General features: G+C 35.6%; 1 protein-coding gene and 2 non-coding genes across 3 annotated transcripts; 1 reads left to right on the top strand and 2 right to left on the bottom strand.

Moving 5' to 3' along the window:
• The first annotated feature begins 33,753 nt into the window (after positions 1–33,753).
• Positions 33,754–39,191, top strand: LOC112790614 (probable pectinesterase/pectinesterase inhibitor 54). Its single transcript, XM_025833101.3, has 3 exons — positions 33,754–34,247; positions 35,210–35,821; positions 37,922–39,191. Exons 1-3 carry the CDS (start codon positions 33,944–33,946, stop codon positions 38,611–38,613), a joined length of 1,608 nt encoding a protein of 535 aa, XP_025688886.1. The 5' UTR covers positions 33,754–33,943; the 3' UTR covers positions 38,614–39,191.
• A 14,640-nt stretch (positions 39,192–53,831) lies between these two features.
• LOC112793190 (small nucleolar RNA R71) lies at positions 53,832–53,935 on the bottom strand. The gene has a single exon (XR_003197896.1). It is a non-coding gene; the product is annotated as a small nucleolar RNA R71 (small nucleolar RNA).
• Positions 53,936–65,412: 11,477 nt separating this feature from the next.
• On the bottom strand, positions 65,413–65,520 carry LOC112793749 (small nucleolar RNA R71). The gene has a single exon (XR_003198446.1). It is a non-coding gene; the product is annotated as a small nucleolar RNA R71 (small nucleolar RNA).
• Positions 65,521–72,089: the final 6,569 nt, after the last annotated feature.

Raw genomic sequence — 72,089 nt, 5'->3', positions numbered from 1 at the left:
TATGCATCCTTACCTTTACCCTAGCCCCATTACAACCTATGAATAAATCCTCATGATAAATGTATGCATACATTAAATAAGTATTAATTGTTAGATGAAAAAAATCTTGAAAAGCATGATTAGAAAAGAATTGAGTGATCAACCCTATACACTTGAACGACTAGAGCGGATACACTTCTGGTGAGGATTCGATGCTCAATCCCTTGTTCCCGGCTTTCATGAGCTTTCTTCTTGCAAGTTTGTTTATACTTCATTTTGATATTTGAATTGGTAGGATTCAAGAATCATCATACTATGCTAGCCCTATACGTGCATATGTGTACTTGGAGATTGATTTACTTTTAACTAAGTAGGTAGAATCATTTTGCATTAAGTTGCATCCATATAGATAGGTGCATTTAGTTTATTTGCATTGAATAAATGTTCATACCCCTTTTCTTATCTTTATTAGTTTAGCATGAGGACATTATTGGTTTAAGTGTGGGGAGGTTTGATAAACCCCAATTTTGTGGTTTATCTTTGTTGAATTTAGAGGATTTTATCAACTTTTCTCACATTTATTCAATGAAATAGCATCGTTTTGTGAATCGCTCCTAATTTGTGCTTAAGAGTAAAAACATGCTTTTTAAGCCTTTAAATCGCTAATTTTAATTCACTTTAATTCCATTTGATGCATTGATATGTTTATTAAATGATTTTAGGATTAGAAGGCAAAGATTGGGGTTAAAGGAATGAAGAAAAAGCATGCAAAAATGGAGAATTCATGAAGAAATGAGGATTGGAGGAACTGAAGGCCACGTGCACGCGTCACTTACATGTACGCGTGAGATGGAGATTCACCAGTGACACATATGCATCACCACACGCGCACGCGTGACCAGAAAAATTGCCAATGACGCGTACGCGTGACCCATGCGTACGCGTGACGAGCTGCACGTGACTTCACTAAAAGCAAAACGCTGGGGTGATTTCTGAGCTCAAGAAGGCCCAAATCCAACTCATTTCTGATGCTTTTGAACCCAAAGATTGCAAGGGAATAGAGGGGAGAAGTCATAGGGTAGTTTTCATCATGTTGTAAATTAGAATTCTAGAGAGCGAAGCTCTCCCTTCTCTCTAGAATTTAGGGTAGTTTAGGTTAAATTTCTTTAGATCCAACTTTTAATTCTTGTTTTGATTTAGCTTTCCCTTTTAATTTCTTGTTGTTACATTTTTGCTCTTCTAGTTTTACTTGTTATTTTCTTTATTTTGTTGCTTTCAAGTTCATGCACACTTGTTGATTTCTATTTTCTTTTAATGCAATTTTATGTTTCCATGTCCTTTTATGTTTATCTTAGTTACTATTGTTGATTTCTTGTTCATGTTAGTTATGGGTTTTGTTAATTTTTTCATTTTGTTATGTTTACTTTTATTGTACTCTAGGTGTTTGATAAAATGTTTCCACTAGTTTTTGAGTAGTTTTCTTTACTCTTGGCCTAGGCTAAGGGGATTGAGTGACCTTGAGTCATTAGGTCTCATTGAATTGGTGATTTGAGAACCCTTTGTGGTCAATTTGATAACCATTAACACTAGCCTACTACTAAGTCCATTAGTAGCTAGGTTAGGACTTATGGATTGATGTTGATCAAGCCTATTTGACGTACTTCAAGCCTTGAGGTAGATATTGTACATACTTCAAGCATAGAATTAAACGTAATGGGTTGGTCCCTCATAATTGTTAACACATAGCTTGTAGACAAGGATGGTGATCTCGATCCCTATGTCTTAGCCAAGAGTTCTTTTCCTTTCCTTTATTAGTTAATTGTCATTTACTTTCTTGTTATTTACTTTTCTTGTCAATTATAAATCAAACCCCCTTGTTTCCTTCATAGGCAATAATTGATCACTTCATTGCAATTTCTTGTGAGACGACCCGATATTTGAATACTTCGGTTGATTCTTATTGTAGTTTGTACTTGTGACAACAAAAATACTAAAATTTGATGTGAGAATTATTAGTTGGTTGGTTTGGAGTTATGCTTACAACGAAATAATTCTTTTCTATAAGAGAAATTCTAAACCGACGAAAATTCTCACTATCAGTTGTATTTTAATTTCATTTGGCAATGCAAAGCATACAGCTATATTATGTTACACCCTCCCCCCGGCAAGCTGGTATTTCTTGGTTTGTGCAAATCAAGTAAGCCCAGCTTAGAAAGTAAGTGAGAAAATGGTCTATGAGCAAGGGGTTTAGTGAAAAGATCTGTAGGTTGCTTACTATAGACAATGTGACTGAGATTAGAAACCCCTTCTTTAAACTTGTTTCATGATAATCTACCTCAACATGTTTGGTTCTTTTATGGAATACAGGATTCGATGCAATGTAGATAGTCGATTTATTGTCACAAAAGATATCAATTTCAAGAGGAGGGTGAATGTCAAATTCTTTTAACAGCTTGAGTAACCAAATAAGCTCACAAGTGCCATTAGCAAGGACACGATATTCAGCTTCTGATGAAGACCTTGAAACTATGGCTCGTTTTTTACTCTTCCAATAAGTGAAAGTGTGGCCAAGTGGTGGACGAAATTGTGATCCTCAAAATTGGTCTCTTTGTATTTGTATGAAATCAAAAATACCCCAAAGAGATCATGGTATGATGAATTGGGATCTTAATAATCCCTGGTAATGGCACCAACAACTTAGTGTTGTTGTTGGACCAAAAGAGTAACAGGCACTGTTAGAGAAGCTCACAACTCCGTTCAACTTAACCAGCAAGTGTACTGGGTCATCCAAGTAATACCTTACGTGAGTAAGGTTCGACCCCACAGAGATTGTTGGTATGAAGCAAGCTATGGTCACCTTGTAAATCTCAGTTAGGCAGATTAAATGATTATGGATTTCGAAAATTAATAATAAAAAGAAAATAAAATAGGATAGAAATACTTATGTAAATCAATAGTGGAAATTTCAGATAGGCGTATGGAGATGTTGTGCTCCCCTCAAATCTCTACTTTCTTATTACATTCATCCAATCCTTCCTACTCCTTTCCATGGCAAGCTGTATGTAGGGCATCACCATCGTCAATGGCTACTTTTCATCTTCTCGGGAAAATGGTCCTATGCGCTGTTACTGCATGGCTAATCGTCTGGAGGCATCACCCTTGACAATGGCTACATCCCATCCTCTCAATGAAGATGGTCCAAATGCTCTGTCACAGCACGGCTAATCATCTGTCGGTTCTCAATCAGGTTGGAATAGAATCCATTGATTCTTTTGCGTCTGTCACTAACGCCCAGCCTTCAGGAGTTTGAAGCTCGTCACAGTCATTCAATACCGGAATCTTACTCGGAATACCACAGACAAGGTTAGACTTTCCAGATTTCCAGAATCCTACTCGGAATACCACAGACAATGTTAGACTTTCCGGATTCCCATGAATGCCGCCATCTATCTAGCTTATACCACGAAGATTCTGTTGGGGAATCTAAGAGATATGCGCCCGGCCTAAGGTAGAACGGAAGTGGTTGTCATTCACGTGGGTTCATAGGTGAGAATGATGATGAGTGTCACGGATCATCACATTCATCAAGTTGAAGTGCAACGTATATCTTGGAATAAGAATAAAAGAGAATTGAATAGAAGATAATAGTAATTGTATTGAAACTTGAGGTACAGCAGAGCTCCACACCCTTAATCTATGGTGTGTAGAAACTCCACCGTTGAAAATACATAAGTGAAAGGTTCAGGCATGGCTGAATGGCCAGCCCCCATGGTCTAAGGACTAGGCGTCCAGAGATTTATCCTAAGATCTAAAGTGATCAAAAGATGATTAATACACTAGTAAAAAGTCTTATTTATACTAAACTAGCTACTAGGTTTTACATGAGTAAGTAATTGATGCATAAATCCACTTCCGGGGCCCACTTGGTGTATGTTTGGGCTGAGCTTGATCTATCCACGAGCTGAGGCTTCTCTTGGAGTTGAACGCCAAGTTATAACATGTTTTGGGCGTTCAACTCCGGGTTGTGACGTGTTTCTGGCGTTTAACTCCAGACAGCAGCATGTACTTGGCGTTGAGCGCCACTTTACATCGTCAATTCCCGAATAAAGTATGGACTATTATATATTGCTGGAAAGCTCTGGATGTCTACTTTCCAAAGCTGTTGAGAGCGCGCCATTTGGAGTTCTGTAGCTCCAGAAAATCCATTTTGAGTGCAGGGAGGTCAGATTCCAACAACATCAGCAGTCATTTTGTCAGCCTTTTTCAGAGTTTTGCTCAAGTCCCTCAATTTCAGCCAGAAATTACCTGAAATCACAAAAAAACATACAAACTCATAGTAAAGTCCAAAAATGTGAATTTAACATAAAAACTAATGAAAACATCCCTAAAAGTAGCTTGAACTTACTAAAAACTACCTAAAAACAATGCCAAAAAGCGTATAAATGATCCGCTCATCACAACACCAAACTTAAATTGTTGCTTGTCCCCAAGCAACTGAAAATCAAATAGGATAAAAAGAAGAGAATATATTATAAATTCCAAAATATCAATGAATATTAATTATAATTAGATGAGCAGGACTTGTAGCTTTTTGCTTCTGAATAGTTTTGGCATCTCACTTTTTCCCTTGAAGTTTAGAATGATTGGCTTCTCTAGGAACTTAGAATTTCGGATAGTGTTATTAATTCTCCTAGTTAAGTATGTTGATTCTTGAACACAGCTACTTATGAGTCTTGGCCGTGGCCCTAAGCACTTTGTTTTCCAGTATTACCACCGGATACATAAATGCCACAGACACATGACTGGGTGAACCTTTTCAGATTGTGACTCAGCTTTGCTAGAGTCCCCAGTTAGAGGTTTCCAGAGCTCTTAAGCACACTCTTTTGCTTTGGATCACGACTTTAACCACTCAGTCTCAAGCTTTTCACTTGGACCTTCATGACACAAGCACATGGTTAGGGACAGCTTGATTTAGCCGCTTAGGCCTGGATTTTATTTCCTTGGGCCCTCCAACCCATTAATGCTCAAAGCCTTGGATCCTTTTTACCCTTGCCTTTTGTTTTTAAGGGCTATTGGCTTTTTCTGCTTGCTTTTTTTCTTTTTCTTTCTATTTTTTTTTTGCCAGTTTTTTTTTCGCAAGCCTTTGCTTTTTCACTGCTTTTTCTTGCTTCAAGAATCAATTTTATGATTTTTCAGATCATCAATAACATTTCTCTTTGTTCATCATTCTTTCAAGAGCCAACAGTTTTAACATTCATAAGCAAAAAGATCAAAAATATGCACTGTTCAAGAATTCATTCAGAAAACAAAAAGTATTGTCACCACATCAATATAATTAAACTAAATTCAAGGATAAATTTGAAATTCATGTACTTCTTGTTCTTTTGAATTAAAACATTTTTCATTTAAGAGAGGTGAAGGATTAATGGAATTTATTCATAGCTTTAAGACATAGTTACTAACTACTAATGATCATGAAGTAGAGACACAAAACATAGATAAACACAACATAAAAACCGAAAAGCAGAAAGAAATAAGAACAAGGAATGAATCCACCTTAGTGGCGTCTTCTTCTTGAAGGACCAACAATGTCCTTAAGCTCTTCTATGTCCCTTCCTTGCCTTTGTTGCTCCTCCCTCATTGCTCTTTGTTCTTCTCTTATTTCATGGAGAATGATGGAGTGCTCATGATGTTCCACCCTTAATTGTTCCACATTGTGGCTCAAATCTTCTAAGGAAGTGTTGAGTTGTTCCCAATAGTTGTTGGGAGGAAAGTGCATCCTTTGAGGCATCTCAGGGATTTCTTGATGATGAGCTTCCTCATGCATCTCTTGAGATCCGTGGAGGGTCTCTCTTGCTTGCTCCATCCTCTTCTTGGTGATGGGCTTATCCTCTTCAATGGGGATGTCTCCTTCTATGATAACTCCAGCTGAGTAACATAGATGGCAAATAAGGTGAGGAAAAGCTAGCCTTGCCATGGTGGAGGGTTTTTCGGCTATTTTGTAGAATTCATTGGAGATGACTTCATGAACTTCTACTTCCTCTCCAATCATGATGCTATGAATCATGATGGCCCGATCCACAGTAACTTCAGATCGGTAGCTAGTGGGAATGATGGAGCGTTGAATGAACTCCAACCATCCTCTAGCTACAGGCTTGAGGTCCAGCCTTCTTAGTTGAATTGGCTTGCATTTGGAGTCTCTTTTACATTGAGCTCCTTCCACACATATGTCCATTAGGACTTGGTCCAACCTTTGATTAAAGTTGACCTTTTTAGTGTAAGGGCGTACATCTCCTTGCATCATGGACAAGTGGAACGCCAACCTCACATTCTTCGGACTAAAATCTAAGTATTTTCCCCGAACCATTGTGAGATAATTCTTTGGATTCGGATTCATACTTTGATCATGGTTCCTAGTGATCCATGCATTGGCATAGAATTCTTGAACCATTAAGATTCCGACTTGTTGTATGGGGTTGGTTAGGACTTCCCAACCTCTTCTTCGGATCTCATGTCGGATCTCCGGATACTCATTTTTCTTGAGCTTGAAAGGGACCTCAGGGATCACCTTCTTCTTTGCCACAACATCATAGAAGTGGTCTTGATGGCTTTTGGAGATGAATCTTTCCATCTCCCATGACTCGGAGGTGGAAGCTTTTGTCTTCCCTTTTCCTTTTCTAGAGGATTCTTCGGCCTTAGGTTCCATTGATGGTAATGGAAAACAAAAAAGATTATGCTTTGACCACACCAAACTTAAAATATTGCTCGCCCTTGAGCAATAGAAGAAAGAAGAGAAGAAGAAGAAGAAGAAAATATGGAGGAGAAGGGGGAGTGTAGGTTTCGGCCAAGGTATAGAAGAGGGGGTTTGTGTTGTGTGAAAATGAAGTAGAATGGAAGGGTATATATAGGAAAATGGGAGAGGGTAGGTTCGGCCATTAGGGTGGGTTTGGGTGGAAAAGTGTTTTTGAATTTTGAAGGTAGGTGGGGTTTTTGGGGAAGAGTGGATGGATGTGAGTGGTGAAGGGGGTAATTGGGAAGAGAGATTGAAGTTGATGGGAAATGTGACATGGGGAAGAGTGAAATAGGATTAGGAGGTAAGGTGGGAATATGTTAGGTGGGGATCCTGTGGGTTCCACAGATCCTGAGATGATCCTGTGGGGTCTACAGATCCTACGGTGTCAAGGAATTACATCCCTGCACCAAATAGGCATGTAAAATGCCTTTGCATACCATTCTGGCGTTTAAACGCCGAGGTGATGCACGTTCTGGGCGTTCAACGCCCATGTGTAGCATGTTTCTGGTGTTGAACGCCAGTTTCATGCTTGTTACTGGCGTTCAGCGCCAGCTTTTCTCAAGGCACATTCCTGGCGTTCAAACGCCAGAATGTTGCTTGTTTCTGGCGTTCAGCGCCAGATTCATGCTCTATTCTGGCGTTGAACGCCAGCCAGATGCTCCTTACTGGCGTTGAACGCCAGTCTGTCCTTCCTCCAGGGTGCGAATTTTTTTTCTGCTGTTTTTGATTCTGTTTTTAATTTTTATGATTTTTTCGTGACTCCTCATGATCATGTACCTAATAAAACACAAAATAATAATAAAATAAAATAAAAATTAGATAAATAAAATTGGGTTGCCTCCCAACAAGCGCTTCTTTAATGTCAATAGCTTGACATTGTGCTCTCATGGAGCCACAAAGGTGATCAGGTCAATGTTGTATAGTCCCAACACCAAACTTAGAGTTTGGTTGTGGCCTCCCAACACCAAACTTAGAGTTTGACTGTAGGGGCTCTTCTTGACTCTGAACTGAGAGAAGCTCTTCATGCTTACTCTCCTTTATCACAGAGGGATGGCCATGTGCCTTAAACACAAGGTAGTTCCCATTCAATTGAAGGACTAATTCACCTCTGTTGACATCTATCACAACTCCTGTTGTGGCTAGGAAAGGTCTTCCAAGGATGATGCATTCATCCTCTTCTTTCCTAGTGTCTAAGATTATGAAATCAGCAGGGATGTAAAGGCCTTCAACCTTTACTAACACGTCCTCTACTATTCCATAAGCTTGTCTCAATGACTTGTCTACCAATTGTAATGAGAACAAGGCAGGTTGTACCTCAATGATCCCCAGCTTCTCCATTACAGAGAATGGCATAAGATTTATCCCTGACCCCAGATCACATAGAGCTTTTTCAAAGGTCATGGTGCCTATGGTACAAGGTATTAAGAACTTTCCAGGATCTTATTTCTTTTGAGGTAAAATTTGCTGAATCCAGGTATCTAGTTCACTAATGAGCAAGGGAGGTTCACTTTCCCAAGTCTCATTACCAAACAACTTGGCATTCAGCTTCATGATAGCTCCTAAATATTGAGCAACTTGCTCTCCAGTCACATCTTCATCCTCTTCAGAGGAAGAATAGTCTTCAGAGCTCATGAATGGCAGAAGGAGATTTAATGGAATCTCTATGGTCTCTATTTGAGCCTCAGATTCCTTTGGATCCTTAATAGGAAACTCCCTCTTGCTTGAGAGACGTCCCAGGAGGTCCTTCTCGCTAGGATTTTCGTCCTCCTCCTCCCTTGTGCATTTGGCCATATTGATTAAATCAATGACCTTGCACTCTCCTTTTGGATTCTCTTTTGTATTGCTTGGGAGAATACTGGGAGGATTTTCAATGACTTTCTTACTCAGCTGGCCCACTTGTGCCTCCAGATTTCTGATGGAGGATCTTGTTTTACTCATGAAACTGAAAGTGGCCTTTGACAGATCAGAGACTAAATTGGCTAAATTAGAAGTGTTTTGTTCAGAATTCTCTGTCTGTTGCTAAGAAGATGATGGAAAAGGCTTGCTATTGCTCAGCCTATTGCGTCCACCATTGTTAAAGCCTTGTTGAGGCTTTTGTTGATCCTTCCATGAGAAATTTGGATGATTTCTCCATGATGAATTATAGGTGTTTCCATAAGTTTAACCCATGTAATTTACCTCTACTATTGCAGGGTTCTCAGGATTATAAGCTTCTTCAGAAGCTGCCTCTTTAGTACTGTTGGATGCATTTTGCCATCCATTCAGACTTTGAGAGATCATGTTGACTTGCTGAGTCAACACTTTGTTCTAAGCCAATATGGCATTCAGAGCATTAATTTCAAGAACTCCCTTCCTCTGAGGTGTCCCATTATTCACGGAATTCCTCTCAGAAGTGTACATGAATTGGTTATTTGCAACCATGTCAATGAGTTCTTGAGCTTCTGCAGGTGTTTTCTTTAGGTGAATGGATCCACCTGCAGAATGGTCCAATGACATTTTCGAAAACTCAGATAGACCATAATAGAATATATCTAATATGGTCCATTCTGAAAACATGTCAGATGGACACCTTTTGGTCAACTGCTTGTATCTTTCCCAAGCTTCATAGAGTGATTCACCATCTTTTTGTTTGAAGGTCTGAACATCCACTCTAAGCTTGCTCAGCTTTTGAGGAGGAAAGAATTTATCCAAGAAAGACGTGACCAGCTTATCCCATGAGTCCAGACTATCCTTAGGTTGTGAATCCAACCATATTCTAACTCTGTCTCTTATTGCAAAAGGGAAAAGCATGAGTCTGTAGACTTTAGGATCTACTCCATTCGTCTTTACAGTCTTACAAATCTGCAAGAATTCAGTTAAAAACTGATAAGGATCTTCAGATGGAAGTCCATAGAACTTGCAGTTTTGTTGCATTAAGGCAACTAATTGAGGCTTAAGCTCAAAATTATTGGCTCCAATGGCAGGAATAGAGATGCTTCTTCCATCAAATTTGGACGTGGGCTTGGTGAAGTCACCAAGCATCCTTCTTGCATTATCATTATTGGGTTCGACTGCCATCTCCTTCTCTTGTTCAAAATTTTCTGAAAGGTTACTTCTGGATTGTTGTAATTTAGCTTCTCTTAGTTTCCTCTTCAAAGTCCTTTCAGGTTCTGGATCTGCTTCAATAAGAGTGTCTTTTTCCTTGTTCCTGCTCATATGAAAGAGAAGAAAACAAGAAAAGAAAGAGGAATCCTCTATGTCACAGTATAGAGATTCCTTTATGTTAGTATAAAAAGAAAGGGGAGAAGAAAGAAAAGTGAAGAATCCAAACACAAGGGATAGATTGGGTTCGGATTTTTAGATGAGGAGAGGTGAAGAGAAGTGTTAGTAAATAAATAATTAAATAGAATAAGAAAAGAGAGGGAGGATTTCGAAAATAATTTTGAAAAAGAGGTTAATGATTTTCGAAAATTAAAGATAAGATAAGATTAAAATTAAAATTTAAAACAAAAGAATTTTTTGAAAAAGAGATGAGATATTTTCGAAAATTAGAGAGGGAAAAGTAGTTACGTGGTTTTTGAAAAAAGATAAGAAACAAGCAAAAAGTTAATTAATTAGTTGAAAAAGATATTAAAATTAAATTTGAAAAGATAAGAAGATAAGAAGTCAGATAAGATATTTTAAAATCAAACTTTGAAAAAGATAAAATTTTTGAAAAAGATAAGATAAAAGATAAAAAGATTTAATTCAAAAATTTTAAAATTACTTACTTCACTAACAAGAAACTACAAGATAAGATTCTAGAACTTAAAGATTTGAATCTTTCTTAACAAGAAAGTAACAAACTTCAAATTTTTGAATCAATCACATTAATTGTTAGTGAGTTTTTGAAAATTTGATATAAAGATAAGGAAAAGATTTTGAAAATAATTTTAGAAAAGATTTTTAGAATTTTCGAAAAATAGAAAAAAATGAAAAAGATATGATTTTTTTGAAAAAGATTTTGAAAAGATAAGATTTTTAAAATTGAAAATTTGACTTGACTTGTAAGAAACAACTAAATTTAAAAAAAAAATTTTGACCAAGTCAACCCAAAATTTCGAAAATTTGGAGAGAAAAAAGGAAAAGATATATTTTTGATTTTTGAATTTTTAATTATGAGAGAGAAAAACACAAACATGACCCAAAACATAAAAATTTTGGATCAAAACACAAGATGCATGCAAGAACACTATGAATGTCAAGATGAACACCAAGAACACTTTGAAGATCATGATGAACATCAAGAACATAATTTTAAAAAAATTTTTGATGCAAAGAAAACATGCAAGACACCAAACTTAGAAATCTTTAATGCATGGACTCTAACAAACGAAAAATGCATATGAAAAACAACAAACAACACAAAACAAGAAAACATCAAGATCAAACAAAAGGACTTGTCAAGAACAACTTGAAGATCATGAAGAACACTATGAATGCATGAATTTTCGAAAATAATGCATAAATTTTAAAAACATGCAATTGACACCAAACTTAAAAATTGACTCAAGACTCAAACAAGAAACACAAAATATTTTTGATTTTTTATGATTTTATGATTTTTTTGTATTTTTATTATATTTTTCGAAAATAAAGTTTGGAAAAACGAAAAAGAAAAGAAAAATTTTGAAAAAGATTTTTGAAAAATTTTTGAAAAGAAAATTACCTAATCTGAGCAACAAAATGAACCTTCAGTTGTCCAAACTCGAACAATCCCCGGCAACGGCGCCAAAAACTTGGTGGACGAAATTGTGATCCTCAAAATTGGTCTCTTTGTATTTGTATGAAATCAAAAATACCCCAAAGAGATCATGGTATGATGAATTGGGATCTTGATAATCCCTGGTAATGGCACCAACAGCTTAGTGTTGTTGTTGGACCAAAAGAGTTACAGGCATTGTTAGAGAAGCTCACATCTCCGTTCTACTTAACCAGCAAGTGTACTGGGTAATTTTCGAAAATTAATAATAAAAATAAAATAAAATAGGATAGAAATACTTATGTAAATCAATATTGGGAATTTCAGATAGGCGTATGGAGATGCTGTGCTCCCCTCGAATCTCTACTTTCTTATTACATTCATCCAATCATTCCTACTCCTTTCCATGGCAAGCTGTATGTAAGGCATCACCATTGTCAATGGCTATTTTTCATCCTCTCGGGAAAATGGTCCTATGCGCTGTCACTGCATGGCTAATCGTCTGGAGGCATCACCCTTGACAATGGCTACATCCCATCCTCTCAGTGAAGATGGTCCAAATGCTCTGTCACAGCACAGCTAATCATCTGTCGATTCTCAATCAGGTTGGAATAGAATCCATTATTCTTTTGCGTCTGTCACTAACGCCCAGCCTTCAGGAGTTTGAAGCTTGTCACAGTCATTCAATACCGGAATCTTACTCGGAATACCACAGACAAGGTTAGACTTTCCAGATTTCCAGAATCCTACTCGGAATACCACAGACAAGGTTAGAATTTCCGGATTCCCATGAATGCCGCCATCTATCTAGCTTATACCACGAAGATTCTGTTGGGGAATCTAAGAGATATGCGCCCGGCCTAAGGTAGAACGGAAGTGGTTGTCAGTCACGTGCGTTCATAGGTGAAAATGATGATGAGTGTCACGGATCATCACATTCATCAAGTTGAAGTGCAACGTATATCTTGGAATAAGAATAAAAGAGAATTGAATAGAAGATAATAGTAATTGTATTGAAACTTGAGGTACAGCAGAGCTCCACACCCTTAATCTATGGTGTGTAGAAACTCCACCGTTGAAAATACATAAGTGAAAGGTTCAGGCATGGCTGAATGGCCAGCCCCCATGGTCTAAGGACTAGGCATCCAGAGATTGATCCTAAGATCTAAAGTGATCAAAAGATGATTAATACACTAGTAAAAAGTCTTATTTATACTAAACTAGCTACTAGGGTTTACATGAGTAAGTAATTGATGCATAAATCCACTTCCGGGGCCCACTTGGTGTATGTTTGGGCTGAGCTTGATCTATCTACGAGATGAGGCTTCTCTTGGAGTTGAACGCCAAGTTATAACTTGTTTTGGGCGTTCAACTCCGGGTTGTGACGTGTTTCTGGCGTTTAACTCCAGACAGCAGCATGTACTTGGCGTTGAGCGCCACTTTATATCGTCAATTCCCGAATAAAGTATAGACTATTATATATTTCTGGAACGCTCTGGATGTCTACTTTCCAACGCCGTTGAGAGCGCGCCATTTGGAGTTCTGTAGCTCCAGAAAATCTATTTTGAGTGCAGGGAGGTCAGATTCCAACAGCATCAGCAGTCCTTTTGTCAGCCTTTTTCAGAGTTTTGCTCAAGTCCCTCAATTTCAGCCAGAAATTACCTGAAATCACAGAAAAACATACAAACTCATAGTAAAGTCCAGAAATGTGAATTTAACATAAAAACTAATGAAAACATCCCTAAAAGTAGCTTGAACTTACTAAAAACTACCTAAAAACAATGCCAAAAAGCGTATAAATTATCCGCTCATCACCAAGAAAGAAGCAATAGCCACTAATGGATTTTCTAGTGTCTTTGCAAGCTCTCCAATCAGAGTCCATGTAACTAGAGAGTTTAAAGGAATTATTGACTAAGAAAAATAGGCTTGTTGCAGGGGATTGCTTTAGATACCGATGGACCGAATAAGCAGCGGTCGAGTGAGCATGAGTGGGTGAATCCATAAACTGAGATAAGCTCCCAACTAAATAGCTAAAGTCAGGTCTTGTATTTGTAAGATATAAATGTCTGCTCACTAATCTACAATACATGGTTGCATCAGGAAGAGGAGAACCCAAATCTTTAGATAAGGAAATAGTATAGTCCATAGGCGTAGAAGCTGGCTTGGCACCAAGTAAGCCACAATTCGTGATTAAGTCTAATGCATACTTCCTTTGATACAGTGCGATACCAATTTTATTGTGTGCCACCTCCATACCAATAAAGAATTTTAGCATGCTAAGATCTTTAATCTTGAATTTATCATCTAAGAAAACCTTAATAGCTTGAATTTCATCCAAATCGTCCCCTGCCAGCACCAGATCATCCATATAAACAAGGATGAATGTAAATTTAGCATCATTGGATTTAGTAAATAATGAGTAATCATTTTTAGATTGATTGAACCTCAAGTCAGCAAGAGCAGCAAAGAGTTTAATGTTCCACTAGCGACTAGCCTACTTCGAGTCGTATAAAGACCTCGTTAACTTGCAAACTAACTTGGAATTTGAACACTGCAGTCTCTTTGGGAACTTCATGTAAACATCTTCATGGAGGTTTCCATGAAGAAAATCTGTATTCACATCAAGATGATCAAGGTGTCATTTCGTTGCCAATGCAATAGCAAGGAGAACTCTCACAGTGCTCATGTTTACAACGGGACTAAAGGTGTCAATGTAATCTACCTTGGGAATTTGAGTAAAGCCTTGGACAATAAGTCGTGCTTTGTGTCTCTCAATAGTCCCTTTTAGATTGAATTTGGTATAAAAGATCCATTTACAACCAACTGGATTCTATCCAGGAGGAAGAAAATTGATGATTCGGGTCTTATTTTGCTCAAGAGCAGTGAGTTCTGCCTCAATAGCCTTCCATCAGCAATCATGCATGATAGCCTCAGAATAATGTTTGGGATCTGGGTTATTTATGAGAGAAAAAGTAAAGGTTAGGTTCTTGGGAGAGAATAATGCACATGACAAATGATGAGAAAGATTATACTTACAAGTTGAAGGTAATTAGACAGTATTCATTGAATCTTTATGGATAAAATATGAAAACAATGGAAATCGTTAAAATAAGACGGTTATTTTTTCTCATTCAGACTTTCTTAAAATTGGTACAGCAGGTGGAGGTTCAATGTTAGTGCATGAAAGTTCCAATGGTGTTTGTGTTGATGCTTGTTCCAATGCTAAGGATGATGCAGAATCTATTATGTCATGAGGAGATGTCATTGGTGATGCAAAAACTTATAGATAAATCTGATGTAGTGTTTATGGTGGAAGGTTCTAGTGTGTTATGATTATGATGAGATGTAGAAGTATTATGTGTGAAATTATCATAGTAAAATGCAAAAGGTTAGATTTTGATGACTCCGATGAATGTTGATACATCGAAGAGAGAGTGCTTGTCACTTGTTTAAAAGGAAATAGTGCTCATAAAATTCAGTGTTCCTTGATATGAAAAGCTCTTTTATTTTCAAGTCAAACAGAATGGATCCTTTTGTTCCTTATTGATATTCAAGAAAAATACATTTTTGAGCTCTTGGATCCAATTTTCTTCTACCAGCACTTAAAGTAGTGGCGAAAATAAGACAACCAAACACTTTAAGGAAAGTTATATCTGGTTTAGCTTTGAAAAAAGTTTCATAAGGAGTTTAATGACTTCAAAAAGTGCTTGCCAATTTATAGATTAAATGTACTAAATGTTGCACTGCATAGTGCCAAAAATATTTTGGAACATTAGAATAAAACAAAAATGCTCTTGCAACACTCAATATGTGTTAATGCTTTCTCTCAACAATTCTATTTTTTTGAGGAGTCTCAACAAAAGATGTTTGGTACAATATTCCTTTTGAGTTGTAGAAAGAATCCATTTTAAATTCCAATCCATTATCTGTTCTAATTTGTTTTACAGTTTTATGAAATTGAGTGTGACCAGTTGAACAAAATTTTTCACCAATTTAGTAGCTTCTAATTTCAATTTCATTCAATAAATCCAAGTGAACCTTGTTTTATTTTCTACAATAGTGAGAAAGTATCTATGGCCAGAGGTTGACAAAATTGAGAGTGGTCCCCAAATATATATGTGTAACAAGTCAAAAACACTTTCTGAGTGCATATTACTAATGGGAAATGGCAATTTCTTTTGTCTAGCAAAGTGATAAGAATCACAAACATGAGATGATGAGATGCACTCGATGAATGAAAATGTATTTTTCATTGTTGACATTCTGCTATATGATAGATGACCTAGTCTAGCATGCCATAAGGCTCTTAGAATCTGCTACACTGTCAGATTTATTGAGGGTATATGAACTGTTGGTGTAGTTAATTTCTAAGGTTGAGCATTCATCACATAGAGATCACCAATGACGTTAGCTTGCCCAGTCATCTTCAATGATGGGAGGGCTTATATTTCACAAGATGAATCAATAACTTTTAATTCACAATGCAATGATTTTGTGAGTTTAGACACTGAAATTAAAATATATTTGAAGTGAGGTATGAATAAAGCATTGATAAAGATCAAATGGTTTAAAAGTTGCACAGTGCCACAAATGTTTGTAGTGGTAGTAGAGCCATTAGGTAGAGTTACTAAGACCGGCGTCATTTTGAAAGAAAGTTTTAAAGACTCCTAAATGTAAGATGGATAATTGGTGGCTCCACTGTCAAGTATCCAAAAGGTTTTAGTAAAATTTGATGACATGCTCAAGAAATGCTTACCTTTTGGCTGAGTAAGGATGGTTGAAGAAGTTATATGGTTAACACTATTGAAAGCTAGCATGAGTGGTTGTTGGAGGAGATCCAGTAAGGTTTTCTTCTAATCTAGAGTTAACATAAGTATTGTATCATTACTCTTTTCATCCGAGCCAGAATAAGTAATCTCAGCGCTAGAATTCTCAACTGTCACTTTAGTGCTGATTTGATTAGTTACTTGCTGCTTTAAGTGAGCAAGAAAGCTATAATTTTTCTATTTGATAAAGAATTAGTTATAATTTTTCTATTTGATAAATCACAATTCAATTGTCATTCCTGTTGAGTTAGCATAGTTAGCACAGTACTGATTTCAGGTAATGGCTTCGGAAGCATAATTTGTGATTTAACAGTGAAATATTGTTCATTGAAATGTCTCAAAAATTTAACAACATATTCTTCAAATGCATGATCTCGAATGATTTTTAATCCACAAGAACAATAACTCATCACACAAGCAACACAACTATGAATGGCACGTAAATTTTCTAATTCTTTCCAAATAGCCTTCAACATTATAAAATAAGAAGTGGCAGAGAGATCACCTTGTTTGAGTGCATAAATTCTTCTTTCAACTCACCTACACTCGAAAAAGATCACCATGTGAATAACGATGCCTTAAATCGTTTCATAAATATGGAGTTGAACTAATTCACATCACGCTTTTAGTGATCTCAAGGCTGAGAAAGAGTTGATCTAAAAGAGAAGAAAATTGTTGCACCTGTCCCACGCTTCGAAAGATGGATCACCTTCGACCGATTTCAGAATCGATCCATTAAGGAACTTTACCTTGTTCTTCGATCTCAATGCTCTCCACATGTCATGCAACTACTGGTAATAATTATGAGGTATTAGTTAGAGTAAAATCAGAGGTGTTCTAGGACTTTCTCCTAGATGAAGAAAATAAGGACTGATCGGATCGGAAATAAGAGGAGCTAGGTCTGCCCATGTGTGCTTAAAATTGAGAGAATTGATGCATGAAAGTAGTAAATCTCTCAAAATCTACAGCAAAATTTGATGAATGACTTGCATTCGGATTTAGTAAGTGATCTGTCATTTCTGACTTTGGAGGCTCTGATGCCATGTAAAATGGTATCGGACTTGTAATTCAAGTAACTCGCAAGAACATGTTTGAAGAGAGGAAGGCTTGTAATGTAGCCTTGAGCTGAGAAAATAGAAGAGAATAGAACGAGATTGAGATGAAGAGAGAAAGGAATTTTAGAATGATGAATCACTATTACTGCGAATGATTTTATGAGCGAAAAATTGAATGCGCTCGGATACTGGCAAGTGCACCAGATCATTCAAGTAATACTGTGGTGAGTGGATATCGTTCTTACGAGGATTAACAGATTGAGACAAGCTAAGTCTAATTAAATCTCTAATTAGAGGCAAGAGGAAATTGATTCATGAATTGGAGGCAAGAACAATGAAGAAGAAGAATTAGCAGTTAAGATTGTAGTTTATATTTGGGAGAGGGATTAAAGATTTAGAAAGAAATCAAGAATAAGGAATGTTAAAGGTTTCAGAGATGTTTATTTTTCAGAAAGATTGATCCTTATATTTATCTATTTTGAAGTATGCAAAGAACTTTTCACGACAAATCATAAATAACTGAATTCCACTTCCTTGGCTTATCAATTTATCTTTAATTAATCAATCATCAATTCCTTGGTCAATCGATTAAGAAAAGAGGTTTAGCACAAAAATCATTTAGTTTCAATTAAAATTCAAAAGTAGTTCTAGATCGAATTATATGTCATTATTTAAATTAGCCCTAAACAATTGAGAATTAAAAGAAAAACAACGTTGCACACTTTTTAAAATAATATTCCTAGTCAAATTAAAAAGTCATGAGAAATAGTTTTCAAGCTATAATTTTGATATTAAATTTTTTAAAGTAATAAATAGAATTCAAAATAAAATTAGCATATTTTCCAATACTGCTAATCTTTAAAGAATGAAGAACGAAAATTCAATCTTAAAAATAAATTAATGCAATATTTCAAAATAAAATAAAACAATTAGATTAATAATCCATGAAAAAGTAAATAGAATTCCTAACTCTTAACAAAAGAAATTAGTTACTTATAAGTGAAGGTTGTGGTAGGCTTAGAGAAGGGGGTTGAATCTATGCCTTCCTTTTAAGTTGCTGTTATTACCCTTTTAAAACAGATTTGCAATTCTGATTCTGTTTGAACTCACCAGCAGAAATTTATGAGACAATTTATTTTTGTCTCATGATTATCAGAAAACAGAACACAACAGAGAAAAGAAAAGCTAACACCAGCAAGTATCTTGGTTCGGTTGCCTTGAGTTATGCAACCTACACCAGTCTCCTCCACAACTATGGAAGAATTTCACTATAGTTAACAGTATTACATACACCAATAACACAGGATTGACCCAATCCTTTCACACTCAAGTTCTAACCTAACTTGACATTGGCTATGCTAATACCTAACTATTCACTCTTAGTGCTAACCCAACTAAGAAAGGGATACCTTACAGGTACAAGATACAAGACATAGACATACCTAAAGAAATCTGAAAATAACTCTAGGCTTTTCTCTCAAGTGTTTCACTCAGCCTTTTTCCTCTCATGGCTTTTACTTGAGTTTTCTCACAATGCCTTTTCTCACTAGAAATTACAGAATGATAAACATTGAAAAGTACATTACAATCAGTAAAACATGAAGGAGATTGACTTCATCAGCAGCCTCTTAGCTATGTGCAAAACCAGATTTGCAAACCTCAGATGCAGTTCTTCAGTATTGGCAGAATGCTTCTTTGAAAGAAAGCATTATCCAAGTAGATGAACTTCTTAACAGAACACTGTTCTCACTCTCTGGTTTTCTCTCCTTGGTTTCTGAATGAACAGAAAACCTCTTTTTATCTCCTTGCATGTTGCTGGGTTCTTCTTCCAAGGTTAACACCTTGAGCCTTGAGCTTCACCAACCCACAGAATCACTTTTTCTCATTAAACCTTAGAGTAGAAACTTTGCTTCTGACTTCCTCATCTTGACCGAAAGCCATAAAACAACAACCATAGAAATCTTCTCATGGTCAACTTGATCTTAGCCATTGAAAAACTACTTGGTCCCCAAGTATCACTTGTGACCGTAGATGTGAAGCAGAATAGGGCAGAGAACAATTTTCCCTTGAATGCCATTTTTGGATAGAGCAGAGAGTTGGGAGAAGAGAAGAAGATCTGATGTATGCAAGATGAGATGGATTACCTTTAACCTAAGCTTGATTTGGTTTGGATTTTCTGTTTTAGCTTCTGTGCTTCAAGCTTAAACTTTCTCTCTCTTGCTTCTTTGGTTACTAGCTTAGGGAGGAAGCTTTTTCTCTTTCTCTTTCTTACTTTTCTGAAGCCTTGATGTGACTTGATTAGAGAGGAGAGGAACGTTGCTTCTGGTAAGGCAAGATGGTGGGAAATTGAAAATCAATTTCGGGCTTGGATCGGGTTCTTCACTACTTCAGCCCATTAGTGCCTTGCTTTGCTTCTTTAATGAATTTTGCTTGAGATGAATGACTTGGGATTGTCTTTGTTTTTCACTTACTATTCAGCCCATTAGTTGATATCTTTTGTTTGATGTTGGGCTGCTGCAACTTAATTAAGGCCTGCAACATAATAATAAATAATTAGAAACATATATTCATTAATTGATTTATCAACACTAATTATTTATTTTGCCAAAAATAATGTTTGTCATCACTAATTAATTTAGTTAATTTCTTAACTCAATAATCTCCCCCTTGATGACAAACATGATTTAAGCAAAAGAAATGAGTTTGAGTAAAGTTTAGAAACTCCCTTTGAATGATGTCATTTGCTTTTATGTTGCTCCCCCTTTCCTTTTCAAAAATTGCTCCCCCTGGATTTATGCTCTTCTCTTCTTTCCTGTTTACATATGCTTATATGGAACCAAAATAGAGCAACATATATAGAGCTTTAACACAACAGGGTCAGGGTCAAGATAGCAACATATCATAAAGTAAGTTTCCAACCTCTTTCACAACAGTTCACAATATTTGCAAACATTTGCAAAACAATAATCAAAGGCAACTTTAGTCAGAATAGCATGCTCCTATTACACCCCCTTTTGTCATCAAGGGTTGATAATAAGCAAGATCCACAAAAACATCACTATAAACCCTGCAAGAAAGGTCAGTGCACAGTCCAAATTACTAACTAAACTACCAAAAGTGCAGCAGTATCCAAAGTTTATACAGTCATACAAGACAACAGAAATAAGTCCAACAGTAGCAAAAGAAAACAGAGTTTATGAGACAGAAAACATAGCAGCATCATTAGTTTTCATGAGACAAATTCTAGGTATCAGAACCATCCCCCTCCGAAGCAGCTTCCTCTTCAACATCAGTGGCAATGTCTTCATCATTATTAAGGTTATCAATGAAGGTCATGAGCACAGCCACCCTATCTCTTGATTTCTTCAGCAAGTTCTCATGCTTGCTAGCTAGCTTCCTTTGTTCCTTGCTCATGGCAATTAAGTGATTTGATTGGAAAACAAACTCTTGAGCAATATCCTTGACCACATTCAGCAGAGCAGATTTCTTCCCAGTGGAAATGGAAGTACCCTCAGTGGAAGGAGGAGGAGAGTCATCTGGGATGTATTCTTCATCATCATCATCTAGAACCACTCTCTCAGATCGAGTTGGTCCTTTTTGCTGTTTCACTGAACCACCTCCTTTTAGATATAAATGTCTATTTTCATATTTCTCATTGGTCAAGTCAATACCAAAATACTCAAAAATACAAGTTAGAAACATGCCATAAGAAGTGCTTTGTCTTTTTCACTCCTAACAGAATCAAACATGTATCTAACCATCAAATATGCAAATGAAAGTTCAGTTTTGGTGAGAATGGCATATAAAACAAGAGTGTCAGTGTATGAAACCCTTTGATATGAACCACTTTGAGGAAGTATAATGTGGTTGACCATTCAGTGCAACTGAGCACGTTCATATCCTAGGGATTTGTGAGTGGGTGTAATGTCATCAATTAGGGAGACATGTTCACAGATACTAGCCAGGGCATTATTATATGAAACACCAACTCCTTCATCCCACTTAACTGAAGTGTAAGCACAAGGCCCAACATCAGTATACTTCAAAGCATCACTGATAGTCTCATTGTTTAAAACTATATCTCAGCCCTTTACATATGAGTGAGTAGTGCCTTCATGATAAGTCATATTAGCATAAAATTCTTTGACCAACAAGGGATAAACAGGCTTTTTGATATCAAAAAGATGATTCCAGTCCAGAAAAATCAAGTTATCAACAAAAGGAAAACCTTTTCTTTTCAAAGATTACAGATCAGCTAGAAAAGATGGACACAGGGTATGATACTGGATAACCCCTTCATAAAAATTATTGTTCATGGCAGATTTGAATCTATAAGGGTTATAGTTCGAATGAGAGATCAAAAAGTGAGCTTTGTGATCAAACGGCCCAATGTCAGGTTCACTAACTGATTTGAGAGGAACTCGAGTTTTACCTCTCTGTGAGCGCACAGGAACTGACCTTGCCCTGGGTTGTGGTGGCTCGGAAACAGGTTCTTCCGTCGCCGGACGCTTCCCTTTGGATGAGGATGGCTTTGAAGAACCAGGTTTTGAAGAGGCAGGTTTGGAAGGCGTTGCCTTTGGTGGTGGTGTCGGTTTGGCAGAGGCAGGATACCTTGGAGTGGTCTTGGTACGAGCTATGGGATCAGTTCGAGGAGGAGAGGTAGGAGGAGAAGGTGAAGGAGTAAAGGTGGTGTCTTGAGAACGAGTTGATGGTCTTGGATATCCTGGAAGTTTATGGATTTTCTCACGCGGTGCTCTTTTAGCAATGACTTTCTTCCCCATTTTGGTTAAATAGATGCTTTTGATGGAAGAGAGATAGTGGAGTGAGAGGGAAGAAACCGAAGGGTTTGAGGAGAAGTTATAGAGGAAAGAGAGGGAGAGTTGGTAACCGTACCCAAAAGTGGTTTTCCAAAACCATGCAACTACATCACCTTTTTGAAATGACATGAAAAGACCTGACCTCATAAATTTAAGATTTGATTTGATTTGAAAATAAAATAGGAAATGAATTTTAAATTTTGAAAAACCAAAAAAATAAACTGAAAAATCTTTTTGGATTATAAACATTAAATAAAAAATTATTAAAAAATAAACACACAGCCCATCACCCAAAAATGTAACATTCACATATGGGCCCAGAGATAGTTGGGTTTAAGGAAACACAATGGACCACTCTAGATCTGATTTGAGGTTGGCCCAGATTATCTTTCATTTGAAACAAGCCCAGAACACGCTGGCTTGATGGAGAAGTTCATCACCTGCCCAGAATTGTCTCATACCTGTTTATGAGACAAAAATCTCCAGCAAATACATCAGCAATTTTCAAATAAAGAATCATAACTTAAAATTCCTAAACAAGTCCTAAGCATATAGAATCTATCCTCAGCTAATGGTTTTGTAAAAATATCTGCTAATTGCTCCTCAGATTTAACAAATTAAATACTAATATCCCCTTTTTGGACATGTTCTCTTATTGAGTGAAATTTCACTTCAATATGCTTCGTCCTTGAGTGCAAAACTGGATTTTTAGAAATATTAATGGCACTCATATTATCACACATTAAGGGAATATTTTCAGCCTTTAATTTGTAATCAGCAAGCTGTGTTTTTAACCATAAAAGTTGAGAACAACAAGAAGAAGTAGCTATATACTCAGCCTCTACAGTGGATAAGGCCACTGTTGGTTGCTTCTTACTTGACCAAACATTTAAGGACTTTCCAAGGAAGCAACATAAACCAGAAGTGCTCCTTCTATCAACTCTATCACCAGCAAAATCTGCATCACAATAACTAACTGCAGAAAAATCATCAATCTTAGGATACCATAGACCAAAATTGGATGTGCCATGAACATATCTAATGATCCTTTTAACTGCAGAAAGATGTGACTCCTTAGGCTTGGATTGGAACCTAGAACACAATCCAACACTTTGCACAATATCGGGTCTAGAGGAAGTTAAGTACATAAGAGAACCAATCATTCCTCTATACCTAGTCTCATCAACATCTTTCTCAGCTTCTCCCTTATCTAACTTAGAACTAGGATGCATGGGTGTTCCCATGGGTTTGGCATTTTCCATACCAAATTTCTTAACTAATTCCTTGGCATACTTTTCTTGATGAATGAAAATACCTTTTTCAGTTTGTTTAATTTGCAGCCCAAGGAAGAAATTAAGTTCACCCATCATACTCATGTCAAATTCACTTGTCATGAGTTTTCCAAATTCAGAACAAAGGGATTCATTTGCTGATTCAAAAATAATGTCATCAACATATATTTGGACTAGAATAAAAGAATCATTAGAGTTCTTGATGAATAGAGTCGTGTCAGTGGTGCCTCTTTGAAAACCATTTTTCAAAAGAAAAGAGCTAAGTCTCTCATACCAAGCTCTAGGAGCTTGTCTTAAACCATAGAGAGCTTTAGACAGTTTGAAAACATGATTAGAATGTTCTTTATTTTCAAAACCAGGAGGCTGCTCCACATACACTTCTCTATCTATCACACCATTCAAAAATGCACATTTCACATCCATTTGATATAATTTAAAACCACAAAATGCAGCATAAACTAAAAGAAGTCTTATGGCTTCTATTCGGGCAACAAGGGCGAATGATTCATCAAAGTCTATTCCTTCTTCTTGGTCATATCCTTGAGCCATTAGCCTTGCCTTGTTTCTTGCAATGCTACCATCTTCTCCCAACTTGTTCCGAAATATCCACTTGGTGCCGGTCACTTTCTTTCCACTTGGCCTTGGAACCAAAGTCCATACTTGGTTCTTTTCAAACTCAAGAAGCTCATCCTCCATAGCTTTAACCCAAGATGGGTCACTAAGTGCTTCCTTAACATTTTGAGGCTCTATTTGTGATAGAATGGCAATGTTGGATCCTTCATTTGCCTTTCTAGTGGAAGACCTTGTTTGCACTCCATGAGAGACGTCCCCAATGACAAATTCCTCAGGATAATTCTTCAAGAATCTCCACTCACGAGGTCTGGTGGACTTGGAGGCAAATTCAGTCACCAAGGGATTTTGGGCGCTGCTGGCCGCAGGATTTCTTTCTGATTCATGAGACAAAATGGAATTGTCTCTTGAATTTTCAGCATTTGCAGTTTCTGGTTCAGTTTGTCCAGAATTTTCTTTTCCTTGATTTTGAGCGGTTCATCCTCCTTTTGAGCTTGATTTCCTGCATCACAATCTTCCAAAAATGCTTTGCACCAAGTTAGCATCACAAAATGTAACATGTATGGACTCCTCAATAATTCTAGCATCTTGATGATAAACCCAATATGCTTTACTAGTTGTGGAATATCCTACAAGCGAACACTCATAAGCCTTTGGATCAAATTTACCCAAATTTTCTTTGTTATTTAAAACAAAACATTTGCATCCAAAGATGTGCAAGTAATCTAAGTTTGGTGGGTAGCCTTTCCAAAGTTCATAAGGGGTTTTCTTCAAAAATTTTCTTATGATTGTTCTATTCAAAATGTGGCAAGCCGTGTTGACCGCTTCAGCCCAAAGGAATTTTGGAACATTACTCTCACAAAGCATAGCTCTTGTCATCTTTTGTATGCTTCTATTTCTTCTTTCCACAACACCATTTTGTTGTGGTGTTCTTGGACAAGAGAAGTTGTGAGATATTCCAAATTCCTCACAAAAGGATTCAAACAAATTATTTTCAAATTCAGTTCCATGATCGCTTCTTATAGAAGAAATTTTTAAATCCTTTTCATTTTGAAGTTTCTTGCAAAAAGGTTCAAAGGCTGAAAAAACTTCATTTTTGTGTGCAAGAAATAAAACCCAACCAAACCTAGTATAGTCATCCACAATTACTAAACCATAATGTTTACCACCTAGGCTTTGAGTTTTTGTTGGACCAAATAAATCAATGTGTAGCAACTCAATTGGTCTTTTAGTAGAGATGTCTTCCTTTGGTTTAAAAGAACTTTTTGTTTGTTTTCCCATTTGGCAAGCATCACAAGTGATGTCTTTGTCAAACTTTATCAAAGGGAGACTTCTTACTAATTCTTTCTTTACAAGTTTGTTTATTTGAAACATACTTGCATGGCCCAATCTCTTGTGCCATAACCACTTTTCAGATTCTTTAGAGTGAAGACAAGCTACATTTTGATCCTTTAGTTCATCAAGAGTAAGTCCATACATATTATTGAAACGCTTGGCAACAAACATCACTTCATTTGTCTTTTCATTAATAACACAGCATTCTAGCCTTTTGAAAACAACTAAATATCCTAAATCACACAGCTGACTTATACTCAAAAGATTGTGCTTTAAACCACATACCAAAAGCACATCATCAATGAAAGTAGATTGCTCATTACCTACTTTTCCAACAGCAATGAATTTACCTTTACCATCATCTCCAAAGGTCACAAAACCTCCATCATACTTATTTAGTTTGATGAAGTAGGTTGACCTTCCATTCATGTGCCTTGAACATCCACTATCCATGTACCAAATGTCCTTTTTGTTCTTGGATGCTAGGCAAATCTGCATGATGAGTTTCAAGTAGCCTTAGGTATCCAAATTAATTTGGATCCTTTGAAGTTAATCCATCTTGGTTACCCAAGTGCATTGAAATCACAAACAATATTGTAAACTTTGTTTCCAACAACTCTTTTTTCAATGAAGCATTATGCATATGAGTGACCAAATTTCTTGCAATTAACACAATGATTTTCTGATGTGTGCCGCTGAAATTGAGGTGAGTTATATTTCTTGAAATGATTAAATGGTTGGAATTTTCTGGTTTTTGGAGGAGATGCATTTCTTTTGACAAACTGATTTTTGTTATAATTTTTCTTCTTTGCAAAAATGTTTTCATCAGAATTTTTTTGAATATTTTTACCTTTCGAAAATGAGGTTTTGTTGTAAAATATTGGTTTCTTGAAAGCATCCTCATTTTTTGAAATGTAACCCAAACCTGGCCGGTTTGGACTCGGACCAGTTCTTGGTGAAGGTTCAGTTTCACTTGTGTTTGCTTCATCAAATTTTTCTTCACAAGTTGAAACATATCCGATACCTGATTTGCTTGGTATGGATTTGGTATTTGATGAAGAAGCCACAAATTTTATAGAAGAAGTATTAGAAACTGCATCTTCCTTGGCTATGTAGCCTAAACCAGATTTTTCAAACAATGGTCTTTCACTTGCAAGTAATTTGTCCAAGTTTTTGGAACCTTGAGCAAATTTTGCTAAGTCACCATTCAGCCTTTTAATCTTATCATTTAATCTTTCATTTTCAGCAATTAACTCATGAGAAGGATCCACAATGTGCTTTCCTTTTAATTTTTCAAGTTCAGATTTTAGAAATCTGTTTTCTTCAATGATGTCCAATGCACATTTAGTTTCCTTAACTTTTTCTTTTAAAAAATTATTTTCAGCTCTTAACACATCTCTTTCAGATCTGCATTCATTGTATTTATCAAGCAGTTTTGATGTGTTTAAAGTGAGATCATCAATAATAGCATGCAAGTCCTCAATGGTCAAATCATAATAGTTTACCTCATCAAGATTGTTGTTTCCAACCATGAAGCAGTCTTTGTCATCTCCTTCAGATTCTTCTTCTTCATTTGAGTCATTCTCAAGATCCTTCCAAGCTGCCATGAGTACTCTCTTCCTTTCCTTCTTTCCTTTGTCCTCCTTTTTGACTTTGGACAGTTTGACTTGAAGTGTCCAGCCTCCTTGCAATGATGACACGTCACCTTGCTCAAGTCTATCTTGTGCTCCTTTGAACTTGAACCCTTGTATTTGCCCTTGCTCTTCATCATCCTTCTAAATCTCTTAGCAAAAAACAAAAGCTCGTCATCTGAAATACCATCACTAGACTCACTCTCTTTTGGTTCTATTTGTGACTTGAGGGCTATTCCCTTTTTCTTTGAGTCTGTGTTTGTGTGTGTGGCTTCATAGGCAAGGAGTTTTCCTCTCAGCTCATCACAGGTTATGGGACTTATGTTGTTACTCTTGGTTAGGACAGTGGCAGTGTTTTCCCATTCTTTTGTGAGACTTCTAAGGAGTTTTCTCACCAAGGTTTGTTCTGCATAGTTTGTACCCACAGCATCAAGGTTGTTGATTATGATTGAGAATCTCTCAAATGCTTCATCAATGCCTTCTCCATCCTTCATGCTAAACATCTCGTACTCTTTTCGCAGCATATCAATCCTCGTTTCTTTTACTTGTTTGGTGCCTTCGTGTGTAACCTGGAGTTTTTCCCAGATTTCTTTGGCTGTCTTGCATTTAGACACCTTCTGGTACTCTTCAAAACTGATGGTACAGTGAAGAAGGTTGATTGCTTTAGCATTCAGCTCTATCTTCTTCTTATCATCTTCATTCCATTCAGCTTCTTCTTTTGGAGTCACCACTCCATCAGCACTTGTTTTTGTTGGGATCTTTGGACTGCTTACAATGATCTTCCATATGTTGTAGTCAATGGATTGGATGAAGATCCTTATCCTTTCTTTCCAGTAGGAATAGTTCTTCCCGTTGAAGAAAGGTGGCCGGTTGTTTGACTAGCCTTCAGTGAGGGTGTAAGCAACTGTGGCTGTGCCCAAGTTATTTGCCATTGGATCTTTGCTCCAAGTGGTTAAGCTTGATTCTTGAGACCTTAGCTCCTGATACCAATTGAAGGTTGTGGTAGGTTTAGAGAAGGGGGGTTGAATCTATGCCTTCCTTTTAAGTTGCTGTTATTACCCTTTTAAAACAGATTTGCAATTCTGATTCTGTTTGAACTCACCAGCGAAAATTTATGAGACAATTTATTTTTGTCTCATGATTATCAGAAAACAGAACACAGCAGAGAAAAGAAAAGCTAACACCAGCAAGTATCTTGGTTCGGTTGCCTTGAGTTATGCAACCTACATCTAGTCTCCTCCACAACTATGGAAGAACTTCACTATAGTTAACAGTATTACATACACCAATAACACAGGATTGACCCAATCCTTTCACACTCAAGTTCTAACCTAACTTGACATTGGCTATGCTAATACCTAACTATTCACTCTTAGTGCTAACCCAACTAAGAAAGGGATACCTTACAGGTACAAGATACAAGACATAGACATACCTAAAGAAATCTGAAAATAACTCTAGGCTTTTCTCTCAAGTGTTTCACTCAGCCTTTTTCCTCTCATGGCTTTTACTTGAGTTTTCTCACAATGCCTTTTCTCACTAGAAATTACAGAATGATAAACATTGAAAAGTACATTACAATCAGTAAAACATGAAGGAGATTGACTTCATCAGCAGCCTCTTAGCTATGTGCAAAACCAGATTCGCAAACCTCAGATGCAGTTCTTCAATATTGGCAAAATGCTTCTTTGAAAGAAAGCATTATCCAAGTAGATGAACTTCTTAATAGAACATTGTTCTCACTCTCTGGTTTTCTCTCCTTGGTTTCTGAATGAACAGCAAACCTCTTTTTATCTCCTTGCATGTTGCTGGGTTCTTCTTCCAAGGTCAACACCTTGAGCCTTGAGCTTCACCAACCCACAGAATCACTTTTTCTCATTAAACCTTAGAGTAGAAACTTTGCTTCTGACTTCCTCATCTTGACCGAAAGCCATAAAATAGCAACAATAGAAATCTTCTCATGGTCAACTTGATCTTAGCCATTGAAAAACTACTTGGTCCCCAAGTATCACTTGTGACCGTAGATGTGAAGCAGAATAGGGCAGAGAACAATTTTCCCTTGAATGCCATTTTCGGATAAAGCAGAGAGTTGGGAGAAGAGAAGAAGATCTGATGCATGCAAGATGAGATGGATTACCTTTAACCTAAGCTTGATTTGGTTTGAATTTTTTGTTTTAGCTTCTGTGCTTCAAGCTTAAACTTTCTCTCTCTTGCTTCTTTGGTTACTAGCTTAGGGAGGAAGCTTTTTCTCTTTCTCTTTCTTACTTTTCTGAAGCCTTGATGTGACTTGATTAGAGAGGAGAGGAACGTTGCTTCTGGTAAGGCAAGATGGTGGGAAATTGAAAATCAATTTCGAGCTTGGATCGGGTTCTTCTCTACTTCAGCCCGTTAGTGTCTTGCTTTGCTTCTTTGATGAATTTTGCTTGAGATTAATGACTTGGGCTTGTCTTTATTTTTCACTTTCTATTCAGCCCATTAGTTGATATCTTTTGTTTGATGTTGGGCTGCTGCAACTTAATTAAGGCCTGCAACATAATAATAAATAATTAGCAACATATATTCATTAATTGATTTATCAACACTAATTATTTATTTTGCCAAAAATAATGTTTGTCATCACTAATTAATTTAGTTAATTTCTTAACTCAACAATAAGAACAAGAAAACTAAAGCAAAAGAAGAAGATGTAGGCATGAGATCTTGAATTGGAATCTGAAGATCCTCCTCCGGATGTCTCTCTCTTATGAACCTTGTTCACTTATTTATATTCTAAGTCTACCTAAAATTTAAATTCAAAAACTAAATCTTTATCTTATCTTTTAGGAAGAATAAAATAACTAGCTACTTATTTAAATTCAAATCAAATTTTAATAATAATTCAAATTTAATCTAAAAATAGATCGTAACAACTAAATCTTATCTTTTACAAAGAGTTAATACCAACTAATCATTTGAATCTTGAATTTTTCAGTTGAATTTCAGAACTTCCTGGAAGGAGGAATGGGCTTAGGAATTGGGTTTCAAGTTTTGGCATTTTGGGCGCTGATTTTCATGACCAAAAGATGATGGTTGTGCGTGACTCAAACTAAATGTTCATTATAGACATATACATACCATTTTAAAGTTCTGTATATTAGTTTTTTAACACCACTAGAACAGTCTCATTTGGACCTCTATAACTCAAGTTATGATCACTTGACTATAAAGATATCAGGATTAATAACATTTGCAATTTACTCTTTAGTTGTAAATTTTTTTGAGAATATAATTTGAATTTACAATAATTCTAAAACAACTCCAAATTTATAATTAGTTATAACTTATAAAAACTCTACTAAAAATATAAAATTTTTTATATAAAATTAAGAAAACTAATAAAAATTATAAAAACTACTAAAAATGCGTAGACGTCATAATTCGATTGATGCACAGCACCAAATATTATGTACAGTATATATAGTTGTACAAATTAGGAAAGATAAATAACTAACAAGTAAAACTAACTAATGGTGTAAGAATTAGATCTAACAGACTAACTAACCTGCTAGTTATGCAAAACTAACTTTATAGCTATATAAATAAAACTCTAATCGATTGCTACGTCAAGGAAAAAGTATGAGGAGCTAATGGAATACTTGTACAATGTGTATAATGGAGATTTATGGAATATTAGAGATATAACTATTAATATTACATTTTTCCGGCAGTTGAAGCCTTTTGAATGAGTGGTATCATGACATGGTATTAGAGTGCTAAATCTGAAAGGTAAAGAGTTTGATTTTTGGTGAACCCAAAATCAATTAAATCTTTTAAAAAGATATTTATTATCCCTACTACTCGGATGGTTATTTCAGTTTCATTTGGCAATGCAGCTATATTATGTTACAAAGCCTAATCGTTATTTTCTTTTTAAACAAGAAGAAATGTATGAATTCAAAGGAAAAATGATATTTGTAATTTTAAAGTATTTTACTGACTCAATTATGGTCAATGACAAAGCAAACTAATTGAAATATTGGATTTCGGCATAGAGGAAGAAAGACATAATTAATCGAAACACCTTAGTACTATCGATTATTTTGGCCTGCGTTTGGATTTAAGAATAGAACGAAATAAAATACTAAAAATAAGGCAAAAAAAATAGAAATACAAATATATATATATATATATATATTATTTGATATTAAATAAAATATAAGAAATAATAAATAAAAAATTTATTTTATTTTTTTTTTAAATAAAAAAAGATAATATAATAAAAAATTTATAAAAATAATAAAAAATTATCTTTTATTAATATATTTATATTTTTTCTATTAAAAAAGACATAAATTAATAAAATACACTAATTCAATATTTAAAAAATAATATTTATATTTATATTTTATCTATTAAATATGTAATTTTATATTTTATTCGTATCTCTATCTTAGTATCTTATATTTATAAACAAATACAGGTTTATTTAATTTTATCATGTTAAGAGGTTGGATGGATTTGTTTTCACAGCGAACGCAACGGATACTCGCTGGAACTTGGAAAATAAGAAAGCCTAAAACTAAAAGTGCTAATCCCTCAATTTCTAATTTATATATATATTTTTTGCGTTGAACTTCTCTAATATGTTTTTTACAAGTATATTTTTCTTTTTTCTTTCCTCTTCTTTCTTTTTTCTTTCTTTCTTTTTTCTTTCTCTTATATGGGGTCATATATATACTAAGTTAGATTTATTAGTTGAGACAATAATATACAAACACGGCATAATTAAAACAAAGAAATATGTTTAAAATTACAAACAAATCACACATTATGTTTTTTGAATTTCTATTTCTGCAATTATATTTCATCCCGATCACTATATACGAAAGATAGGTTTGTATATCATCACTCCTTTAAAAATCGTAAATACCCCAAATATAGCGAAGGGCGAAAATGTAACTATAGAATGCGGGTAATGACTCTATGGGCAAGTAGGTTACTTTAACCTAAGAAAATGTCTATTTTTTTCATTGAGTAAGGCTAAGAAATTAATTTTTCATCTAACATAAGTCATTTTTTTAAATTATTTTATTCATTTTAAATTTAAAATTCTAAATAATAAATTTTTAAGTTAAATTCTAAATTATAACATTAAATTCTAAAATTGACTAATATTAACTAACTAAAAATTAATTCTCTACACTTTTTATTTATGTAAACGAAAAATATTTAAGGGTAACGTATTTAATTATTGATGTATACAATTTCTTATAAACTTTTTCATGCAAAATTCCACATTAGATTTATGTCATTTATCCTAGTGATTTCACTATATATTTAGTGTAATGATGTCACAATTCGAATCTGCCACGACTACATACATACATTTATTTCTTCTCTTAGCTTGTTGCAGTTTTTTCATCACATGTATTTAGCACTATCCTGTTTAGAAGTGAATCTCCGGTAATCTTATGTCCTGGTCTCTATGTCCCTTATAGTACTGGTGATGAGTACTTCTGTATGTGTGAACTGCACATCATATATACGATCGCTAGCAGCCAGCTGTATTTAAATATAAAGCATAATTTTTAAGGCTTAATAGTCAAGAATTAAGAGAATTATAGTGGCCACTGAAGAATTTCTAATGGCCAAGAGTAAAGTAATGAAATTGACAAGAGTCCTACCACTTTGTCCTGGACAAAAGAAAATAGACCACCAAAACCAAAACGGCCACATAAAATAATTCTAATCTGCTACTAAACTAGCCATTCCCGTAATAAGAGAAGCTCTGTACAGCATAACAATTTAAAGGACATAGTAATGATGATGGAAAAGGTCATTCTAACGCTTTTATTTATATAATGTAATGACGTGTTCTGAGATTAGTCTAAACAAAAAGTGAGTTCCCTCCACCAATAGATAGATACTCGACCCCCTCACTTGGAGTGTAGCAGGTGTTACTTTTCCCTAATCTTTTAATGTGGAATTCGAGTTATAATTTATTATTGAAAAGTACATATTTTTTAATAAAATTTTCATGATATTCGAATTAATATAATTATCATTATCAAATAGATACGTACAGTTTCGACCATACAAAAATATTTTTGCATAAAAATATTTGTGTTACTTATTTTTCTTATCTTTGTTAGTAATTTATCGCCTCATTATATATCACTATAAAATGTAGCATATTTAATATTTTTTAATAAAAATACTAAATATACACAAAAATTAGCTAATAAAATTAACTATTATATATTTATGTATAAATATATATAATTTAATTTATTTTTAATATATATTTTATATTAATAACCAATTTTAATGTAAATATATCTAACATGATTTTTTTTAATAGTCTCTTTATTATTGTGATAATAAAGTTGTTGGTGTTATTATAGAAATGATATATAGCTAAAATACTCAAGAGTATAAGTGAGTTGGTAGATAGAGAAAAAGAGAAAAACTTGTAATTAATTTCTTTCTTTTGCTTTTGTTTCTCATTTCCCCCTATTTTATTGATTGTATAGATTTGACGGAGTATAAAATAGACTTTGTATGTGCACACATAATTTTAATTTATGCGTGAGAAATTCTCCTGGTAACTCTTAATTATTAGGTGTTACTCATGTACACTTATTAGGAGTACCAATCACCTAACTCATTTAACATAATTCACTTTTATGTTTTTTAACTTTAAATCAATAACTTGTAACAACACATTTTACTCGTTAACAAAAGTAATGAGTCACCAATAAATAAATGATCATTATCATATCAATGCTTTTTCCACATATCATCAATCCATCCCCACACTATAAATAGGAAGCACCTTCCTCTAAAAAATTTCATCAACATAACATTATTCTTAGCTTTAAGAAAGTAAATAATAAAACTCCTCCTTGTGTATCTCCTGGTGAAGTAATAGTAGCTAGTGAGAAGAATGACGAGAACACAAGAATTAGTGATGATGATAACCTTTTTAGTGTTGGGATGTGCACTAACCATGGCAGAAACAGCAGCTCTAGAGCATGCTCATCACTATGAATGCACTCATACCAGATACCCTAGTCTATGTGATGAAACCTTGAAGGAGTTGATGAGTTCAGGGAATGATAAAAATGTTGATATCATTCTGGCTCTTGTAAACAAAACCATATCTGAAACCAACTTGCCAAGATCATATTTTGCTTCATTTGAGACTCAGGATAATGCTCAACAAGACAAATCATCTTCATCAGTCGGAGGTATATAACGCATATAATGCATTTTTTTCCCTTTTTCCTTTCTTGGTAATTTGAAAATTATAAATTTAGTTGTTTATCTCATGCACGTTTTGATATGGTCTCATTCATGAAAACAATACTAACCTTTTTCAACGAAGCAACAACATTCGTATATATTGTTTATAATAAATTTTTTTCTCCATATAATGAAATATATAAATGTATATATTGTAGTACAACTTTATTTTCTGAAATAATAATTTAAAATTAGCAGAAGTATTAAAAAAAAAACGGGTACACAGATTATTTTCTTTTCTTTGACACTAAAGGTGTTTTAAAATTTAATAACTATCAATTATAGAAAAAAAGTAATTTGGATGATTATTGAGCATATGAAAAAAATAGATAAAATTATTTTTAAATATTTTTAGCCGTTAATATAAAGCCAGTTCTATTATATCTTTATTATATTGCCTACTATAGTTATGAAAGTAACCACATTTTTATTTTAAATAAGAAATAGACATGTGGCAAACTTGGCCTTTATATGTAAGTGTCAGTACTTAACTATATTGATAACTATCAAAAATTAAATATTAAATATTAAATATTAATCATTTATTTTTATCAAAATAATATTTTTATTATTTAAATAGTGGATTATTATTATTAAAAGAAAAGTTAAACACAGTAAACGGTTTATTTCTTGAGATGTTACCATAGATGCCAAAAGAAAGAAGATGGTCTTCAAGGTTAGTTAGGCATGATAACCATAACTATTATAAGGGGACGTTCTCCTTATCTCCTAATATAATTATTAAAAATACTGTATTAAAAATTTTTTTGTTAGTAATTCCCTACTCTTTTTTTTTCCTTGTAAGCGAGGTTAGCCTCAGTGATTTCTGTGCTCATCTAATTATTAAAGCAACAAATTAATCAATTTAATAATGGGTGAGTAATTAATTGAAAGTTAAAACATGCAGGTTATTGTCAAGAGCTAATGGACATGTCAATGAAGAGGTTGGACCAATCCATGGAAGCACTGAGCAAGCCAACAAGAAACAAGGAGGACATCCAAACGTGGCTAAGCGCTTCCCTAACTTTCCAACAAACTTGCAACGACTTCGCACGATCACAAACCTCCACCGGCGTCGCCACTGCCGTGGTAGACACCATTTCCAAGAAGATGGACTATCTTTCCGCATTAGCCAGTAACTCACTTGCCCTGGTTAACCAAATCACCGCCACCACAACCACAACCACTACCACGAAGCGAAAAGAAAAGGAAAGCAAAGAGGAATTTCCCGAATGGATTTCTTCGAAAGCAAGAAAACTCCTTCAGGGAGCAGCGCCCATAGAAGCGAACGCGGTGGTTGCGCAAGACGGTTCAGGGAACTACAAGACGATTTCTGAGGCCATTGCAGCGGCCACAGGTGGAAGATTTGTGATTTACGTGAAAGCAGGGACTTACAAGGAGAAGATTCGGACAAGTAAGAATGGCATAACGTTGATTGGAGCGGGTAAATATTCGACCGTTATTGTTGGAAGTGAGAGCGTTAAGGGTGGAGCTTCCTTGCCTGACACCGCCACATTCAGTTAGTTATTTTCCTTCATTTTTCTTTTAAAAATGTTTGAAAATCAGTAATTTTTAATAATTTTGACTAATATGTAATCCATTCAAATATTAAATTTGCTCAAATTAAATAAATCAATTTTATTAATTTATATATATAAATTCTAATACATATGAGTATAGATTATATTAACTCATATGTATAAATTTTGATAAATATATATAAATATAAATTATTATTAATTAAATATTAAATTAAAATAATAATATTTATTGAGTATATTATGTAGTATTATTGTTGATGAAATATTACTTTAAAATGTTGATTCCTTGACATTTTTCGATAACTAACAAAGAAGTTACAGACAGTAAGTAGATTGATCCAATAATTTTACTCTCAGTGACTTAGTAAACAACAATAGAAGAACATAATATGTATATAGGTAGGTAGTGAATGTATAAGGTTAACAACAATAATTTATGTTTTGATGTAATGTTAACACATTTTATTTTATATTTGAATTTAACGTTTCTTTTATAGAAAAACTTGTTTTTAGATAATGAAAATTATAACTTTTAAAAGAAATAATTGTTTTTAGCGATTATATATTTAATAATTTTTCTAAACATATTTACAAAATTTAAAAATACTTTTTAAACCCAAACAAGCTCTTTATTCTTTGGGAGACATGAATGTGACTAATTACTACACATTTTCATTATACTATAAGGGGTTTAAGTCTTCTATGTCGGTGCTGATGCATATCATTATTCGTAAGTCGTTTTCTATGAAATAAAATTCTTTACAAAAACGCACATGGATGGGCTTACACAATTAGCTCTCTAATTAATAGGTTCATAAATAAAAAAGAGTATAAGACGAGCAAGTGGACAAACGAAGTTTTCATGCAAGTACTCTATCTCATAAGTCATACCCTTTTCGTGTACTTGACTCTCAACTTCCTTCCTTTACTACTTTTGATTACAAAATAAAAAATAAAATAAATGAATTTTGTATTCATTTGTAGGGCTCGTATTAAAAATTAAAAACAAGTTTAACAATCTTTCTTCACTTTCTTTTCCTTGAAAAATAATAATTCTTCTAAATTATCCTTCTAGAAATCTTCATAATTTCTAAAGAAAAAATATTTGAACATCTTTTATATTTTTAAGATATTAAATATATTTAAATTTTTACTTTATTTAAGAGGTTCTATTACCACTTTTTAAACTCATTTTCTAAATGTAATTATTGCTAACCTCCATTTCATTTATTACGACCAGTCAGGCGAGGAAACTTAGCTCCAGTAAATTAGTTGATTTAATTCGCTTATTAATTTTGTGCAACATTATCTTCTTATTCAGCTAACATATCTCCCATGAAAAAGACAATATAGAAGAGCAAAAGATTTTCATTTATTAGCAAAGGACTCTCTGCCTCAATTTTACGCACATTCTTCTAGCCTTTCACTATTCTCTTCCCTTTTTCAAATAATTTTTCATTAAAAAAATCCATAATTCTATATATATACTAAAAATTAATTATCAAATGACATACACAAAATATAAATTAAAATATGAAAGATATATTGAATATAAATTAAATAATATAAATATCTAATAATTAATTTAATAATTTATTTTTATGTATATATAATATTTTATTAAAAACAATCATATTACATGTATTGATATAATATTAACTTATTTTATTATAATGTTTGATAGACAAAAAATCAATTAAAAACAGTTCAAATTTATTTAATAAATATTAAATAAAATAAATTTGAGCTTATTCTTTTTGTAACCTAAATATTATCAACTTGTTTAATATATCCACACACACGCAAAACATTGAAAAGGAGATAATGAGAAAAAAGCCTAATTAGTTATTTTTTGACTTACATATACATTTAAAGGTAGATAATTATTTAAGAATAAAAAATATTAAATAGCAAAATTATTAGAGTCGTCATTTTTTTTTTCCCATTTAAACTTTGAAAATTGCAAAAAGATGAATAAATAAATAAAAATTGAGAACTATGTTTGTTTTCGGGCAATAATAACTTGGTATTGAAAACAAGAGGAAAGATTTCTAAAGTAAGAAACGATGATGATGCAGCAATCATGGGGGATGGATTCATAGCAAAAGACATAGGTTTCCACAACAACGCAGGCCCACAAGGCGAACAAGCCGTGGCTCTCTACATAGCTTCAGATCGCTCCGTTCTCTTCCGATGCAGCATTGCAGGCTACCAAGACACCATCTACGCCCACTCCCTCCGACAATTCTACAGAGAATGCGACATCTACGGCACCATCGACTTCATCTTCGGAAACGCCGCTGCCGTCTTCCAAACCTGCAACATCATGCTCCGCCGCCCTCTCCACGGCGGCTCCAACGCCGTTCTCGCCAACGGAAGAACTGATCCTGGACAGAACACAGGCTTCTCGCTTCACAAGTGTGCCATAACACCAAGCTCGGATTTGTCTCCTGTGAAGCACTCTGTTAAGTCTTATCTTGGGAGGCCCTGGAAGGAGTATTCTAGGGCCGTCGTGATAGGATGTACCATAGACGACGCCATTGCGCAGCAGGGTTGGGTTGAGTGGCCTGGTTATGGAAGCTCGGTCTTGAGGACACTGTATTTTGGTGAGTATGGTAATTCAGGACCTGGTGCTGGAACTGCAAGAAGGGTTCAGTGGCCTGGTTTTCATGTCATGGGTAATGTTGAGGCTTCTAAGTTCACTGTTGGTAACTTTATTGCTGGAAGTTCATGGATTCCTTCCTCCGTCGGTTTCATCTCGGGTCTCTAAGGATACATCAATCCTTCTTTCCATTAATATTTTTAAGTGTGATTTTTTATCATAAAATATATATTTTTATATTTTTTTATTTAATAAAAAATCACACTTTATTGTATATCAATAGAAAGAAAAACATAAAAAGAATTTAATTTTTTATTTCTGATTTAAAATCTTAAAAGTGAAAAAAAAAAGAGAATGATGACTCAATTTTAAGTCTTCACTCTTTTCTATTTTTCACTTTTAAAATCTTAATCTCACATAAACCCTGTCGCTACTGATTGTGTTGCAATTAAAATGGATGCAATAATCAGAAAAAGGGTTAGTAGTCGTATTAGTAACAGTTGTCATATAGTTTGATATACTTGAAGGTCTGTGTATATGTTTTCTCTTTTGATAAGATTATTGTATACGCATGTGTCTGAGTGTCGGTTATATACATAGAGTCATGTAATTAATTTGTAAGGTTAAGATTGGAACTTCCAAACAATCCAAGGGAGTGATAACTTGGCTCATGAGTCATGATACACGAGTAACATTTATACATTAATGAAAAATTATTTCTTCTATAATTAAGTGGAAGAAAATCATGATTATTATCTCAAGTTTATTTATTTATTTCCCTTTTTATGCCATGGGTCGTCAAGCTAATTATCAACGAGGAAAGAAAAGTAAACTCGTACGGTCGTACCAGGCTAGTTAAACTAACATTAATGGGACCGTAGAAGGGAACTATAGTAATAATCTTATACGGAAGATGGAAATTTCACGACGAAGAAAAATAATAAAGATTTGAATGCCATAGTGTGTATTTCATTTACGTTTTTATTTTTTGATTTTGTGAAAGGAAATAAAAAACAATAAAAATAATAAAAATTTATTTATTGTTTTTACATCTTATTTTATTTTTTTATAAAATTATAAAAGTAAAAAATATAAAAAATTCAAATAATAAGACCAAACACGCCATATACTCATTGTTTTCATTTTTTTTTGTTGTCCTTCATTTTTTAAAGAATAAATCTTAGAGGTTAGTATTTTTATTAAAATTTAATCAATATTTAATTTATAAAAAAAATGAATAATTTTATATCATTAAATATAATTTTATATCTTTATAAATATTAATAATAACTAATTATAATTACAAATCACAAAATTTCTTAATATTCTAAAACTTCTCTTCCTTAAAATGTTTCCACTTTTCCAAGATTTGCATAAATTAGACTAGTGTTGATGTTAGTGAGATAGATTGGCCCAATTCGTTTTATAAATCTAATGAGAACCCAAAAAGTAACTCCACAAAAAAGTCGAAACTCCAAAATGAAAAGTACGTATATGCAAAATTCGGACACCATAGTCACCAAAAAGAACAAAAACAAATTCGGTCACCATTAGCGAGACATTACCCACCAGATATGGAGATACAGCAATTTTATGAAATCAACTTTTTTTGGTCTCTATGCAGTTACGTTCCATTTGTTATGATCTTTATAAAAAAAATGGAACTCTCAATAAAGTAATTAACTGGAAGAACCGAAGAAAAACTTGAAGAACCGAAGAAATATTTAAATTGAGCTCGTATTTCATGACCCAAAAAAAATTTTTTGAACTAGTATTTATGGAACCGTGCTTCATAAATCGTAATTTAAAAGTTAAATATGTCAAACAAACAACATAATCTAGGATCATATTTTGTCATTGTCATGTGTTGCTTCCTTTATACTTATTGTTAAAATAAATTATTTCATTAATCCAAATTATCCATATTAAATCACCAAAAATATATTATAATACGGAAGCATACCTTTACTCATAGAAATTAGAAATAAAAAATTGATGAAAAAATTGTCTGAATCTTGTGGTTCTTTCGATCTTCTTCAACCATAGCCTTCTATATCTCAAATAGAGCTGAATTGTGACTCTTCTGATGGGTAAAGAGCGACAAAGGCGATTTTGGTGTATTGGAGACCAAAACCCTGAAGCCACTGTATATATTTGAGCATGGCATCCATTAAACCCTAAAGACCCAAATAAAAATAGTATCTAAAGTCCAAAAGATAATATATCTAAAATCCAAAAGATAATATATCTAAAGTCCAAAAAATAATATCTGGTTTGATTCTCCATTGTTGAGGAAGCTACAAGAGTCTGTTGGTTAGACTTTCATGCAATAGCTCCTCCAGCTAAAATGAAGATACAGCCTGAAATAGAGCGTCTACTATCTTGGCATCCCACAAAATTGGAATCAAAGTACCTAATGATCTCCAAATTTTTTTATCTCTGATAAGTAAGTGTGTAATCCTTTGTTCTCTTCAGATAATGCATTACGGGTTTAACAGCTATCCAATAATCCATGCCCGGATTGATCAAATATCTATCCAACACTCCCACTATGAATGATATATCGGGACGAGTGCAAACTTGAGCATACATTAAAGTTCTTTTTTGGGGCATTGCTTGAGACTGAATTGGTCTCCTTTAGCTACGGGTGTGTCCATTGGTCTACAACTTTCCAAGCCATATCTACTTAAAATCTTTTTGATATAGTTCTTTTGTGATAATCCAAGAATACATTGAGAGCGATCTGTTAGTATCTCGATTCCTAATACAAAAGAGGCATTACCAAGATCTTTTATTTCAAATTTGTTTGATAAAAATTTCTTAGTTTCATGCAACAAGTCTATATCGTTACTGGCAAGTAGAATGTCATCAACATATAAGACCAAAAAAATGTATTTACTTCCACTGAACTTCCTGTATACACACTTATCTATGATATTTACTTCAAAACCATATAAGGTAATGACTTGATGAAACTTGTGATACCATTGATGGGAAGCTTGTTTGAAACCATAGATAGATTTCTTTAACTTACAAACCATAGATTTTGAATCGCCTGATACAAAATTTTCTGGTTGTACCATATACATCGTTTTTTCAATGTCACCATTGAGAAACGCTATCTTTACATCCATCTGATGTAGCTCCAAGTCAAAATGAGCTACTAATGCTATTATGGTTCTAAAAGAGTCTTTCGATGATACCGGAGAAAAAGTCTCTTTATAGTCTATGCCTTCTTTTTGAGTAAAGCCTTTAGCAACTAGACGAGCTTTATATCTCTTGACATTACCCTTAAAATTCCTTTTGGTCTTAAATATCCATTTACAACCAATTGGTTTCACACTTTCAGATAATTCTACGAGATCCCAAACATCATTGTCTTTCATAGACTTCATCTCTTCTTTCATGGCATCGATCCACTTTTCAGAGTTAGAACTTTGCATGACTTGAAGAAAATTAATTGGGTCATTTTCTATCAAACCAATGCCATCCTCATATTTTTGGAGATAGACTACATATTCATTTGAAATTGCACTTCTCTTTTCTCTGTTGGATCTCCTTAATAGCACTTCTTGAGGTTGTTGAGCTTGTTGTATAGGTTGGAGTTGAGGAGGATTCTCATTATTTTCCTGTGTTGCAGCAGTATTTTGAGCAACAACGATATTCTCATTGTTCTCTTGTACTATAACTGGATCTACAACAGAATTCTCATTGTGCTCTTGTACTATAACTATATCTTGAACAATAATAGGTAAAAGACCTAATCATTATCAGTTACAGAATCCTCATCAAAAGCAACATTCTTAATATTTCTTTCATCCCCAAACTCAACATCCTCAAGAAATCTCGCATTTCCCGTTTCAAAAATAAACCTTGATGTGGGATTGTAAAACTTGTACCCCGTGAACGCTCCGCGTAACCAACAAAGTAGCAACAAATTGTTCTTGAGTCCAATTTCTTTCATGCGGCGTATAAGATCGCGCCTCAACTGGACATCTCCAAATGTGCAAATACTTTATACTGGGTATTTTTCCAGTCCAAATTTCATAAGGGTTTTGTTAACTGCTTTGCTTGGCACCCTATTAAGGATGTACACTGCGGTCTTTAAGGCTTCTCCCCAGAGTGATTCATGCAAGGAAGAATGACTAATCATACTTCTCACCATGTCCTTAAGAGTTCAGTTTCTTCGCTCTACAACACCATTCATGCTAAGTTTGCATGGCATGGTGTATTGCAGAACAATACCATACTCCTCTAGGAAAAGAGCGAAAGACCCAGGACATTGCTCACCTAAACCGTCATATCTTCCGTAGTATTCACCACCAGAATCAGATTTGACAGCTTTAATTTTCTTCCCAAGTTGAAGTTCAACTTCAGCTTGGAAAGACTTGAAAACATCCAAGGCTTGGGACTTTTCATGAATTAAATATAGATACCCATAATGAGAGTAATCATCTATGAACGTAATAAAATACCGTTGTCCATTCCAAGAGACAGTAGGAAATAGGCCACATATATCGGTCTGTATCAGTTCTAAGATATCTTTAGCTCTTGCAGCACCTAATTTCCTTTCATTTTTCCTTTTCCCTTTATGCACTCAATGCAGATTTCAAAGTCTGCTAAATTTAGGGGTCCAAGAATTCTATCCGACATGAGCCTCTGAATTTTCTGTTTAGAGATGTGACTTAGGCGTTTGTGACATAATGATACCGAATTCTCATTTAGTTTTTGTTTTGTACCTGTTTGCAGTATTTCATTATTATAGGAATTCAAATCAAGCCTATATAGATTATCCACCAAACGACCAGAGCAAATATTATTTGAATTATAAAGGAAACTGACTTTATTATTTCCGAACGAACAAAAATAACCTGATTTGTCCAAACAAGAAACAGAAATTAAGTTCTGTCCAAATGACGGTACATAAAATGTCTCAAATAAATCCAAGTAAAATCCACTCGTGGAATAGCTTCGATTGCAACTACATTGCTGTCTGCCATATAGATATATCTTTCAGCATCACTAGGCAGTCGGCTCCACAAGCAACCTTGCATAGTAACACTTACATGAGTAGTAGCAGTAGAATCTATCCACCAAGTATCAATAGGTGCATAACTTAAACTAGCCTCAGAACAAATGAAAGTAAGAATCATGCCCTTCTTTACACGCCAAGTGGCATATTTGGTACAATTCTTCTTCATGTGTTCTACCTTCTTACAGAAGAAATAGGTTGAAGCTTGATCCTGTTTCTTAGCCTTTTTCTACTTAGAAGGTGTATCTGCAGTAGTATCACGCTTTCTTTTATACTGAGAAGATGAAACCATTGACCACTTTCAGTCTTATCTCGATACAACCTCTCTTCTTCTTGCACACAGTAAGATATAAGCTCACTTAGGGACCAAGTGTCCTTCAGAGTGTTATAACTCACTTTGAATTACCCAAAGTGTGCAAGGACGGAGATCAAAATGATATGCACGAGTAAATCTTCAGACAACTCTAACTTTAGTGCTTTCAATTTCGAAGGAAGATGAGACATTTTTATAATATACTCCCTTATGTTCCCTTTACCTTTATACCTCATGGAGACAAGTTTGCTCAAAAGGCTACTTTTCTCAGCCTTTTCATTCTTAGAAAAGAATTTTTCAACATCTTTTAGGAACTTTTTGACATCTTTATCCTCAGTAATTGAGTCTCAAAACGCCTCAGGAATTAAGCGTTTCATGATCATAATGCTCATTCGATTGGATATCTCCCACTTCTCTATTTTAATCTCCTTGAGATTTTCTAGAGTGAAAGTGGGTTTCTCCTTTTGAAGAGCTATATTCAGATCCACACGACCAAGGACAATCTCTACGGTATCCTTCCAAACCTTAAAGTTTGAACCATTCAGCATAGGAATACTACTAATTTGTGCAGAAATATTGGTAGCTGAAGCTATAGTTTCTAGATTAGAACAAAAAATATGCAGTAAATATTAGTTAAATAATGGGAAAAAAACCATATTGAGATATCTAGACCAACATTAATTTTTAATCTTTGGATAGAAAAATTAATTGTAAGTGATATTCTCATTGAAGTAATCAAATATTGTCAAAATTTCTGTCACACATTAAGCCTTTCTTTGGACCGACTCAATGTGCACATGAAAACTTAAATTTTGCAACATATTTATTACCGTATATATTTTCTATTAATTGGCCAAATAATAATCTTCCTTTGGACTGATTATGATCGTATAATTAATAGAAAATAAATAATAGTATGTAATGCTCATTATTTGGCCAAATAATAAACTTCTTTTGGGTTGATTAGTGTTTGCATAAATAATAAACATTATTTTTTATTACTCAAATATTATTAATGTGTACACATAACTTGGCCAAATATAAATCTTCCTTTAAGTAGATTAATATTCGCATAAGTGACATATATATAAATAATAATCCTTATATCCCAAAAGAATAATCAATTAATTTTACACCAAATTAATGACGCACACACAATAAAAATGAGACAATTATAATTCAATAATACTCTATTACTATTTCATAACGAATTATCAATATTATGAGTATCGTTTTATATATAAAATGGAACATGTTTATATTACATTATCAGCACACAAGAATATATATAATCCTATATATATATATATATATATATATATATATATATATATATATATATAATCCAAAGAATAATAATGTATATGTATATATAAATGGCTGAAAATGCAAGCAAGTTCAACGCAAACTCTCTCTCTATATATATAAAAAGGAGGGCATATCGATGGATATATATGTATATACGTATCAATTTATATATATACATTGACACACACACAACGTAAACAAGTTCATATGCGTGCAACAATTTCATAACGTAAATAACATATATATATATATATATATATATATATATATATATATATATATATATATATATATATACTAGCAGAAGATCCGTGCAACGTATAGGCAAAAAAACATTTGTTGCTAAAATTTATTTTTTTGATGAGCAGATAATTTATACGTTTTTTTGGCATTATTTTTATATAATTTTTAGTAAGATCTAACTACTTTTTAGTATATGTTTATTAGTTTTTAAGCAAAATTCACATTTCTGTACTTTACTATGAGTTTGTGTGTTTTTTTGTGATTTCAGGTATTTTCTAGCTGAAATTGAGGGACCTGAGCAAAAATCTGATTCAGAGGCTAAAAAAGGACTGCTGATGCTATTGGATTCTGACCTCCCTGCACTCGAAATGGATTTTTTGGAGCTACAGAAGTCCAAATGGCACGCTCTCTGTTGCGTTGGAAAGTAGACATCCAGGACTTTCCAGAAATATATAATAGTCCATATTTTGCTCGAGTTTTGACGACACAAACTGGCGTTCAACACCAGCTTTCTACCCTATTCTGGCGTTAAACGCCAGAAACAAGTTGCAAGCCAGAGTCAAACACCAGAAACAAGTTACAAACTGGCGTTTAACTCCAAGGAAGGTCTCTACACGTGGAAGCTTTAATACTCAGCCCAAGAACACACTAAGTGGGCCCCGGAAGTTGATTTCTGCATTATTTACTTATTTATGTAAACCCTAGTAACTAGTCTAGTATAAATAGGACCTTTTACTATTGTATTAGACATCTTTGGAGCTTTTGGAACATCTTTGGACCATTGTTCACGTTTTTGGGAGGCTGGCCATTCGGCCATGCCTACCCTATTTTCACTTATGTATTTTCAACGGTGGAGTTTCTACACATCATAGATTAAGGTGTGGAGCTCTGCTGTTCATCGAGTATTAATGCAAAGTACTATTGTTCTTCTATTCAATTGTTGCTTATTCTTATTCTAAGATATTCATTCGCACACAAGAACAGGATGAATGTGATGATTATGTGACACTCATCACCATTCTCACTTATGAACGCGTGATTGACAACCACTTCTGTTCTACATGGAAACAAGCTTGAATGTATATCTCTTGGGTTTCTAATCAACGATTCACATTGACTCCCCTCTGACAATGGGGCATCTAAATTCAAGATTAGAGTCTTCGTGCTATAGGCTAGAATCCATTGGCAGCATTCTTGAGATCTAGAAAGTCTAAACCTTGTGTGTGGTATTCCGAGTAGGATCTGGGATGGGATGACTGTGACGAGCTTTAAACTTGCAACTGTAGGGCATGGTGACAGACGCAAAAGGATAGTAAATCCTATTCCTACACGATCGAGAACCAACAGCTGATTAGCCATACGATATCTGTGCATGGTATTTTTCATCCGAGACAAGCAATCCGATAGTTGATTAGCCGTACAGAAACCGTAGAGGACCATTTTTACTGAGAGGACGGGAAGTAGCCATTGACAACGGTGACACCCAACATACAGTTTGCCATAGAAAAAAGTATGAAAGATTGGATGAAGGCAATAGGAAAGCAGAGATTCAGAAGGAACAACGCATCTCCATATGCTTATCTGAAATTCCCACCAATGAATTACATAAGTATCTCTATCTTTATTTTATGTTTATTTATATTTTAAATTATCAAAACTCTATAACCATTTGAACTCACCTGACTGAGATTTACAAGGTAACCATAGCTTGCTTCAAGCCGACAATTTTCGTGGAATTGACCCTTACTCACGTAAGGTTTATTACTTGGACGACCCAGTGCACTTGCTGGTTGGTTGTGCAAAGTTGTGAAAAAGAGTTGAGATTACAATTGTGCGTACCAAGTTGTTAGCACCATTGAGATCACAATTTCGTGCACCAAATTTTTGGTGCCGTTGCCGGAGATTGTTCGAGTTTGGACAACTAACGGTTCATGTTATTACTCAGATTATGTAATTTTCTTCTTATTTTAACCTTTATTTTATTCTATAAAAGTTTTCAAAATTTTTTTCTTCTTTTTCATTTTTCTAAAAATAATTTTCGAAAAATCCAAAAAAATTTAATAAAATCATAAAAACAAAAATATTTTGTGTTCTTTGTTTGAGTCTAGTGTCAATTTTAAGTTTGGTGTCAATTGCATGTTTTTAAAATTTGTGCATTTTTTGAAAAATTCATGCATTGCACTCTTCATGATCTTCAAGTTGTTTTTAATGAGTCTCCTTATTTGATCTTCATATTTTCTTGTTTTGTGTCTTTTCTTGTTTTTCATATGCATTCTTGAATTCATAGTGTCTAAACATGAAAAATCTCTAAGTTTGGTGTCTTGCATGTTTTACTTTTCTTGAAAATTTTTCAAAAATATGTTCTTGATGTTCATCATGATCTTCAAAGTGTTCTTGGTGTTCATCTTTACATTCATAGTGTTCTTGCATGCATCATTTGTTTTGATCTAAAATTTTTATGTGTTGAGTCATTTAGTTATTTTTTTCTCTCTCCTCATTAAAAATTCAAAAAAATCAAAAAATATCTTTTCCTTATTTTACTCATAACTTTTGAAATCTTTGGGTTGAATTAGTCAAAAATTTTTAAAATAAGTTGTTTCTTGTTAGTCAAGTCAAGATTTCAATTTTAAAAATCTTATCTTTTCAAAACTTTTTCAAAAATCAAATCTTTTTCATTTTTCTTTTATATATTTTCGAAAAAATTTTTAAATTTCTTTCCAAAAATCTTTTTCTTAATTTTATTTCATAATTTTCAAAAACTTTACTAACAATTAATGTGATTGATTCAAAAATTTGAAGTTTGTTACTTTCTTGTTAAGAAAGGTTCGATCTTTAAATTCTAGAATCATATCTTTTAGTTTCTTGTTAGTCAAGTAATCAATTTTAATTTTAAAAATCAAATCTTTTTAATTTCCTTTTCAAAATATCTTTTTAATCATATCTTTTCAAACATATCTTTTTCAAATCATATCTTTTTCAAAATCAATTTCAAAAATCTTTTCTAACTTCTTATCTTTTCAAAATTGATTTTCAAATCTTTTTCAACTAACTAATCAACTTTTTGTTTGTTTTACTATTTCTTATCTTTTTAAAACCACCTAACTACTTTTCTCTCTCTAATTTTCGAAAATCCCTCACCCTTTTTCAAAATTCTTTTTAATTAACTAATTATTTCAAATTTTAATTTTACTTTTATTTTTTTCCTAATTTTTGAATTCAAACTATAATAATTAAAATAAAAACAAAAATAATTTTCTTTTCTTAAAATTAAAATTCAAATTTTCTCCTCTCTCATCTCTTTCTATTTATTTATTCATTTACTAACATTTCTCTTCATCTTAAAATTCGAACCCTCTCTTCCTCTGTGTTTGAATTCTTCTTTTCTCCTTCTCCTATTCTTATCTTCTTCTACTCACATAAAGAAATCTCTATACTGTGACATAGAGGATTCCTCTTCTTTTCTGTTCTCTTCTTTTTCACATGAGCAGGAGCAAGGATAAGAACATTCTTGTTGAAGCTGATTCGGAACCTGAAAAGACTCTAAAGAGGAAGCTAAAACACAACACTCTGAAGAGGACTTTACTGAAATTTTCAAAAAAGAAGTAGAGATGGCCGAACCCAATAACAATGGTGGAGGTGCTAGGAAGATTCTTGGTGACTTTACTGCACCAAATTCCAACTTCCATGGAAGAAGCATCTCAATCCCTGCCATTGGAGCAAACAATTTTGAGCTAAAGCCTCAATTAGTTTCTCTGATGCAACATAATTGCAAATTTTATGGACTTCCATCAGAAGATCCTTTTCAGTTCCTAACTGAATTCTTGCAGATCTGTGATACTGTTAAGACCAATGGAGTTGATCCTGAGGTCTATAAGCTTATGCTTTTCCCTTTTGCTGTAAGAGACAGAGCTAGAGTATGGTTGGACTCTCAACCTAAAGATAGCCTGAACTCTTGGGATAAGCTGGACACACCTATAATCCCTCATGGAGAAATCATCCAAATTTCTCATGGAAGGATCAACAAAAGTCTCAACAAGGCTTTAATAATGGTGGAAGAAATAGGTTTAGCAATAGCAAGCCTTTTCCATCATCCTCTCAGCAATAGACAAAGAATTCTGAGCAGAGCCCCTCTAGCTTAGCAAACGTAGTTTCTGATCTATCTAAGGCCACTCCAAGTTTCATGAATGAAACACAGTCCTCCATTAGAAATTTGGAGGCACAAGTGGACCAGCTGACTAAAAAAGTCACTAAAACTCTTCCTAGTACTCTCCCAAGTAATACAGAAGAGAATCCAAAAAGAGAGTGTAAGGCCATAACCTTACTTGGTGTGGCCGAACCTGGAGAGGAGGAGAAGGACGTGAATCCCAGTGAGGAAGACCTCATGGGACGTCCTCTGGACAAAAAGGAGTTCCCATTTGAGGAACCTAAGGAATCTGAGGCTCATCTAGAGACCATAGAGATTTCATTGAACCTACTTCTGCCATTCATGAGCTCTGATGACTATTCCTCCTCTGAAGAGGATGAAGATATTACTGAAGAGCAAGTTGCAAAGTACCTTGGAGCAATCATGAAGCTGAATGCCAAGTTATTTGGTAATGAGACTTGGGCGAATGAACCTGATGAGCGGATAATTTATACGCTTTTTGGCATTGTTTTTATATAGTTTTTAGTAAGTTTGAGCTACTTTTAGGGATGTTTTCATTAGTTTTTATGTTAAATTCACATTTCTGGACTTTACTATGAGTTTGTGTGTTTTTCTGTGATTTCAGGTAAATTCTGACTGAAATTGAGGGATTTGAGCAAAACTCTGAAGAAGGCTGACAAAAGGACTGCTGATGCTGTTGGAATCTGACCTCCCTGCACTCGAAATGGATTTTCTGGAGCTACAGAACTCCATTTGGCGCGCTCTCAACGGCGTTGGAAAGTAGACATCCAGGGCTTTCCAGCAATATATAATAGTCTATACTTTATTCGAAGAAAGACGACGTAACTTGGCGTTGAACGCCAAGTACATGCTGCTGTCTGGAGTTAAACGCCAGAAAAACGTCATGATCCGGAGTTGAACGCCCAAAACACGTCATAACCTGGAGTTTGACGCCAAGAAATGCCTTAGCTCGTGGAATGATCAAGCTCAGCCCAAGCATACACCAAGTGGGCCCCGGAAGTGGATTTATGCATCAATTACTTACTCATGTAAACCCTAGGAGCTAGTTTATTATAAATAGAACATTTATCCATTGTATTAGACATCTTTTGATCACTTTGAATCTTTTGATCATTCGGTCACTTGATCATGGAGAGGGCTGGCCATTCGGCCATGCCTGAACCTTTTACTTATGTATTTTCAACGGTGGAGTTTCTGCACACCATAGATTAAGGTTGTGGAGCTCTGCTGTACCTCAAGTATTAATGCAATTCCATTGTCTTTTATTCAAATCTCTCTTATTCTTATTCCAAGATATTCATTCGTACCCAAGAACATGATGAATGTGATGATAAGTAACCCTCATTATCATTCTCACTTATGAACGCACGTGATTGACAACCACTTCCGTTCTACATGCAACAAGAGCTTGAATGTGTATCTCTTAGATTCCCCAACAGAATCTTCGTGGTATAAGTTAGATAGTTGGCGGCATTAATGAGGGTCCGGAAAGTCTCACCTTGTCTGTGGTATTCCGAGTAGGATCCTGGGAATCCGGAAAGTCCAACCTTGTCTGTGGTGTTCCGAGTAGGATTCTGGTAATGAATGACCGTGACGTGCTTCAAACTTTAACCTGCTGGGCGTTGGTGACAGACGCAAAAGAGGGATTCTATTCCAGTAGGAGCGGGAACCAACCGGTGATTAGCCGTACTGTGACAGAGTGCGTTAGCATAGTTTTCACTGCGAGGATGGGATGTAGCCATCAGCCATGGGTGATGCCTCCAGACTGGTTAGCTGTGCGAGTGACAGCCGCACAGGTTATTTCCCCGTGAGGAATGAAAGTAGCCACAGTTGATGGTGAACCCCTATACAAAGCTTGCCATGGAAAGGAGTAAGAAGGATTGAGTAGAAGCAGTAGGAGAGCAGGCGTCCCTGGGCTCTACAGCCTCTCCATCCGATTATCTGAAATTCCCACCAATGAATCTGCATAAGTATCTTTATCCCTTTTATTTCTATCCTTTATTTCTATTTTCGAAAACCCATAAAACTATTTTAAATCTGCCTAACTGAGATTTGCAAGGTGACCATAGCTTGCTTCATACCAATAATCTCTGTGGATTCGACCCTTACTCACGTAAGGTTTATTACTTGGACGACCCAGTACACTTGCTGGTTAGTTGAACGGAGTTGTGAAAATAAACAATGCCCTCAGAGTATAAATCCAATTACAAGAAAAAAGGGAATCACAATTTCGTCCACCAAGTTTTTGGCGCCGTTGCCGGGGATTGTTCGAGTATGGACAACTGACGGTTCATCTTGTTGCTCAGATTAGGTAATTTTCTTTTCAAAAATCTTTTTCAAAATTTTTTCTTTTTATTTTTCGTTTTTCTAAACTTTATTTTCGAAAAAAATTAATAAAAATACAAAAAAATTAGAAAATCATAAAAATCAAAAATATTTTGTGTTTCTTGTTTGAAGTATTGTGTTGATTTTTAAGTTTGGTGTCAATTGCATGCTTTTAAAATTTTTCTTGCATTTTTCGAAAATCTCATGCATTCATAGTGTTCTTCATGATCTTCAAGTTGTTCTTGACAAGTCTTCTTGTTTGATCTTGATGATTTCTTGTTATGTGTTGTTTGTTGTTTTTCATGTGCATTTTTGCATTCATATTTTCCATGCATTAAAAATTTCTAAGTTTGGTGTCTTGCATGTTTTCTTTGCATCAAAAATTTTTCAAAATTTTGTTCTTGATGTTCATCATGATCTTCATAGTGTTCTTGGTGTTCATCTTGACATTCATAGCATTCTTGCATGCATCTTGTGTCTTGATCCAAAATTTTCATGTTTTGGGTCATTTTTGTGTTTTTCCTTAAAAATTTAAAAATCAAAAATATCTTTTCCTTATTTCCCTCCAAAATTTCGAAATTTTGGGATTGACTTGGTCAAAAAAATTTTCAAAATTAGTTGTTTCTTACAAGTCAAGTCAAAATTTCAATTTTAAAAATCTTATCTTTTCAAATCTTTTTCAAAAATCATATCTTTTTCATTTTTTATATAATTTTCGAAAATTTCAAAATTAATTTTCAAAATATTTTCAAAAATATTTTTCTTATCTTTATTTGATATTTTCGAAAATTAGCTAACAATTAATGTGATTGGTTCAAAAATTTGAAGTTTGTTACTTTCTTGTTAAGAAAGGTTCAATCTTTAAGTTCTAGAATCTTATCTTGTCATTTCTTGTTAGTTAAGTCAATTTTAAAAATTTATCTTTTTCAAAATATCTTTTGCAAATATATCTTTTTATCTTGTATCTTATCTTTTTCAAAAAAAAAATTTTTTTTTTTATCTTTTTCAAAATTTGATTTCAAAATATCTTATCTAACTTCTTATCTTCTTATCTTTTTCAAATTTTGATTTCAAATCTTTTTCAATCAACTAACTAACTTTTTGTTTGTTTCTTATCTTTTTCAAAATTACCTAACTACTTTTCCCTCTCTAATTTTCGAAAATTCTCCCTCTCTTTTTCAAAAATTCTTTTTGTTTCAAGTTTTAATTTTAATTATAATTTTGTCTTTGATTTTCGAAAATACTAACCCCCTTTTCAAAAATTATTTTCGAATTCTTCTCCCTCTCTTCTCTTCTTCTATTTAATTAATTAATTACTAACACTTCTCTTCACCTCTCTTCATCTAAGAATCCATCCTTCTTCTTTCTTCTACCCCTTTCTTCTTCTACTAACATAAGGGAATCTCTATACTGTGACATAGAGGATTCCTTTTTTCTTTTCTTGTTTTCTTCTCTTTCTTATGAGCAGGAACAAGGATAAAGGCACTCTTGTTGAAGCTGATCCAGAACCTGAAAGGACTCTGAAGAGAAAATTAAGAGAAGCTAAATTACAACAATCCAGAAATAACCTTTCAGAAATTTTCGAACAAGAGAAGGAGATGGCAGCCGAAAATAATAATAATAATAATGCAAGGAGAATGCTTGGTGACTTCACAAAGCCAACATCCAAGTTTGATGGAAGAAGCATCTCCATTCCTGCCATTGGAGCCAATAACTTTGAGCTTAAGCCTCAACTAGTTGCATTAATGCAACAAAACTGCAAGTTTTATGGGCTTCCATCTGAAGATCCCTATCAGTTTTTAACTGAGTTCTTGCAAGTCTGTGATACTGTAAAGACGAATGGAGTTAATCCTGAAGTCTACAGACTCATGCTTTTCCCTTTTGCTGTAAGAGACAGAGCTAGAATATGGTTGGATTCACAACCTAAGGATAGCCTGGACTCCTGGGATAAGCTGGTCACTGCCTTCTTGGATAAATTCTTTCCTCCTCAAAAGCTGAGCAAGCTGAGAGTGGATGTTCAAACCTTCAAACAAAAAGATGGTGAATCCCTCTATGAAGCTTGGGAAAGATACAAGCAGTTGACCAAGAGATGTCCATCTGACATGTTCTCAGAATGGACCCTATTAGATATATTCTATTATGGTCTCTCTGAATTTTCGAAAATGTCACTGGACCATTCTGCAGGTGGATCTATTCACCTGAAGAAAACGCCTGAAGAGGCTCAAGAACTCATTGATATGGTTGCAAACAACCAGTTCATGTATACCTCTGAGAGGAATTCTGTGAATAATGGGGTCCCTCAGAAGAAAGGAGTTCTTGAAATTGATGCTCTGAATGCCATACTGGCTCAGAACAAAGTGTTGACTCAACAGGTCAACATGATCTCTCAAAATCTGAATGGATTGCAACATGCATCCAACAGTACTAGAGAGGTAGCTTCTGAAGAAGCTTATGATCCTGAGAACCCTGCCATGGCAGAGGTTAATTACTTAGGTGAACCTTATGGAAACACCTATAACTCATCATGGAGAAATCATCCAAATTTCTCATGGAAGGATCAACAAAAACCTCAACAAGGTTTTAACAATGGTGGACGCAATAGGCTGAATAATAGTAAGCCATATCCATCATCTTCTCAGCAACAGACAGAGAACTCTGAACAAAATAATTCTAATTTAGCCAATATAGTCTCTGATCTGTCAAAGGCCACTTTCAGTTTCATGAATGAAACAAGATCCTCCATTAGGAATTTGGAGGCACAAGTAGGCCAGCTGAGTAAGAAAGTTATTGAAACTCCTCCCAGTATTCTCCCAAGCAATACAGAAGAAAATCCAAAAGGAGAATGCAAAGCCATTGACTTAGTCAACATGGCCGAATGCACAAAGGAGGAGGAGGACGAAAATCCCAGTGAAGAAGACCTCCTAGGACGTCCTCCAAGCAAGAAGGAGTTTCCTAATAAGGATCCTGAGGAATCTGAGGCTCACCTAGAGACCATAGAGATTCCATTAAATCTCCTTCTGCCATTCATGAGCTCTGAAGAATATTCATCCCCTGAAGAGGATGAAGATGTCACTGGAGAGCAAGTTGCTCAATATTTAGGAGCTATCATGAAGCTGAATGCCAAGCTGTTTGGTAATGAGACTTGGGAAAGTGAACCTCCCTTGCTCATTAGTGAATTAGAGACTTGGATTCAGGAAACTCTACCTCAAAAGAAACAAGATCCTGGCAAGTTTTTAATACCTTGCACCATTGGCACCATGAGCTTTGAAAAAGCTCTGTGTGATCTTGGGTCAGGGATAAACCTTATGCCACTCTCTGTAATGGAGAAGCTAGGGATCATTGAGGTGCAACCTGCTTTGTTCTCACTGCAATTGGCAGACAAGTCAGTGAGACAAGCTTATGGAATAGTAGAGGACGTGCTAGTAAAGGTTGAGGGCCTTTACATCCCTGCTGATTTCATAATCCTAGACACTAGGAAGGAAGATGATGAATGCATCATCCTAGGAAGACCTTTCCTAGCCACAGCAGAAGCTGTGATAGATGTTAACAGAGGTGAGTTAGTCCTTCAATTGAATGGGGAATACCTTGTGTTTCAAGCACATGGCCATCCCTCTGTGACAAAAGAGAGTAAGCATGAAGAGCTTCTCTCAGTTCAAGGTCAAGAAAAACCCACACAGTCAAACTCTAAGTTTGGTGTTGTGAAGCCACAACCAAACTCTAAGTTTGGTGTTCAAACCCCATATCCAAACTCTAAGTTTGGTGTTGGGACTAGACAACATTGACTTGATTGCTCTGTGGCTCCCTGAGAGCCACTGTCAAGCTATTGACATTAAAGAAGCGCTTGTTGGGAGGCAACCCAATTTTATTTATCTAATTTTATTTTATTTTGTTCTTTGTTATTTTTGTGTTTAATTAGGTACATGATCATGAGGAGTCACGAAAAAATCAAAAAAATTAAAAACAGAGTCAAAAACAGAAGAAAAAAATTTTTCACCCTGGAGGATGCACGGGCCGGCGTTCAACGCCCAGAAGGTGCATCTGGCCGGCGTTCAACGCCAGAACAGAGCACCATTCTGGCGCTGAACGCCCAAAACAAGCACCAACCTGGCGTTAAACGCCAGGATGGTGCACAGGGAGGACAAACTGGCGCTGAACGCCAGAAACAAGCATGAAACTGGCGTTCAACGCCAGAAACATGCATCACATGGGCGTTGAACGCCCAGAACATGCACCAATGGGCGTTTAAACGCCAGAATGGTGTGCCAAGGCATTTTACATGCCTATTTGGTGCAGGGATGGAATTCCTTGACACCTCAGGATCTGTGGACCTCACAGGATCCCCACCTACCTCGCCCTCTCTCTTTCCATTAATGATCATCCCTTCTGTTTCTCATTCACCACCTGCTGCTAACCATTCTACCCCACCCACTCCCACCCATATAGCCGAATCCATCTCCCCTCACTCACCTCCATTATCTTCTTCTTCTTCTTCTCTTCTTTCTTTTCTTGCTCGAGGGCGAGCAATATTTTAAGTTTGGTGTGGTAAAAGCATAGCTTTTTGCTTTTCCATTACCATTAATGGCACCTAAGGCCAGAGAAACCTCAAAGGGAAGACAAAAGCTTCCACCTCCGAGTCTTGGGAGATGGAAAGACTTATATATGTAAGCTGGAATAGCTCAGTTGGTTAGAACATATGGCTGCAAATCAAGAAGATTCCTGAGATACCTCAGGGAATAAGTTGTCCTCCACACAACTTTTGGGAGCAAATAATGTTAAAAACACCAAAATCACTAGGGATCATGCAACAGAAGCAAGAAAAAGACATAAAGGAGCTCAAAAAGCACCATTGGACCTTCAAGAAGGCGCCACCCTCACTTAGGTGGATTCATTCCTTGCTCTTTATTTCTTTCTGTTTTCGTTTTTAATATTGTGTTTATCCATGTTTTGTGTCTTCACTTCATGATCATTAGTATGTAACCATGCCTTAAAGATTATGAATAATTCCATTAATCCTTCACCTCTCTTAAATAAAAAGTGTTTTAATTCAAAAGAACAAGAAGTACATAATTTTCGAAATTATTAGTGAATTTAATTTAATTATATTGATGTGGTGGCAATAATTTTTGTTTTCTGAATGAATGAATGAACAGTGCATATTTTTGATCTTGTTGTTTATCAGTGTTAAAATTGTTGGTGCTTGAAAGAATGATGAACAAAGAGAAATGTTATTGATGATCTGAAAAACATCATGAAATTGATTCTTGAAGCAAGAAAAATCAGCAAAAAAAAAAAAAAAAGAGAAAAGTGGCGAAAATTTTTAGCAAAGATCCAAGGCTTTGAGCATTAATGGATAGGAGGGCCCAAGGAAATTAAAAATCCAGGCCTAAGCGGCTAAATCAAGCTGTCCCTAACCATGTGCTTGTGTCATGAAGGTCCAAGTGAAAAGCTTGAGACTGAATGGTTAAAGTCGTGATCCAAAGCTAAAGAGTGTGCTTAAGAGCTCTGGACACCACTAACTGGGGACTTTAGCAAAGCTGAGTCACAATCTGAAAAGGTTCACCCAGTTATGTGTCTGTGGCATTTGTGTATCCGGTGGTAATACTGGAAGACAAAGTGCTTAGGGCCACAGCCAAGACTCATAAGTAGCTGTGTTCAAGAATCAACATGCCTAACTAGGAGAGTCAATAACACTATCTGAAATTCTAAGTTCCTAGAGACACCAATCACTCTGAACTACAAAGGAAAAAGTGAGATGCCAAAACTGTTCAGAAGCAAAAAGCTACAAGTCCCGCTCATCTAATTAAATTAATATTCATTGATATTTTGGACTTTATAGTATATTCTCTTCTTTTTATCCTATCTAATTTTCAGTTGCTTGGGGACAAGCAACAATTTAAGTTTGGTGTTGTGATGAGCGGATAATTTATACGCTTTTTGGCATTGTTTTTATATAGTTTTTAGTAAGTTTGAGCTACTTTTAGGGATGTTTTCATTAGTTTTTATGTTAAATTCACATTTCTGGACTTTACTATGAGTTTGTGTGTTTTTCTGTGATTTCAGGTAAATTCTGACTGAAATTGAGGGATTTGAGCAAAACTCTGAAGAAGGCTGACAAAAGGACTGCTGATGCTGTTGGAATCTGACCTCCCTGCACTCGAAATGGATTTTCTGGAGCTACAGAACTCCAATTGGCACGCTCTCAACGGCGTTGGAAAGTAGACATCCAGGGCTTTCCAGCAATATATAATAGTCCATACTTTATTCGAAGAAAGACGACGTAACTTGGCGTTGAACGCCAAGTACATGCTGCTGTCTGGAGTTAAACGCCAGAAAAACGTCATGATCCGGAGTTGAACGCCCAAAACACGTCATAACCTGGAGTTTGACGCCAAGAAATGCCTTAGCTCGTGGAATGATCAAGCTCAGCCCAAGCATACACCAAGTGGGCCCCGGAAGTGGATTTATGCATCAATTACTTACTCATGTAAACCCTAGGAGCTAGTTTATTATAAATAGAACATTTATCCATTGTATTAGACATCTTTTGATCACTTTGAATCTTTTGATCATTCGGTCACTTGATCATGGAGAGGGCTGGCCATTCGGCCATGCCTGAACCTTTTACTTATGTATTTTCAACGGTGGAGTTTCTGCACACCATAGATTAAGGGTGTGGAGCTCTGCTGTACCTCAAGTATTAATGCAATTCCATTGTCTTTTATTCAAATCTCTCTTATTCTTATTCCAAGATATTCATTCGTACCCAAGAACATGATGAATGTGATGATAAGTAACCCTCATTATCATTCTCATTTATGAACGCACGTGATTGACAACCACTTCCGTTCTACATGCAACAAGAGCTTGAATGTGTATCTCTTAGATTCCCCAACAGAATCTTCGTGGTATAAGTTAGATAGTTGGCGGCATTTATGAGGGTCCGGAAAGTCTCACCTTGTCTGTGGTATTCCGAGTAGGATCCTGGGAATCCGGAAAGTCCAACCTTGTCTGTGGTGTTCCGAGTAGGATTCTGGTAATGAATGACCGTGACGTGCTTCAAACTTTAACCTGCTGGGCGTTGGTGACAGACGCAAAAGAGGGATTCTATTCCAGTAGGAGCGGGAACCAACCGGTGATTAGCCGTACTGTGACAGAGTGCGTTAGCATAGTTTTCACTGCGAGGATGGGATGTAGCCATCAGCCATGGGTGATGCCTCCAGACTGGTTAGCTGTGCGAGTGACAGCCGCACAGGTTATTTCCCCGTGAGGAATGAAAGTAGCCACAGTTGATGGTGAACCCCTATACAAAGCTTGCCATGGAAAGGAGTAAGAAGGATTGAGTAGAAGCAGTAGGAGAGCAGGCGTCCCTGGGCTCTACAGCATCTCCATCCGATTATCTGAAATTCCCACCAATGAATCTGCATAAGTATCTTTATCCCTTTTATTTCTATCCTTTATTTCTATTTTCGAAAACCCATAAAACTATTTTAAATCTGCCTAACTGAGATTTGCAAGGTGACCATAGCTTGCTTCATACCAACAATCTCTGTGGATTCGACCCTTACTCACGTAAGGTTTATTACTTGGACGACCCAGTACACTTGCTGGTTAGTTGAACGGAGTTGTGAAAATAAACAATGCCCTCAGAGTATAAATCCAATTACAAGAAAAAAGGGAATCACAATTTCGTCCACCAGAACCCCCTATTGCTCACCAATGAACTGAATGACTTGGTTAGGCAGAAATTACCTCAAAAGAAATAGGATCCTGGTAAATTCTTAATTCCCTATACCATAGGCACCATGACCTTTGAGAAGGCTCTGTGTGACATGGGGTCAGGTATAAACTTAATGCCACTCTCTGTAATGGAGAAACTGGGAATCTTTGAGGTACAGGCTGCCAAATTCTCATTAGAGATGGCAGACAAATCCATGAAAAAGGCTTATGGACAGGTAGAGGACGTGCTAGTAAAGGTCAAAGGCCTTTACATCCCTGCTGATTTCATAATCCTAGACACTGGGAAGGATGAGGATGAATCCATCATCCTTGGAAGACTCTTTCTAGCCACAGCAAAAGCTGTGATTGATGTGGACAGAGGAGAGTTGATCCTTCAATTGAATGAGGACTATCTTGTGTTTAAAACTCAATGATCTCCCTCTGTAACCATGAAGAGGAAGCAAGAAAAGCTTCTCTCAATATAGAGTCAAACAAAGCCCCCACATTCAAACTCTAAGTTTGGTGTTGGAAGGTCCCAACAATGCTCTGAACATCTGTAAAGCTCCATGAGAGCTCACTGTCAAGCTATTGACATTAAAGAAGCGCTTATTGGGAGGCAACCCAATTTTATTTATCTATGTTATTTTCTTTTTTAGGTTGATGATCATGTGGAGTCATAAAAAGAACTGCAAAAATTAAAGAAAAATAAAAAATAGCATTAAAAATAGCACACCCTGGAGGAGAAACTTACTGGCGTTTAAACACCAGGAAGGGTAGCAGAATGGGCGTTTAACGCCCAGTCTGTCACCATTCTGAGCATTAAACGCCAGAAAGAAGCACCAGACTGGCGTCGCCAGAAAGAAGCAACAAACTGGCGTTAAATGCCAGAAAGAGGTTGCAGCTTGGCATTTAAAGCCAGGAAAAGAATAAAAGCTGGTGTTTAACGCCAGAAACAAGCAATAATTTGGCGTTAAACGCCAGGATTACACTGTAAGGGCGTTTACACACCTAATAGGAGCAGGGATGATAAATTCTTGACACCTCAGGATCTGTGGACCCCACAGGATCCCCACCTACCCTCCCACAACACTCTTCCCCAAATACCTTTCACCAATCAACTCATTCACTCTTTCCCATCACCTCTTCACCAATCACTTCCATATCTCTTCCTTAAAAACCCCACCTACCTCACCTTTCAAATTTAAAACACTTTTCCCTCCCAAACCCAACCCTAATGACCGAAACCTAACCCTCCCATCAACCCTATATAAATCCCTCACTACTCCTTTATATTCACACAACACAAACACCTTTCCCCCCTCTTGGCCGAACCACCTATAACCCTCCATCTCCTCCATTTTCTTCTTCTTCCCCTTCTTTCTTTCTTCTTTTGCTCGAGGACGAGCAAACCTTTTAAGTTTGGTGTGGTAAAAGCATTGCTTTTTGTTTTCCATAACTATTTATGGCACCTAAGGCCGGAGAAACCTCTAGAAAGAGGAAAGAAAAGACAAAAGCTTCCACCTTCGAGTCATGGGAGACGGAGAGATTCATCTCAAAGGTCCATCAAGACCACTTCTATGAAGTTGTGGCCAAGAAGAAGGTGATCCCTGAGGTCCCTTTCATGCTCAAGAAAAATGAGTATCCGAAGATCCGACATGAAATCTGAAGAAGAGGTTGGGAAGTTCCCACCAATCCCATTCAACAAGTCGGAATCTTAATGGTTCAAGAGTTCTATGCCAATGCATGAATCACTAGGAACCATGACCAAAGTATGAACCCGAATCCAAAGAATTGGCTTACAATGGTTTGGGGGAAATACTTAGATTTCAGTCCAGAAAATGTAAGGTTGGCGTTCCACTTGCCAATGATGCAAGAAAATGCACGCCCCTACACTAGAAGGGTCAACTTTGATCAAAGGTTGGACCAAGTTCTCGTGGACATATGTGTGGAAGGAGCTCAATGGAAAAGAGACTCAAGAGGCAATCCGGTTCAATTGAGAAGACCGGACCTTAAGCCTGTGGCTAGAGGATGGTTGGAGTTCATCCAACACTCCATCATTCCTACTAGCAACCGATCTGAAGTGACTGTGGATTGGGCCATTGATGAGCGGATAATTTATACACTTTTTGGCATTGTTTTTAGGTAGTTTTTAGTAGGATCTAGCTACTTTTAGGGATGTTTTCATTAGTTTTTATGCAAAGTTCACATTTTTGGACTTTACTATGAGTTTGTGTGTTTTTCTGTGATTTCAGGTATTTTCTGGCTGAAATTGAGGGACCTGAGCAAAAATCTAATTCAGGCTGAAAAAGGACTGCTGATGCTGTTGGATTCTGACCTCCCTGCACTCGGAATGGATTTTCTAGAGCTACAGAATTCCAAATGGCGCACTCTCAACGGTGTTGGAAAGTAGACATCCAGAGCTTTCCAGAAATATATAATAACCATACTTTGTTTGATATTAGACGGCGCAAACTGGCATTCAACGCCAGTTCCATGCTGCATTCTGGAGTAAAACGCCAAAAATACGTCACAAACCAGAGTTAAACGCCAAAAACACGTTACAACTTGGCGTTTAACTCCAAGAGATGCCTCTGCACGTGTAAAGCTCAAGCTCAGCCCAAGCATACACCAAAGTGGGCCCTGGAAGTGGATTTCTGCACTTAGACTTATTTCTGTAAACCCTAGTAGCTAGTCTACTATAAATAGGACTTTTTACTATTGTATTTTGGGGATCTTTGGACGCCTAGTCCTTAGACCAGGTCTTTTTCCCTATTTTTGAATTTATATGCCATTTCTGGGGGCTGGCCATTCGGCCATGCCTGGACCATCACTTATGTATTTTCAACGGTGGAGTTTCTACACACCATAGATTAAGGGTGTGGAGCTCTGCTGTACCTCGAGTTTTAATGCAATTACTACTATTTTCTATTCAATTCAGCTTATTCTTGTTCTAAGATATCCATTGCACTTCAACCTAATGGATGTGATGATCCATGACACCCATCATCATCCATCCTTATGAACGCGTGCTTGACAACCACCTCCGTTCTACCTTAGACCGAACGAATATCTCTTGGATTCATTAATTAGAATCTTCGTCGTATAAGCTATAATTATTGGCGGTCATTCTTGAGAATCCGGAAAGTCTAAACCTTGTCTGTGGTATTCCGAGTAGGATTCAGGGATTGAATGACTGTGACGAGCTTCAAACTCGCGATTGTTGGGCGTAGTGACAGACGCAAAAGAATCAATGGATTTTACTCCGACATGATCGAGAACCCACAGATGATTAGCCGTGCTGTGTTTGGACTATTTTCACTGAGAGGATGGGAAGTAGCCATTGACAATGGTGATGCCCTACATACAGCTTGCCATGGAAAGGAGTAAGAAGGATTGGATGAAAGCAGTAGGAAAGCAGAGATTCAGAAGGAACACAACATCTTCATACACTTGTCTGAAATTCCTACCAATGAATTACATAAGTATCTCTATCTTTATTCTATGCTTTAATTATTTTCAATTTCGAAAACTCCATAACCATTTATTATCCACCTAACTGAGATTTACAAGATGACCATAGCTTGCTTCATACCAACAATCTTCGTGGGATCGACCCTTACTCACGTAAGGTTTATTACTTGGACGACCCAGTGCACTTGCTGGTTAGTTGTGTGAAGTTGTGACAAAGTGTGATTCACGTTTGAGAGCGCTACCAAGTTTTTGGCGCCATTGTTGATGATCAATTTCGTGCACCAAGTTTTTGGCGCCGTTGTCGGGGATTGTTCGAGTTTGGACAACTGACGGTTCATCTTGTTGCTCAGATTAGGTAATTTTCTTTTCAAAAATTCTTTTTTCAAAAATCTTTCAAAAATTTTTTATTTGCTTTCATTCTTTTCAAAATAATTTTCGAAAAAAATAAAAAATTAATAAAATCATAAAAATAAAAAATATTTTGTGTTTCTTATTTGAGTCTAGAGTCAATTTTTAAGTTTGGTGTCAATTGCATGTTTTAAAAAATTTATGCATTTTTCGAAAAATTCATGCATTGTGTTCTTCATGATCTTCAAGTCATTCTTGACAAGTCTTCTTGTTTGATCTTTAAATTTTCTTGTTTTGTGTCTTTTGTTGTTTTTCATATGCATTTTTGCATTCATAATGTCTAAGCATGAAAAATGTCTAAGTTTGGTGTCTTGCATGCTTTCTTTTCTTGAAATTTTTTTCAAAAATAAGTCTTGATGTTCATCTTGATCTTTAGAGTGTTCTTGGTGTTCATCTTGACATTCATAGTGTTCTTGCATGCATCATGTGTTTTGATCCAAGATTTTCATGTTTTGGGTTTTTTTATTTTTTTCTCTCTCATCATTAAAAATTCAAAAATAAAAAATATCTTCTCCTTTTTTCTCTCATAAATTTCGAAAATTTGAGTTGACTTAGTCAAAAAATTTTAAAACTTAGCTATTTCTTATAAGTCAAGTCAAATTTTCAATTTTAAAAATCCTATCTTTTCAAAATCTTTTTCAAAAGTCAAATCTTTTTCATTTTTCTTTTATGATTTTTGAAAATTTTTTAAAATTTATTTTCAAAAATCTTTTTCTTATCTTTATTTCAAAATTTTGAAAACTTTACTAACAATTAATGTGATTGATTCAAAAATTTGAAGTTTGTTACTTTCTTGCTAAGAAAGGTTCAATCTTTAAATTCTAAAATCATATCTTTTAGTTTCTTATTAGTCAAGTAATCAATTTTAATTTAAAAAAGCAAATCTTTTCCAAAATATCTTTTTCAATCATATCTTTTTAAAATATCTTTTTCAAATCATATCTTTTTCAAAAATTTGATTTCAAAATATCTTTTCTAACTTCTTATCTTTTCAAAATTGATTTTCAAATCTTTTTTAACTAACTAATTGACTTTTTGTTTGTTTCTTATCTTTTTCAAAACCACCTAATTACTTTTCTCTCTCTAATTTTCGAAAATCATCTCCCTCTTTTTCAAAATTCTTTTAATTAACTAATTATTTCAAATTCTAATTTTGATTTTATTCCTTCTCTTAGTTTTTGATTGTTAACTTTAATTTAAAATAAAACAAAAATATTTTTCTTTTATGTTAAGTTAATTTTCAAAAACCCCTCTCTCTCATCTCTTTCTATTTATTCATTCATTTACTAACACTTCTCTTCATCCTAAAATTCGAACCCCCTCTTCCTCTCTGAGTTTGAATTTTCTTTTTTTTCTTCTTCTATTCTTTTTTTCTTCTACTAACATAAAGAAATCTCTCTACCGTGGTAAAGATGATCCCTATTATTATTTTCTGTTCCCTTCTTTTTTTTCATATGAGCAGGAGCAAGAACAAGAATATTCTTGTTGAAGCAGATCCTGAACCTGAAAGGACTCTGAAGAGGAAACTAAGAGAAGCTAAATTACAACAATCCAGAGACTACCTTATAGAAATTTTTGAAAAGGAAGAGGAGATGGCAGCCGAAAATAATAATGCAAGGGGGATGCTTGGTGACTATACTACACCTACTTCCAAATTTGATGGAAGAAGCATCTCAATCCCTTCCATTGGAGCAAACAATTTTGAACTGAAACCTCAACTAGTTGCTCTAATGCAACAGAACTGCAAGTTTCATGGACTTTCATAAGAAGATTCCTATCAGTTTTTAACTGAATTCTTGCAGATCTGTGAGACTGTTAAAACTAATAGAGTAGATCCTGAAGTCTACAGGCTCATGCTTTTCCCTTTTGCTGTAAGAGACAGAGCTAGAACATGGTTGGACTCACAACCTAAAAGATAGCCTGGACTCTTAGGATAAGCTGGTCACGGCCATCATGACTAAGTTCTTTCCGCCTCAAAAGCTGAGCAAGCTTAGAGTGGATGTTCAGACCTTTAAACAAAAAGATGGTGAATCCCTTTATGAAGCTTGGGAAAGATACAAGTAGATGACCAAAAGGTGTCCTTCTGACATGCTTTCAGAGTGGACCATTTTGGATATATTCTATTATGGTCTATCTGAGTTCTCTAAGATGTCACTGGACCATTCTGCAAGTGGATCCATTCACCTAAAGAAAACGCCTGCAAAAGCTCAAGAATTCATTGACATGGTTGCAAATAACCAATTCATGTACACCTCTGAGAGGAATCCTATGAGTAATGGGATGCCTCAGAAGAGGGGAATTCTTGAAATTGATGCTCTGAATTTCATATTGGCTCAGAACAAAATGTTGACTCAGCATGTCAACATGATTTCTCAAAGTCTGAATGGATGGCAAAATGCATCCAACAGTACTAAAGAGGCATCTTCTAAAGAAGAAGCTTATGATCTTGAGAACCTTGCAATGGCAGAGGTGAATTACATGGGTGAACCCTATGGGAACACCTATAATTCTTCATGGAGAAATCATCCAAACTTCTCATGGAAGGATCAACAAAAGCCCCAACAAGGCTTTAATAATGGTGGAAGAAACAGGCTTAGCAATAACAAGCCTTTTCCATCATCTTCTCAGCAACAGACAAAGCATTCTGAGCAGAGCTCCTCTAGCTTAGCAAACACAGTCTCTGATCTGTCTAAGGCCACTTTAAGTTTCATGAGTGAAACAAGGTCATCCATCAGAAATTTGGAGGCACAAGTGGGCCAGCTGAGTAAGAAAATCACTGAAACCCCTCCTAGTACTCTCCCAAGCAATATTGAAGAGAATCCAAAAAGAGAGTGCAAAGCCATTGACATAATCAAAATGGTCGAACCTAGAGAGGAAGGGGAGTACATGAATCCCAATGAGGAAGACCTCATGGGATGTCTCTCAGACAAGAAAGAGTTCCCTATTGAGTACCTAAAGGAATCTGAGGCTCACATAGAGACCATAGAGATTCCTTTAAACATCCTTCTGTCATTCATGAGATCTGAAAACTATTCTTCCTCTGAAGAGGATGAAGATGTAACTGGAGAGCAAGTTGCTCAATATCTAGGAGCTATCATAAAGCTGAATGCCAAGTTATTTGGTAATGAGACTTGGGAAGATGCACCTCCCTTGCTCATTAGTGAACTAGATACATGGATTCAGCAAACTTTACCTCAAAAGAAACAAGATCCTGGTAAATTCTTAATACCCTGTACCATAGGCACCATGACCTTTGAGAAGGCTCTGTGTGACCTGGGGTCAGGTATAAATCTTATGCCACTTTCTGTAATGGAGAAGATGGGGATTTTTGAGGTACAGGCTGCCACATTCTCATTAGAGATGACAGACAAGTCAATAAGACAAGCTTATGGATTGGTAGAGGATGTGTTAGTGAAGGTTAAAGGCCTTTACATCCCTGCTGATTTCATAATCTTAGACACTAGGAAGGATAAGGATGAATCCATCATCCTTGGAAGACCCTTCCTAGCCACAGCAGGAGCTGTGATTGATGCTAACAGAGGAGAGTTAGTCCTTCAATTGAATGGGGACTACCTTATGTTTAAAGCTCAAGGATCTTCCTCTGCAACCATGGAGAGGAAGCATGAAAAGCTTCTCTCAATACAGAGTCAAACAAATCCCCCACAATCAAACTCTAAGTTTGGTGTTGGGAGGCCACAACCAAACTCTAAGTTTGGTGTTAAACCCCCACATTCAAACTCTAAGTTTTGTGTTGGGAGGCCACAACCAAACTCTAAGTTTGGTGTTAAACCCCCACATTCAAACTCTACGTTTGGTGTTGGGAGGTCCCAACAATGCTCTGAACATATGTGAAGCTCCATGAGAGCTCATTGTCAAGCTATTGATATTAAAGAAGCGCTTATTGGGAGACAACCCAATTTTTATTTATCTGTATTTTTTATCGTTATTTTATGTCTTATTAGGTTCATGATCATGTGGGTCACAAAACAAATACTAAAATTAAAAATAGAATAAAAAACAGCAGAAGAAACAGCATACCCTGGAGGAAGAGCTTATTAGCATTTAAATGCCAATAAGGAGCATCTGCCTGGCGTTCAATGCCAGAACAGAGCATGAATCTGGCGTTGAATGCCAGAAATAAGCAGCAGTCTGGTGTTTTAACGCCAGGATTACACCTTGAGGAGAGCTGGCGTTAAACACCAGAAACAAGCATGGAACTGGCGTTCAACGCTAGAAACATGCTGCAGACTGGCGTTGAATGCCCAAACAAGCATGGAAATGGTGTTTAACGCCAGAAACATGCTGCAGTCTGGCATTAAATGCCAGGATTGCACTCAGATGGTGTTTTACACGCCTAATTGGTGCAGGGATGTTAAATCCTTGACACCTCAGGATCTGTGGACCCCACAGGATCACCTCAGGATCTGTGGGCCCCACAGGACCCCTACCAATTTCAACTCACCTTCTCTCTTCTTTCACACAATCCAATAACACTCTTCCCCAAACACCCTTCACCAATCACCTCAATCTCTCTTTCCCATCACCTCTTCACCACTCACATCCAACTTCTCTTCCCCATAAACCCTACCTACCTTCAAAATTCAAAATCTCTTTCCCACCCAAACCCACCCTAAATGGCCGAAACAATACCCTCTCCCTCCACTATATAAACCCATCCTTCCTTCTTCATTCTCACACAACACAACCCTCTCTTCTCCCCCTTGGCCGAATACACCTCTCTCCTCATTTCCTCCATATCTTCTTCTTCTTCTTATTCTATTCTTTCTTCTCTTGCTCCAAGGTGAGCAACATTCTAAGTTTGGTGTGGTAAAAGCATAGCTTTTTTGTTTTTCCATAACCATCTATGGCATCTAAGGCCGGAGAAACCTCTAGAAAGAGAAAAGAGAAGACAAAAGCTTCTACCTCCGAGTCATGGGAGATGGAGAGATTCATCTCAAAGGTCCATCAAGACCACTTCTATGAAGTTGTGGCCAAGAAGAAAGTGATCCTGAGGTCCCTTTCATGCTCAAGAAAAATGAGTATCCAGATATCCTACATGAGATCCAAAGAAGAGGTTGGAAAATTCTAACCAACCCCATTCAACAAGTCAGAATCTTAATGGTTCAAGAATTCTATGCTAATGCATGGATCACTAGGAACCATGATCAAAGTATGAACCCGAATCCAAAGAATTATCTTACAATGGTTAGGGGAAATACTTAGATTTCAGTTCAGAAAATATAAGGTTGGCATTCAACTTGCCTATAATGCAAGAACACGCACGCCCCTACACTAGAAGGGTCAACTTTGATCAAAGGTTGGACCAAGTCCTTATGGACATATGTGTGGAAGGAGCTCAATGGAAAAGAGACTCAAAAGACAAGCCAGTTCAATTAAGAAGACTAGACTTTAAGCCTGTGGCTAGAGGATGGTTGGAGTTCATCCAACGCTCCATCATTCCTACTAGCAACCGATCCGAAGTAACTGTAGATCGGGCCATCATGATCCATAGCATCATGATTGGAGAGGAAGTAGAAGTTCATGAAGTCATCTCTCTAGAACTCTACAAAGTAGCCGAAAAGCCCTCCACCTTGGCAAGGCTAGCTTTTCCTCATCTCATTTTCCATCTATGCTACTCAGCTGGAGTTATCATAGAAGGAGACATCCTTATTGAAGAGGACAAGCCCATCACTAAGAAGAGGATGAAGCAAACAAGAGAGCCTACTCATGGATCTCAAGAGACGCATGAGGAAGCTCATCATCAAGAAATCCCTGAGATGCCTCAAGGGATGCACTTTCCTCCAAACAACTATTGGGAACAACTCAACACTTCTCTAGAAGGATTGAGTCATGATATGAACCAATTAAGGGTGGAATACCAAGAGCACTCCATCACTCTCCATGAGATTAGAGAAGATCATAGAGCAATGAGGGAGGAGAAACAAAGGCAAGAAAGAGACATAGAAGAGCTCAAGGACATCATTGGTCTTTCAAGAAGAAGACGCCACTATCACTAAGGTGGACTCATTCCTTGTTCTTATTTCTCTGTTTTTCGGTTTTTATGTCATATGTTTGTCTATGTTTGTGTCTCTACTACATGATCATTAGTGTCTAGTGTCCATGTCTTAAGGCTGTGAATAATTCCATGAATCCTTCACCTTTCTTAAATGAAAAATGTTTTTAATTCAAAAGAACAAGAAGTACATGAGTTTTGAATTCATCCTTGAAATTAGTTTAATTATATTGATGTGGTGACAATACTCTTTGTTTTCTGAATGAATGCTTAAACAGTGCATATTTTTGATCTTGTTGTTTTTGAATGTTAAAATTGTTGGCTCTTGAAAGAATGATGAACAAGAGAAATGTTATTGATAATCTGAAAAATCATAAAATTGATTCTTGAAGCAAGAAAAAGTAGTGAAGAACAAAGCTTGCGAAAAGAAAAGAAAAAAAGTGGCAAAAAAAAGAGAAAAAGCCAATAGCCCTTAAAACCAAAAGACAATGGTAAAAAGGATCCAAGGATTTGAGCATCAATGGATAGGAGGGCCCAAGGAAATAAAATCCAGGCCTAAGCGGCTAAATCAAGCTGTCCCTAACCATGTGCTTGTGGCATGCAGGTCCAAGTGAAAAGCTTGAGACTGAGTGGTTAAAGTCGTGATCCAAGGCAAAAAGAGTGTGCTTAAGAGCTCTGGACACCTCTAACTGGGGACTTTAGCAAAGCTGAGTCACAATCTGAAAAGGTTCACCCAGTTATGTGTCTGTGGCATTTATGTATCCGGTGGTAATACTGGAAAACAAAGTGCTTAGGGCCACGACCAAGACTCATAAAGTAGATGTGTTCAAGAATCAACATACTGAACTAGGAGAATTAATAACACTATCTAAAATTCTGAGTTCCTATAGATGCCAATCATTCTGAATTTCAAAGGATAAAGTGAGATGCCAAAACTGTTCAGAAGCAAAAAGCTACTAGCCTCGCTCATCTAATTGGGACTAAGTTTCATTGATATTGTGAGATTCATTGTATATTCTCTTCTTTTTATCCTATTTTATTTTCAGTTGCTTGGGGACAAGCAACAATTTAAGTTTGGTGTTGTGATGAGCGGATAATTTATACTCTTTTTGGCATTGTTTTTATATAGTTTTTAGTAGGATCTAGCTATTTTTTAGTATATTTTTATTAGTTTTTAAGCAAAATTTACATTTCTGGACTTTACTATGAGTTTGTGTATTTTTCTGTTATTTTAGTATTTTCTGGCTGAAATTAAGGGACTTGAGCAAAAATCTGATTCAGAGGCTAATAAAGGACTGCTGATGCTGTTGGATTCTGACCTCCCTGCACTAGAAATGGATTGTTTGGAGCTACAAAACTCCAAATGGCGCGCTCTCAATGGCGTTGGAAAGTAGACATCCAGAGCTTTCCAGCAATATATAATAGTTCATACTTTTCCCGAGCTTAGATGACGCAAACTGGCGTTCAACGCCAGCTTTCTGCCTTATTCTAGCGTTAAACGCCAGAAACAAGTTGCAAGCTAGAATCAAATGCCAGAAACAAGTTACAAATTGGTGTTTAACTCCAAGGAAGGCCTCTACACGTGGAAGCTTCAATACTCAGCCCAAGCACACACCAAGTGGGCCCCAGAAGTAGATTTCTGCATTATTTACTTATTTCTGTAAACCCTAGTAACTAGTCTAGTATAAATAGGACCTTTTATTATTGTATTAGACATCTTTGGAGCTTTTGGAACATCTTTGGACCATTGTTCACATTTTTGGGAGGATGGCCATTTGGCCATTCCTACCCTATTTTCACTTATGTATTTTCAATGGTGGAGTTTCTACACATGATAGATTAAGGTGTGGAGCTCTGCTATTCCTCGAGTATTAATGCAAAGTACTATTGTTCTTCTATTCAATTCATGCTTATTCTTATTCTAAGATATTCATTTGCACATAAGAACATGATGAATGTGATGATTTTGTGACACTCATCACCATTCTCACTTATGAACGCGTGATTGACAACCACTTCCGTTGTACATGGAAACAAGCTTGAATGTATATCTCTTGGATTTCTAATCAATGATTCACATTGACTCCCCTCTGACAATGGGGCATCTGAATTCGAGATTAGAGTCTTCGTGGTATAGGCTAGAATCCATTGGCAGCATTCTTGAGATCCGGAAAGTCTAAACCATGTTTGTGGTATTCCGAGTAGGATCTGGGATGGGATGACTGTGACGAAGTTCAAACTCGCAACTGTAGGGCGTGGTGACAGACGCAAAAGGATAGTAAATCCTATTCCTACACGATTGAGAACCAACAGCTAATTAGCCATACGATATCTGTGCATGGTATTTTTCATCCGAGACGAGCAATTAGATAGTTGATTAGCCGTACAAAAACCGTAGAGGACCATTTTCACTGAGAGGACGGGAAGTAGCCATTGACAACGGTAGGATTGGACGGGAAGTAGCCATTGACAACGGTGACACCCAACATACAGCTTGCCATAGAAAAGAGTATGAAGGATTGGACGGGAAGTAGCCATTGACAACGGTGACACCCAACATACAGCTTGCCATAGAAAAGAGTATGAAGGATTGGATGAAGGCAATAGGAAAGCAGAGATTCAGAAGGAACAATGCATCTCCATATGCTTA

The sequence above is a fragment of the Arachis hypogaea genome, chromosome 3 (genome assembly GCF_003086295.3).
Source record: "Arachis hypogaea cultivar Tifrunner chromosome 3, arahy.Tifrunner.gnm2.J5K5, whole genome shotgun sequence".
In the NCBI taxonomy this organism is placed as follows: Eukaryota; Viridiplantae; Streptophyta; class Magnoliopsida; order Fabales; family Fabaceae; genus Arachis; species Arachis hypogaea.
The sequence above is the reverse complement of the archived record's forward strand: the minus strand, read 5'-3'. Positions and strand labels throughout refer to the sequence as shown.

What these genes read in the sequence shown, in the direction of transcription:
- LOC112790614 (XM_025833101.3), top strand. Translation starts at nt 33,944, where the DNA reads ATGACGAGAACACAAGAATTAGTGATGATGATAACCTTTTTAGTGTTG. An exon ending in ATCATCTTCATCAGTCGGAG is followed by an intron (nt 34,248 to 35,209) that starts GTATATAACGCA and finishes TAAAACATGCAG; the next exon opens with GTTATTGTCAAGAGCTAATG. An exon ending in GCCTGACACCGCCACATTCA is followed by an intron (nt 35,822 to 37,921) that starts GTTAGTTATTTT and finishes ATGATGATGCAG; the next exon opens with CAATCATGGGGGATGGATTC.